This window comes from Streptopelia decaocto (genome assembly GCF_964273445.1).
Source record: "Streptopelia decaocto genome assembly, chromosome: 3".
Taxonomy (NCBI): domain Eukaryota; kingdom Metazoa; phylum Chordata; class Aves; order Columbiformes; family Columbidae; genus Streptopelia; species Streptopelia decaocto.
This window is the reverse complement of record NC_138656.1, coordinates 70,996,038-71,068,126: the sequence shown is the minus strand read 5'-3', so window position 1 is coordinate 71,068,126 and position 72,089 is coordinate 70,996,038. Positions and strand designations below refer to the sequence as shown.

General features: G+C 38.7%; 1 protein-coding gene across 1 annotated transcript; it reads right to left on the bottom strand.

Annotated features, from left to right (window-relative positions):
- Positions 1-18,580: 18,580 nt before the first annotated feature.
- HDAC2 (histone deacetylase 2) lies at positions 18,581-42,079 on the bottom strand. The gene is made up of 14 exons (XM_082048821.1): positions 41,895-42,079; positions 34,470-34,582; positions 33,893-34,010; positions 32,880-32,954; positions 32,446-32,584; positions 30,254-30,395; positions 27,066-27,158; positions 26,861-26,969; positions 25,364-25,504; positions 23,379-23,487; positions 21,008-21,138; positions 19,945-20,100; positions 19,124-19,181; positions 18,581-18,909 (listed from the first exon to the last, which is right to left on the bottom strand). The coding sequence occupies exons 1-14, from the start codon at positions 41,944-41,946 to the stop codon at positions 18,879-18,881; spliced, it is 1,467 nt and encodes a 488-aa protein (XP_081904947.1). The 5' UTR covers positions 41,947-42,079; the 3' UTR covers positions 18,581-18,878.
- Positions 42,080-72,089: the final 30,010 nt, after the last annotated feature.

Below are 72,089 nucleotides of genomic sequence, written 5' to 3'. Positions count from 1 at the left end.
CCAGTACCTTTCACCCAGTTACCCTTATACTGTGCTCATAACTGGTACTTGGCAAAAGCAGTTCCTCAGAAAGTTGTTCAGTCTCAGTTTGGAGACATCAAGAAAAGAAAATCCTTCAGTTTTTAGCCACAGATTCTTAGTACACTCCTCTCCACTAGATTAAATATCTTATTATAGTACTATCTCCTCATGAAGAAACTTACTCACGGTACTTCTCAGTCTTTGATAAATTAAACAGATTTCATTTCTGAAGTTTCTCACTGAAAAACACTTTATTCAGCCCTTAAATTTTGTGTTTTTCTTCAGTACCTTCTGCAATTTTAACATTGTCTATGAGTCTTGAATAAATAATGGTTCTCATGAATACTGAGCACAGAGGTAAACCCCCTTTCCCTAGTTTTCTTTTGATAAAACATAGGATAGCTTTGTTCAGAGCACTTTCTGACATAGTCACAGTGCAAATCAGGGGCTGTAAGGTAGGTAGGCTGGATAGGGGAAATTGGAAAAATGACACAATTCTTCTTCAGGTAGGGCCACTGACCACCGGGAGAGGTAGTCAAAGAGAAGATGGCTTTTTACTTTGTGATGTCTCCCAGCCAAGCCTGGAGGTCTTTCTGGAAGACTCACATTGGCTTTGGCATCACTCACGTGACTGTACAGTGAGTCAGTCTGGAAACCTAAAGGGACAGAAAACTGAACCACATGAGAGGGCAAACGGGTCACTCTGCTTCAGTCCCTGTGTGTGGGCTGCCTGTAGGGTCAGGTGTCTGCAGAGCCCATGCACGTGGAGGAACAGGAGGACATCTGCAAGCAGGGCAGCAGAGGAGTGATACACCCATGACTCCTGCTCAACCACAGCAACTGGATCAGCTCAACTAGGCTGTGAAAATATAGTTTCGGTGACCATGACCACTTATTCTGACTTCAGAGTGTCTATGGAATTCCAGCCCAAATTGCAAGTCATATTTGCAATTTGTTTTTGAAATTTCAACGTCCAGTGATTTGAATAGAACACATGATGAGGGACTATCTCAAAACTCCTAACAGAGCAAGACTTCTAGCACTTGCAGCACTATTCCAGTTCAACTTGCTGGGAAAACTGATTTGAGCCCAATTTTTCGTAAAGTTCAGACACGTCTAAAGCTGAAGTTTACCTTCTTGATCATCTCAGCCACAAAGAACATAAAAAAAACAAGGAATTTGTTTCATGCAATATTCTCTCAAGCAATAGAGCAAATATATTAAATTCCCAGATATAAGAACTCTCCAGCCTGAACTGCTTATTTCTATTCTCAATCTGCACTTTATTGCTGTTACTGTTCTGTTTATAGGGCTGTGCAATAAACCACATCAGTTAAATGATCCCATTTATACAGAAACAAATAAGCAATTGTTTTGTCGAATGATAGGAGAAAGTTGGAATCTCTTAATGAAACAATTTGATTAACAAAGCAGCAGAACAGAACAGAACAATCCCAGCAACAAAACCAATCTCTGCAGACACTTAAAAAGAAATAACTAACTCCGATTATTTCATAGGACATTCTGTCAGTGTAGGCCTGCAACATGCCACAAATGAAGGGACAATAAATGTTGTTTGTGGACAGAAATTAGTTTGGGAGGAAAGTGAGAACTGAAGGAAAATGGGAAACACTTTTCAGGTAAAGAAAATGTAGTGTGGAATGACACCTGATGTAAAGGAACAAAAATAGGCTAGAAACTTAGTAATCACTAAAGCCCTGATTAAATCACTCCTTTTGAACTCTGACACTGATTCATACCTGAGTTTAGGAGTGCTTGTTTCAGAAATCCTAATCCAAGTGATGATCAGGTAAACAAAGGTATCTCTGCAGTAGACTTGATCCAATGGGGAAAAACAAACAAACAACAAAACAAACAAACAACAAAAAAACCCCTAACAAAACAATAACAAAAAACACACAACACAAGGAATTGCATTCAGTATTTTGCCAAAATTCTGCACATGGTTAGTGTAAGTCTCCTCTCCCAGGGATAGATCAGGTTTAAAATAATGATATTTTGTAAGAAACTCGATTTTTACTCTTCAGATTTTATCCACATGATTTGTTTGTAGAGGCTGTCACACTGTTATTTGATTTTTATTAGTTTATTGTTTTCTGGAGTTTGTGGCATTTTTTAATAAATGAGAAACATGTCTCTGTGATTTTCCCATGTGTTCTCTCACATCAGTGTTTGAGAGAGAACTTATGTACATCTTTGTTATTATTTGAAGTGACAGAAACAGATCGAGTTCAGAAAGTTACTGCTTTTTCAAATAACAGTATGCCAGCAACTGGGACATAACACAGGTATAGCTTTTCCAAGAATAATGTTACTGATCTGTCTGCAAGTCCATGAGAAGAGAGTGATATAATCTTAGGATGGCTCTATACCAGGAAGGAGAGAACAAACCATGGATTGGGTAGGAAATCACAGACCCAGCCATTGCACTTATTGACGTCCGCAGGAGTCAGCATGAAACTGAAAGATCCCAAACCACTTTCATCACCTCTTATGTCAAGAAAGCAGCCACCAACAGACACCACGATGCTGGCTGCCACCACAGTGCAACAACATCAAGCCTCGTATCAGCCTCTCAGCCTGATGTAGCAACATGAAACATTTTGGGACTAAGTGAAGAGACATGGTTTGCCAATGAAGGTCATCTCCTGTACCGTGACCTTCACAGCAGATGCAATGAAGGCAACTGTGGCCACCGTGGCTCCCTGAAATGACAGGGTTTCACCACTACATGTTCAGGGGTTAAATCCTCAAAGCAGATTGCTAGAACATGTTTTTCATTTGGCCTTATTTATGCAAGAAGGCCACTGTAATCAGTCATTGTTTACAAAACTCCTATAGCATCTGGTCAAATCCATCTTTCTTGCTGCTTTCCTAGAAGCAGTTAAAGTATTTTCATTTCTTGCTAAAGATGGTGCTCTGCTGGTATTTTCAATAAGAATGAGTGGTTAGATTGCTGCCCATACTATTCTGGATACTGGTATTACTGAAGCATCCCTTACTCTCAGTATCTTTTACCCTTCCATCCCCAAAAGTCAGAATACTTCCAGAAATGCAGCTCTACTATTACACTTTAAAAAGCATAACAATGAACAAAACATTTCTTCTGTATTCACTGTTTTCCAGACATGCTTTTTAGTGTTCAAGAGTAGGATGAGATTTACATTCAGCCTCTTCTACCAGAAAAGGAATATGAGCTATTTCATCATTATAAAACCCAGTCCCATTACACTTGGAAATATTAAATCAATCCAATAAATTATCATTAGGGTAAATGAACACACTTTAAGCAGATCTCAGAAGACTATTCAGGATTCTCCCAGGGAGCTGATTTCAAATTAGTTTTGCCCTTCCCCTGAGATTCCTATCTTTTTCTTCAAGGTGGCTAATTATGAATGTAACTGTAAAAGTATGTACCTATCCATAAAAACTTTCCCTCTTCAAGGAAAGATCCTATTACAGATATTGGCACAGATTTTCAGCTGTCAAATCAACAGATTACATAGTATATAGAAACCATGTAATATTTATTAATGTCTCTGCTTTCCACATAAGAGGCAGGCCAGCTTAACCTCTGGAGAGCTTGTATCACAGTTAATAAAGACAACAACCTGGAACCCAGGTGCAGCTGCATAGATGTTCCTATGTATTCACGTCTTGCATATACTATTGCATTATATTTACCCTTATATTGATCCCCATACACCTAACTTGTTCAAATCTTGAATAAGAGAACAGAATCAGGAGTGACCCCAGGACTGTAGGGAAAGGGGAGATAAGTCTACAGCCTCCAGCACCAGAATTGGCGGCAGACCTGTGCTGAAGATTGCTGAGTTTGCTTTTTCGATTGCTAATCAAAGTGAACAGATGTTGATGTGGGTTATTCTTTGGGGTTTGGTTTTGGAGCTTTTTTTGTGAACCTTAAAAACATACAAAGAAAACTGCTTTTCTTTACAATAGGAAATTATAAATGCAGTACTCACCACTAATTCAGTTTTACTTCTAGATTCAAAATTTATTTAAACATAGTTAGCTTACTAGGAAAAAATATTTAAGAAATAAAATTATTTTTTTAATGAATTATTTGATTATTCTGCATAGCTTTTGGAAGGGCTCAAAATGGTTTCAGTCAATTCTAAGTGATGTATTTTGGGAGTAAGATCTGGAAAACTTAATCCTAACTCTGAATGACCTATTTTACAGCTAGAGCCAAAATTTAAAAAAAAAAAAAAAAAAAAATCTAGAGACATTTGACAAGTCTAAGAGCTTCAGTGAGGACTGGAAGACTGGATAAGTCTAATAGGTCATGGTATTTGCAATGAGAAAAAGGAAACAGCTTCACAGTGTACAGAGGTCCAGAAACCAATGTGTTACATGTCTAGCCAGTCTAATTCAAATAGCAAGCAGAAGGTTTGCTGAGATCACAGAAACCTTGACAATAATTGGATCCAAAGCATGAAGAGACTGCAAAACATTTTGATTTTACAAATAAAAATGAAAGAGAACAGAAAACTTTTTTGTAACACAGAATCCTGGGCCCTGCTGTTTAAGTGGAGATTATAAACACAGATATTGGAAAGCTGCAATTGCAGCATGTGATATGCTCTGCAAATAAACCAAGTATCAAGCAGAAAGTGTCACACACAACACACATCACATATTTTAAAACATCAAATGGTTTCACAGCACTAATGCTTTTGCTGTCAAGAACATACACTATTATAACCTTGTTTCTTCCTGTTGTTAAGATGCTCAGTTGGCCCAAAAAGCAAACCCATCATTTTAAGGACCCTACCTGAAAATCTTACATAATCAACCTTTCTCCTGCTAAGACAGAATAACTGATAGAGAACTCTGTAACTTGATCAAAGATGTTATGTTTCAGCAATGCCACAGGATGATAAGGCAATATAAATACACACATACATATATATATATATATGTGGTTATGAAGTTACAGAAAGCTTGGATCTTTCAAAAAAGTGCAAATCCTCATTTCCCATGCAAGACTGCAGAAGGTTATAGACAGCATGTGCTAAGTCACCAGGCTATAAAGAAGGATATTGTGTTTTGTTTGGCAGAGGACAACAGAGAGATTGGCAAAGCACTGAATGCCAAAGGTTTAAAGAATTACAACATCCAGCCAAAGGAGAAAAAAGAAAGTGTAGGAGGAAAGTGATGTTTTTCAGGATTGTGCCAGGACCTTAAGATTTAGTAACAGAAATTGGTTTTGAAGAAGAAGAAACACAATCAGCAAATGGAGGGGAAGGCTAGAAGTAGGACTTGGGCATTTTCAAAGCCTTGAGTTACTTGCAAAGACTCCTAGTGTGGGAAGGGAACCCACCAGCAGCACCAGTAATGGAAAGAATGATGCTGTCCACAGGTACAGTGATTTCCATGTTAACCATTAGCCTAAAAACATATATAGATCATTCTGCCTTAAAACAGAGAGTATACTTGTTCTATAGACTGATGAAGATTTCTTCAGAACCTACCTCGCTCAAGCTTGTGTGTAAAACAGACTGAAGATAATTGTGAGGTACTCTTTGTGACCAACACATATTTGTGCACCCTCGTGGCCTTATTTTGGTAACAACAGGAAAATATTAACTGTACATATAAGCCATTCCAGGTACTGAGTGTTTCTTGGAAAAAATGTCAGTCCTAGAAGAGATAGAACATCCTGAGAGCATCTCAAAAGGCATTTGCATCCAAATACAATCCTGTGTTGAGAAAGCATTTTTTTTCCCCTCAAAAAAATGGATGGTCTGCTATAGCCTTACAAAGGAAAAAAAGTTTCAGTCATGCCAGGAAAAATGCAGCTCATTGTGCATTCTGCTAAACCAAACCATTGACAGATGGACTGATAAGGTAATTAAAGCTTTTATCTAGACCTTTAAAACCCTGATCTACAGTGGTCTTTCAAAGAAACAATGAGCACAGACATTCACTCTGAGTTCAAAATCAAATGGACCCAGACAGCCACACAATTTTCACGTGGAAGAAAAAATCTTAATAAAATAATCCTGAGCTAATACACAGAGACCAGAACTGACACACAAAATCAAACACAGAGCACAATTAGTGGGTAGTGCATCAAGGAGAAGAAAAACAACAACAACAAACACAACCCCACACAACCAAAACAAAAAAACCCCAAACATTCAACCCAACTTTGAAACATGTAGGTGGCAGCTTACTGAAAATCTTAAGTCTGTTTATTGAAAAATCTTGAATAATACAGCTTTGCTATCTTCTATGGAAAACAACACATCTAAACTCGGCTATTGAAGTGGAAAAGGCTTGAATATTTGAATGTAGCTAGTAAATAACTATTTAGTGAGCAAACGTGTTAACACCTTTTCTTGTTTTGTGAATGCTACATAGTAACAGCAAGGATTCAACAGGGCTGATGTCATTATAGCTGCACCTGCATACATCAGCTGAGAATTTTCCCCAATGTCTTTTGTTAAATGCGCTTTTACTGCCACTTCCTGAATGAGGCACTTCCTCATCATCTGTGGTTGACCTTTTAAAAAATGTTTTCCTATAGCTTCTGTGTTACCCAGCTACTCAATTTTGAACGATTTGTCCCTTTTTCATGGATAGTTATCTGGAAAAAGTATGATCAACTAATGCAGAGCATCCTGTATGTTAAAGTAATATCTGTGTCCTTTGGGTGGATTATCCTGGCCATCAGATTGGCACAAATAATTTAATTAACCAGTTGTTCCATCTTGATCCTACACAAGGTTTAGAATCCTAAAAAAACCCCACAAACAAACAACAACAACAACCCCAAAACACAAAGAAAAAACAAAAACCAACCAAACAAAAACAAAACAACAACAAAAAACCCAAATCAAAACAAAAAAAGGTGTTTTCTTCAGCATGGTCATTCCTGAATGAGAAAAGGGGATCAGGATTTTATCAACAGAACTACTATAACGATTTTCAGAAACTGATTTTTAAAAGTGTCTTTTTAAGCATGTTAAGCAGTTAAGACCTACCTTTTTGGTCTAAAACATGAACTGAAAGTTTGAATCAGCTGTGCAATGGAGTGCTTGCCAACAGAGATGCACAGCTACAGCACTGCATGAAGACAGTGTTTTTCCAGCTAAATACAGATCAGCCATGTCCATATGATCCTACACTGCACAAGTCTGTGCTTCAGCAGAACTTCATTCAGGGGAACACCATCCAATGTGATTATGCCAAATTTAGTTCCAGAGACAGCTCAGGAATGTCCTTGTCTGCAACTCCAGGATGCAATGCTGACAACAGCTAAACTTTTTTCGTTATCTAGACACCCTTCAAGAATTTCCGTGTTTCCAGTCCTATCCTTCTATTTGCCTTCTAGGCAAATTTAATTTCTGGAATGCAGCATGACCAGCATGTTTGCTTTATACAATGCCTGAAGATAGTGGAGAACACAATGAGCAACTATCCATTCCCTGCATTGCCATACAACACAACCACAGGACCTTCATCTAGGAAGCCCTGTGATAAGAGAGAACGTAGTTGGCTGGAGGGGGAGATAGAGGGAGTAATCCAGACACAAATATATTGAATAAAGTTTTTAGTCATACAGTCTGTTGCTATCCTACACACTGGAGAATTAAAATCATATCCACGTAGAAAATTAAGCATCCCATGATATTCCAAATCAATGTTAACATACTATCTAATCTTGAAAATGCTGCAGTGGCACAAGCACACTGGGTTTCAGAATTCTGATCTGTGGAGCACATTCAGGGAAGATGAACATCTAGGAGCCCGCTCACTGTTCCTCTGCTTCTCTTATAGGAGAGCCTTAAGCTTTCTGCATCCCATGAGGTCTCCTACAGGGTATTTCTCCTTTTATGGATCAGCTGTTATGGAACTCACCCAAAATGTAAAAAACTTTAGCTCTTCATCTTCCTTCTGAGAGAATTCAACCTCACACACATTGTGACTTGTAGAAGCACTAGCCCCAAGAAAACATGATTTAATCACAGCTCCAAAGCTAAAATGACTTGTGCAAGAAGCAGCATTAGCCTTTCACCAACTGTGATTTGCAGAGAGGGAAGAAAAGTAAATTTCTTGCTTTTTTAAAAATTCAGTACTTAGGTACCTACTTTCAGGAAGTCTTGACTAAAGAAATTGGAAGGAAATGAAGCACCTCTCAGTGCATATCTGCCAAAGGGTGCTTGAGAGGTAGTTTAAAACCATATGTCAGCTTCTACTAAGGCCTACTTTAAGAAGCTACCTGTTCAGTAGGCTCCCAGTGTAATTGTCTCACATCACAGAAAATTTAGGAACAAAGTTAAAGAATCTGCATTCTTCCAGACAATCAAAACTTAGGTGCAGTGATGCTAAAACTTACAATGCTTAAATCCAGTTTATTCATTTAACTCCAAGATACATTATACAGAACAAAGTTTCTTGACTTCTGAGCAGAAAGGAAAGCTTTGGCTGAAAAATCTACACAGCTAAAAGAGCAAAATCTTTCTAATGCTTTTTTATAGCATCCATACAATTTTAAGGGAATTACTTCTTCCCTAGAGTATTCCAAATGATGGATCCAAATCACACCAATAGATTGTCATTCCACAGTAGTTTATTTGGCCTATTTAAATAAGACTTTTACAGAAGACCAGTGATCTTAGGGGCTTGCGAGGAAGGGTTCAGATTGGCTAAACCAGCCCTTTTGAAATCTTAAAAATGCATTTCTAGCCATGTGCATAACAAGGGCTTTTTCTTCCATTTCAGGGCAGTGACAGAGCACTACAACTGCCTTATTTGTTTTCAGAGGGTGGGTTTAATTAGAAGTGATTTATTTCTAAATATGCTGCTTCCAAGTGGCATTAAAGGACAAAGGTCAACATGAATATATGTGTTGCTAATATTTTATACCCTGTGCTACACATGCTTTTTCAATATCTGACATTTGTCTTGCCTGCAGCTATTTTCATTAGGATCTTTATCTATTGTCTGCTTCAGACCATAAAAAGGAAACTGAGTGGTGGTATGAAAACTTGAAGAGATGGGAGGGGATAGAAATAAAATTTTAAAAAAAATGATAAAAGACTGTCTTTCATTTACACTGGGTTAGAACTTCCTAATTGTTGCCTCCCTGTTCCTGTCAATTGAAGGAAGCAATAGAATTCACCTAACTAACAAGGGCTCACTGAGAAGTACACAAAGTGCCAGGTCATCCCATGATGCTGTATCAAACAACAACTTATTTCAGAAGGGACTTTACACTGGTAAGTAAAGAATTCTACACAGATTGCATGACTGTTAAATTGGGATTTCATGATGAATCAGAAAAAAACCCAGCAAATAGTGGAAGTAGGGACAGTAAAAAAAAAAAAAATAAAAAAAATCACAAAGCAGCTGAAAGAAGCCTATGACAATAGAACATTTGAAGGATGTGTTCAAGTATTTTTGGCAGAGAAGTAACACATTAAACCCTCACCCCCTACAGATCTCATCAAGAAGAGAAACTCCAAAGGAATTTACAAACAAACCCTCCATCCCTAACAGAACTTCAGGCAGAAGTTTAACAATAAATAAAAATAAGCATAGTAGCAGGAGCACAACAGTGGGTTGTAACAGCTCTTCAGTGTCAAGTTCATCAATGAACACGGGTAACATGCACCAGCATTTCACTGGCCTCATCAGCTGGCGTTGAAGAATATGGACAGAAATAAAAGAGAGCCAAAACTGTGAAGAGATCAAACATGACAGAGTATTTTGCAGATACCTCCTTTTTCTAAAAAAAAAACCAAAAAAAACCAAAAAAAAAACAAACCAAAAAAACCAAACCAAAACAAAACAACGAAACAAAAAACCCACAACAAAACAAACAAATAAAACAAACCAAACAAAAAACAAACCAACCCAAACAGAACCAACCAAACATAACACATAAGGTTTTGCCCTGAAAAGGTAGCCAAGTTTTTATCAGACCTAACAAGATGTCCTTGCCAGAGCAGCAGCCTAGGAACTCAATAGGAGTTAGGCATCAAATGCTCAAGGCTGTTTTTAATTGGGAACTGTTCTCCTTTTAAAAATCAGATATTTTCCAGTTGTCTTACTAAGCAAGGACTATTTTACTCACTACTTGAACATTAACACTGAAAAGACTAGGCACCTTCAATATGGAATACTTCTGCAGTGCTGCTTTTAAATTGATGTAATTTGTACCCTGAAAAATGAGCTCTATAAGTAACAAGGAGAAAGAACACCAGAAAAAAACTGAGAAGCCCTTCTGGTACCCCACCAAATGGCCCCTGACTCTTCCCACCTGCTGTCACCGCTGCATGAGCCTTGCAGTGGTGCGAGCTCATGTCAGAATGAGAGCAAAAGCTTTTTGCTGGGTTGTTCCAAGTCCCAGATCAATTCCCCAACACAGACAGTTATGTCACCTTCCACTGGGTTACTGGCAGATGTGAGGAGGTGTGAGGGCAAGAGAAAAACGAAAAGCAAAGCTCATCCAGTGCTCCTGGTCTCTGGCACCAGTCTTATTCCACTGAGGTGAGATGGGGATACTCTCAACACGTTATAGCCTTAAACAGGGCAACAGTGGTCTTAATGCCCATTCATGAGTTCAGGGAAGAGGCTATAGGAGTTCACTGGGTATTCTCTGAGCTTCTTTTGAGAATCAGAAGCATGTTAGTTAAGTGCTTGCTAATGAGGCTTTTGGCTCTGGTGTTTTGCTGAGTCGTTTCTAGAGGGCCTTGCACATCTTTTGTATTAGCTGTGTTTAGATTATTGAGACCTATCATGTGCAGGCAGCCCTTGTTTACATTGTTTCATTGCGAGGGAACAGAGCTGAGTGAGGTCATACCTCCTCTGTTTGTCCTGGGGGGACAGGTCCCTCTAAGGGTGACAGCAGAACAAACTCCCACATAACTTCCTGCACAGGGAAGAGGTGGAGACCCCGATTCCTCTTCTGCTGCTGCCACCCCCTCAGAGCCACAGATTCGTGCTTCCCAGAAATCACTACAGGTTCTGTTCGGGCACAGGCAACCGGTCATGCCCACCAGCTTGTACAGTGTGTGGAGCACAGGCAGAACTGAGCTGCGTGCTGCCCACAAACAGAAGCGATCCACCAAAAGAAAGGGAACAGAGGAGTGCGCCCTAGCTAACCTTGCAACATCTGAAACTACATAGATATCTTACCCAAAGGCTCTTCTTGCAGGGTTCAGTACTCCTGGTAACTCCCATATCCTCTTGGTGGAGAGCTCAAGTAGGAAATGCCACAGTTGGGACTGTGCAGGCAAGACCTGCTTGTTTTTAAACGAGTAGAGATGAGATTGCTGTGGGGGAAAAGGAGGCTCCGGTGAAACAAGGTCTCCGGGACTAACAGTAAGAGTCCTACAATAACAAATTTCCCTTCTATCTCCTCTCACATATCTCAGTTTCAGTCTTAACATTAAACTCCCCAGGGCTGGGATGCATTCAGCCAGCACCTCAAAAGCCTTTGTTTCAGTTATACACAAGCTCAGCCTACCCGAGACCTAATTTTAAATCAACCTGAGCTGAACTCTGTCCTGGCAAGACTGCTAGTGAAAGCTGGAGCAAGGCTGTTTCAAGCCAGTGTGTTATACGGGACGCGCCTTTAGTTGCGGTCTGTGTCAACGCTTGTACCTGCAGGAGCTACCCCAACCGTTTGTCAAGGTTTCCATCACTCCGAGCTTCAAAGAGCCAGACCAGTCATGGTATCATGCACTGTTGCTCCTTTGTAGCGTGCCTAGACATGCTTACCACATACTAACAATGAACACAATAGGGGCATGCCAAGACCTGCATTGCAATTCTCTAGCCTGCTTTCAGAAGACAATTTGGTAATCTGAGAAAAGAAAACAAACAATGAACCCATAGCAAAGTGGACTTGTAACAGTACTGGAAATATTTTTAATATTAAACCCAGAAATTTGTAAAGAAACTTTTTGTGTCATCATGGAGCACAGAGAAACCAGAAGAGGCATGTATGCAGTAAGTAATCATTGTTGCTGTCACAAAGGCTTAACTCATGTTCCAAAATTTCAGTTCATCAATTTAGAAACTACAAGAATGTTCAGGCTTCCCATAGCAACTTTCATTTGGAGGTGCTGATTTGTAGAACTGCTGTTAATCTGCCTTTCAACATTAAATCTCAAATGGCTCTTTCAGATTAGGCACCAAAAATAGCTCATATCTTAAATTTAACCCATTGTTTTAAGAACTAAGGCACCAGCCATCTGGGAATAGGAAACACCTAGTAGGGTAAACAGAACAGAAAATGCTTTTGTCAAATGGCACACATAGCAGGGGTTGGATGTTTTCTTCCTCCAAGCCTGTTTCCCTCTGACACAGCAAACATATCTTTAGACATAGGCGTGAAGAATGAAGGGGGTTTCCAAACAAAATCGATTTAGGAGCTTATGGGAGTCTTAGAGCTGTCTCCTGCATGCAGACCAGACTAAGAAACAACAGCCTGCAAGGTGTAAACAACATAAAGTTTAAATTAGACTGAACAGAGACCTGTATTGTCCCCCTTAGACTGCTGCTGAAAGCTGACCCTTAAAGTACAAGGGACCTGCACTATGGTTTGTGGAGCAGCACAGCCTTGCAGTGGTGCTTCTTCCTCATCCCGTACGTCACACACATACAGCACAAGTCCTTACTTCTGCAAAACACAAAGCTGTGATCTCAGCACCGCTGACCAAGGCACTGCTTTCCTCATGCTCTGTGCATACGTGGAGTCACGGGCTCCCGCTGGTTGTGGGTAGAGGGAACAGGCTTCTGTGTTTCATTCCTGTGCTGTCAATGGTTTAGACCAACCTCCAGTCTGATGAGAATGTGCCACCTTTACTTGTTTTAATGTTTCCCCTTGATGGAAGAAGGATCTAAGGTTTTGCAGGGTAATTCTAGCAATATCTGGCTTTTTTCTTTCCTTTTCTAAAAATTAAAAAAAAACAACCAGCAAAAACCAAAATGAAGAAACCCACACAGCAACCGCCCCCCCCCCCCCCCCAAAAAAAAAAATCACCAAACAAAAAAAACAGAACAAACAAAACAAACAACACCCCCAAACTAACAGACAAAAACAAAACCAAAACAACAACAACAAAAACACAAAGGAGAGCATTGATGTTTTTGATGTTCAGGTACATAGTGCAGTTTTTTAGACTGATGACATATGTATCTACAGTTACAGCAGCACGGTCTATTAATGGACTCCTTTAGTATGTTACCACTCACTGATCATGGAATAAAAAATCCACTGCCAAAAAACTAGGAAAAAAAAGGGAGGGGTGACAGCCAAAAAGCCCTGCACAGTGATGCAAGTAGAGAAGCATGCCCCATTCATTCACATAATGAAAAGGTTAATGTGAAGACTGTTAGAAAAGAAAAAGATTCCATTTAAAAATCCATGGTGTTTAAGTCTTTTTCTTCCAATATGGGCTGTCAGAAATCTCCCTCATAATTTTGGTCTCCACAGAAAGGTACTAAATAGAAACTTTAAAGGAATGTTGCTATTGTGTTGAAAAACCTTCCAGTCCAAATGGGGTCTCAGTCAGCCACAAACCAGCATGGTTTTCTGACTCATAACCCTTCTCACTCACACTGATCTTCCCTTCCTTTCAAGCCTGAATGCTGATTTGTCCGTCTTCAACTGCTTGCTAGCCTGAAAAAGAAAATAAAAGAGCAACTGCTTTTAAAATATTGAGTCAATTTTGTTCTAGGCTTAATACAGCAGCATGATACAATCTGCAATGATACAGAATTTTTTCCTCCACCAGCTAAGTCTCTGGGGCATTTTATGGAATCAAATATTGTTAAAAGAAGCATCTCATAAAGAAAGTCTTAAAAATAGATTTAAAAACAAAACAAAACAAACAAACACCAAACAAAAAAAGCCCCCACAACAAGAGAGAGAATTCAGCATATGCATTATCCATGTGGAGCTGGTTTGGCAAATGCAACATGGAATTACTTAAAGCTTGCCCACAGCTTTTCTTTCTTGCTTTTCTTTCTTCCTACTTCTGGCAGCATGATTGTGGAAAACATTAGGCCTAGACTATTACTAGTGTAGGTTTCTAACCTAGAAAGTTATTATTTTATCTTTGCCTGCTGCTATCCAGCTTCCATAGCTAGTTTTGCCAAGTAATCTATTTACAACTAATGCCATTTCAAAAAGATATGGTATTCTCTAAGGTAAGCTGAAAAACATTAAACACTTCACTAAATTTACTGCTAACTGTGGCATATAACTTCTTTTTAAATAAGCTCACAATTCCCTGTTCCATTTGCATGTACTCTTACAGAGGTGATACGACTGAACAGAATGACACAAGACAGACAGAAAAAAAGGCAAATATTTTTGATGGATTCTTTTGCTGGCAAAAAAGTAATAAACCTGTCACTTAGAAGACAACATTTTCAAATGATTGTATGCATTCATAGTTTTAGTGAGCTAAAGAAGCATTTTTTGGTGCAAAATTATCTCATAAAAAAAAAAAAAAGGACTAAAAAGAAGATACAGCCATAGAGGGGGAAGAGATTGCAGCTACTTTTGCAGTGGAATGGGGAATAAATAACATATTTGGTGGTGCTGATGAAACAGCAGTAGAGGGGGAAAAAGGACGACGGCTGTAGTTTACCTAATCCCCTCCCTCTGCAAATCTGCCATTCTTGCCTGTGCTTCAACCACACCCAAGGAACAGATGTTTATGTTTGAAGTTACAATTATATTTATTGAGGTCAACCTTCTATCATTTGGAGTGAATTATAATATGACCGAATATGGTTCACATGTCAGTCTCCATTTTTGAAATCTTCACCTCAAAAATAGGTAATTATTACAAATTATTACATTAAAAAAAAAACAGAAAACAAAAAAAAACAACCCACAAAACCAACAAGAAAACCTAAACCACCAACAAAAAACCCCCAAACCAAAAAAAACCCCAACCAACCAAAAAACTCACAAACAACAAAAGACCCCGTGGTTGGTAACTGTATTGATCATAGGTACTATTACTGCTGCAATGTTATGAACAGTATCTTACAGACTGTAGGTTTGCAACATATATTAACCATATGCAATAATCCTTTTAAATATGATTCAATTTGCAGATTTCTAGATCCCACTGAAAATTTAGCTAAAAAGAGCCACATCATCCATCTTAAACCACTAGCATGTGTGTCAACAGAAACAGGCAATTCTAGGCTCTGGGCAGAAGAAATTCTGGACTCTCAAATTCCTTTTTAGACAATTTTTTTCTCCCCACACACAAGCTCCAGGTCCCAAAACAGTACTTACTGAAAGAATGCGAAGCTGTAAGTACATGAAATATATTTTCAGTTGGGCTTATGAATACATAAATGCAAACCACGTTATAAACTCAAGTTTTTGGCTACAATTTCAAGTCCATTTTGAAGTAGCTTTTTTGCTAAAAGGACAGGGCTACTCCTCTCCAGTTACTTCTGTCCTCCCTGCAAGACCAGCCAAACATTGCACAGTCACTTGGGAAACAAAGGAATCAAATGCAAAGAAAATAAATCCTGATCCTTCTCCCTCCCCTCCCCAAGAAATAGCTGCTGATATTCTTGTTGCAGAATGAGTAATTAGCAATATAAACATCTGTTTTGGTCTGTACAGAGACCTATTGCAAATGCTTCATAGAATGTCTTGGTACAGGTACTGTAGCTCATTAAATCGGAACATCACATGTTTATACCTGAGCAGAAAGTAGTTGTTTACACCAAAAACAGCCTGCAAAATATCTGAACACTGTATTTTGGAAATACTCTTGAGTATCCTGAGCTCTTCCTAAGACAAGTCATTCACAAATGCCTACTAAGTGACAACAGTATCAAATGTTTTACGAGATCCTTCACAAAAGAATGGAGATAGTAGTAATAAATGAAATACAAGAAAAAGAAATTTAAAAAACCCTTCAGCATTGATAGCCAGCATGAACATTTTTAAACAAAAACCAACCTATTTTTATTCTTAGCTTTCATGTTTTTAAAAATTGGATGATGACTGTGTTTGGCATAAGCAAAAACATTTTCTTGGATAGGTAAAGCTAAAAGCAAGTTGTGCTTGAAATATGGATCAGTTTTTAAGGACAAGGGAGATAAACTTCCTTCCTTCATCTGGGCATAAACACAAAGCATAAAGTAACTGTACACAAGGCACTAGAGGTCATCAAATCTTGCAGAGAAAGTCTGCACAAGCTACACCAGTGTGAGCAACAGCTTTTCTGAAGGGGGTGGAGCAGTTTAAAATCAAATGCTTGGGTCCAGGGAACTTGTATGGTTAATTCAAGGAAAGTTGCCTGAGTAGTGAGGCTACATACAAAGTTATATATTCTAATATTACACCTTGCTTTAATAATAGAAGAGATAATCATCAATCCTCAGCAGGGTATGAGTAGCATTGTTATTTTCAATAAATGATTGAGGATGAGGTAAAAAGGTTAACTGCTTTGCTTATCTTGAGTGAGCTGAGGGTTAGTATCACTTATGCATATTCCTGGATTTCATTCCTTTAATAAGGTCTCCACACTTTGCTGCTTTGCACTGAAGCGAGCCAAAGTCACAAGCTTGGATCTTTTCAGTACCTGTATCTGGAATATCCAGCTACTGAAGAATAATTCTTGATCTACTTGTCATGGTGGCAGACATTATACGTTACTTGGACAAAAATCCTGTAATAAACATGAAAAAGGCACATAACAACTTAAAAAAATACTAAGATGTATATACACTGCAAATACAGACATGTATGTCACCTTCAGTTCTATAAAGTCAAAACTTCTGTAATAAAATTTGGAGTATCAAGCTCCTTACAAATATCAGTGTCACTGATTTCATCCCACCCTTTTGGTACAATCCTACAGCCTTTCTACCAGTTCCCTAAATACAACTTTTACCCTCTTTGCCCTAGAGAGCTGGTAGGTCATAAATTCACATGGGAGACTGCACACCTGCTCCCACATGTTGTCTCTAAGTGCAGGGCTCAATCAAGAACAGAAAAATGCAGCAAGTCCTCCCCAAGCCTCTTAAGGTTGCAAAGAGCATCTCAGAAGTTCCAGATGCTTTGTGTCTAGAGAGCACATATAATCTACAGAAGCTCAAATAATTCATTTTAACAGAAAACCCCCTGCCCAAATACTCTTCCCTCATCCTTGCAGAAGTCAGCTCAACTGAACTGCAGCAAAAAAATTTAATCGGATTTTTCAATACAGAGTTGGACAAGCCCTAATGGGAATCTTACGGGTAGTTTCCTGGCAGGAAGAACACAGCACTAGTACACAGGAATTGAGAAATCCCACTAGACCTTCCCCTGAACATTTCAGAATCTAACCCTTATTAAATTTACCCAAGAGTCCAAACGGAAGAGATTACAATATAAAATATAAGATGTTCATGCAGATTAAACTAAGATTTAAAAAAAAACCAAAACAAACATACTGAAAAGGCTTTAAGAAAACAAAACTTTTCTCCTCTTACATATTCAAGTACTCCTAGTTTTAGTGAAAGTTATTCTCATTGGAAAAAAAAAGTCAAATTAGTCGACACATGACATGCCTTCAGAGGAGCTTTCAGTGAATAGAACATTTGGACAGAACAAATGCACAAATAATTCAAAGTAGTGCATTGGAATTTTAACACTAATGAATTGTTTAGGCCACAGACCACAATCCCAGAATTTTATGGAAAGAAGAGAATAGCTTGTTTAAAAAAAACTAACAAACAAAAGTACTACAATTTATTTTCTATTAAAAGACAATAATAAAAAATAGATTGGGTAGCAATGCAGGTCTGCATACTTCTGTGCTCACTGCTCTGAAATCTTGCTGCCAAAGCTTGCACACTTCATTAAATGTCAACCTGTAAGACAACTGCTGTAGATTGAGAAAGAAAAAAAAGAATGAATGTGTGCACTTGGGTCTCTGTTTTAATTCAGGCAGCAGAACTCATTAATGAAGCAAAGGAGAAGGCAGGCAACAAAAATCTTTCTTTTTAAGGGGGACAATTTTATGTTGCTCATAGTAGTAAAAAAAAAAAAAAACAAACATAATGGGTTATAAGTTAAATCCAAACTTTCAGTGCCTATCTTGCAAGCTCTGAAAGATCACCATACACAAACTTAACGAACAGCAAATTAATCCGTCTTTTGGGTAGATTCTGAGGTGGGAAAGGTTGACAGCACAAGGTATTTGACCACAGGGCATTAAACCTTTAAGGTTAAAACACACATTCATACAACCACTGTATACCAACATCTCACCCATTTATTCAGCCTGTTCAAATCTCACGTTTGTGTGCACCCCATGCAGAAGCCACTGACATGTGAAGTCGATGAAAGCAACACAGCTCAACATGTGTTTGCCCACTGGCCATTTAACTCCACTAGCTACCCATAGCTCAATATAAGTCTGCTTAATTTCTACAGAGTTCTTCCTCTTTGTAGTTCAATGATGGACAAAAGACAACCAAGTACCATTTTTTTTTTTAATAAAGATAAAATTACAAAAAAGGTAAAATCAGCTCAGGAAAGGCAAATTACTTTAATAGATCAGTTTAGACATTTAACATAATAACTCACATCCATTTTTAAATACTATTACATAAAGCATGGTGAAGAAAGAAATTTCTGCCTCATAATTAGAAAACTCACAATACAACTTGCCAAAAACCAGAACAAAGCCGTTTGAAAATAAATACGGTCCATGCCAAATAGTACAAAATGAAATCAGCAGTCTCTCTCAATATGAAAACTTTTCTTCTTTTAGGTATCCTCCACCTCCAGTATTATGTTCTCCAATCGATGACAGGCTATCTTTTGTTCAAGGATTGCTGAGCTGTTCTGATTTTGCTCTGTACAAAGGCAAAAATAAAATGTTAAAATATTGCATTTTTTCAATTATCTGTTTTGGAAATACAATTTTGAACTACTACTCTCATGACTCTAAAACATTTAGTATTATGAAGAATTTTAAGTGATCTCTACAGAAATCAACACTTTGTAATATTTTAAATTAATAAACACTCTTCAAAAGGTGACATTCATTATTAATTAGTTAGTGTTTACCCTTTGGCATCTGTCTTTTCACCACTGCTGTCCTTGGATTTATCCTCCTCCTTAACATCTGAAAAAAAACCAAGATTTTCAATACAACAAGATGCAAGAAAACCTTAAGACTACAGAAAAAAAACGCATGACCAGCTTAAATTTTTTTGCATATATTCCTAGCCAAGGAGAAGTAGCTTTTAGAAGAAGTCACTGGTTACATATAACATAGAGTGTTAAATCCATCCATCCAAAGGAGTGATCTGAGCACAATACCAAGCAATTCAAAACACCTCAGGGCAAGTCTCTCCTGCCTGGCCATGATGATGGTATACAGTAATGAGACCTGATTTCTCCTCAGCTCCATGGGGTCTTACAGCCCTGAGATGTAGCTCCTGTTCTTGGAAAGGTCAAGAGTCCTTGGAATTACACTAAACCCAGAACCCTACCTGTCTTCTGTTTCACAAAAAAAAACCCAAACAAAACACAACACACCACAGTTGGCTCACCCCACAAAAGCAAACAGGATAAAACTCTTTGTCTAATGTATTTAAAGCAAGAACCCCTTTTATCCTTATTTTCATTAACCTATACACATTCCTGTTTTTAAATTTCAAGTTTGTGGGGAAACAACAATAACCCTTGGCTGAAAATAGTATTCTAGTGTGAATAGCTGTATCTTAAAACAGATTAATTTAAAATAGAGATGCTTTAAATATGATGGAAAAAATAAATCATCATCTCAACAGCTAATTAACTATTAACAGCAAATGCATCTTTCTCCTGGCAGAAGTGACATTGGCAGTTCTAAAATACAGCATGAAATCACAGCCAACTCCCACCTGTTTTTTTGTCCTCTGTCTCTTTTTTGTCTTCCTCTATCCTGGCTTTCTTTGCTCCTTTCTTATGATCTGCAACATTTCGTCGTCCACCTTCCCCTTCATCTTCAGAATCTGAAAATTCTTCATCACAGGCTATGCGCTTATCAGATGCTCGAACTAGGATTCAGAGTTGTGAAATGAATTGAGCATAAAGTCCAACTACAACAGGCCTAGTAACAAAAGAACTATCAAATTAAGAATGAGTAATAACATGCTATAGTCATTTAATGCTGATGAACCAATTATGGATAAAAATACTATCTTTCATGATACTCTGGGACTCTCACAACACCTTCTGAAAATAGCTTTACAGAGACACTTGGGAGGGTGGGAGTATTTGTAACATGTATCAAGAGAATTTCAAATCCTGAAAACTAAATCACAGGAAAAAACATCATGGTTTCAACGGTGCACCAGTAAGACGTTACAGAATTACTTCAGTCACCATCAAAAAGTTAATTGTAGCAGAAAACTCTTATTTGTAGCTAATGAATGACTGTCTATACAAAGGCTAACAGTGATAAAGTGAAGGGTAGTGAGTATGGAAAACCTCTCTCACAACAAAAACAAAAAGTTTTTGAAAACACAGTATCTCACTTGACATCAATGGGGAAGAGAACATAACTTTTTTTTGTGAAGAGCAAAAGGCAAAAGCCAAGTCCTGCATACCTTTAGCTACACAATTCATCTGAGACCTCAAAAGCCAAGTCCTGCATACCTTTAGCTACACAATTCATCTGAGACCTCTGGAGTATCTACTCTAGTTTTGAAATAGTCAAGACTGTTTCATAAAATGAAAAAAAGCCATGTTCTTTCAGCATGTTTTTAAACCCCTTTAACAGGTTTGGATTTGTGCACAGACGCCACACACCTTAAGAACAGCAAAACTGGCAGACTGGTGGCAAAATTACTCAGGAGACAAAACTGCCAGTCTTCCAATACTGCACTACTAGGACTAAGGTTCTGAACAATCAAATCTAAGACTCTACTTGGACATGCTCTTTCATGAAAACACATTTCTTACTAGAAATGCGTTTATCTGGATCTTCTCCATCCTCGTCTCCACTATCTTCATGAACAGCATCTTCAGGAATGGCCTGCATCTGTACACCAGGTGCATGAGGTAACATGCGCAGGTTTTCAAATAAGCGTTGCCTGCAAATAACAGACAAGGAAAGATATTATTACACAGAGTAACACTTCCTTGGATTTTCAATTTGATTCTGAAAACTCTGCATTCAAAGTTAACCTGTTTTGATTTGTAGTCATTGTTTCATTTCCAAAAAAAAAGGCATGCCAAGTTCAGAAAGTTTTCCATCCCTAACAAATCATTAGCATCCAAAGTATACTTGAGTATCATTTGCTCTGAACTTTTTAAACACTTATTTCAATCAACTTCAATTCCTCACAGGGTCAGCACAAGTACAGCACACATGGGCTGAAATGAGTGACAGTATTACACTGTTTTAATAAGCTAGAGTATCAAGCAGGATAATAAACTATCCTCTAGTTCCTTAGAAAGCAAGCCAGACACTTAAAGCATGAAGACTTCCACACTGTGTACATCAATGACTGCGGAGTCAAAAACGATCCATCTGAATAAGATTCCCTATTGGCTGTTTCAGGGAGAACAATTTCTCTCCTGTCTAAGCAATCAGATGCGATGGACCCCACACTCCAAAGTAGCATGTGCAGGAAAAGAAAGGACATTGGGCTCCACCTCCGGAAACATTTAAGGCCAGGCTGGACAGGGCTCTGAGCAACCCGATCTAGTTGAAGACGTTCCTGGAAACTTCAAGGAGATGACCTTTAAAGGTCCCTTCCAACTCAAACCATTCTATGATTCTTCTTGGACTTAAAACTGTCATTCCAAATAAGCCCGAGCAGAGAAAAAGGTGTGGCAATCATCAAATATTAGCTCTTTTAACAACTATCTCAGTATCCTTCTGCTCAATTTGAAGAGCTAAATAGCAACTGGTGATTTTTTGGAATCCTTACAGTGTCTGCCTCTGCTCAAATCACACGACCTGGCAAAACAATTTTGCCAATCCAAGGAGTCCCCTAAAGTTAGGTCTCTGTGAAAACATACAACTAACTGAAGGATGATTCCCTGAAACAATGGTTCATTGCTCTTTTTGTGGGTGCTGGTACAAGGATGTGAGATTCTATCTCTGGCAACAAAACACACATAATCCATGCTCAGGGAGGTGTTATAGAGCAAGCAAGTTTTGCAGCCTACTCACACCACAAACACTCAACAATACACAATATACAGCAAGCATCCTGGCGGACCACCAGCTAGCGTACTATCACTACAGAGAAATTTTGTAGAATTACATCAATGAAAAGTAGGGTTTCTTTCCCCCCTTGCACATTATTAAAAACTAAACCCCTTTCCTTTGATTGTGATTTATGTGTTTGCACTACGAACACCACTCACAGTCTATACAGCATCCACTTCAAATATTAGAATTTTAACTGCTTTGGTGAATTTTGCAGTTTGACAGTTTTACAGATTATAGCAGTACTGGCAAACTTATACAGTTACTTCACATCTCTTTTCAGCTATTTTTAGTAACCAAAAGAATTTCTGTGCGCCATTAACAGCCTGTTAAACTTTAAGTAAGGGTGGGGGTTTATTCTTTTAAACCTAGAGCAGGGATAAGCCTCAGTAGGCAAAGAGTACTCCAGGCTAACTGATTTTCTCTTATTAGTTGAGTACAAGATTGTATGTATGCATACACCATTTGTGGAGTAAAATATTTGTTTACAATCAAACCTTCAGGATGTGAGGAGGAATAAACTAAGTATCAGAAGCAGCACAGGCTAAAAACACAAACCCGCTATAGCTTGGCAATGAGCACTTCTCAAATCTTGTGGATTTGTCAAACCACAGTCACTCAATTGCCTGCACACGTATCACTATCCACAGTTCTGGATGTCCGAGCTCACACATGACTTTATTTTCACAGCTGACAGCTACAAAGAATGACAATCTTTGTTCATGTTTAGACGCAGAGATGAGAATTAGAAATCCTAATCATCACAGCATACCAGCTTCTTTCCTGACGTGATAAACTTTCTACAAAATTAGAACGGGAAGCCAAGTAAAACAGTAATCTCTTTAGTTGCTGGAAAAAGTGAAAATCCAACGTGGTCTTAACATTTTAATATTTATAGCCATAGGACTTCATATGCATACACTGCTATTTTAGGAACAGACTTTTTAAAAGTAACTCTTCTGACAGAAATTAAAAATATGTCAAATCTTTTAGGTACTTCTTTTAGTGTGTAACAGAGAAAGGGGTACAGTTTTCAAAACTGCCTAGCAGTTAAACCTCTGGAGAAATCTGATCCACATGACCTACTCGATAGGTAAGGTAATTGCTACTTACTTGATCTTCTCCATATATTCTGGAGTATTCTGATTTGTCATATTTGAAGGGCTAATATGAAGCTTGAAGTCCGGTCCAAAATACTCAAAGTAGTCATTGTATGGCAACTCTATAAACCCAAACACAAAAGATAACTTTGTGACCCAAAAAAGACTTTAAACATTCTAAATACATCAGTAGTTTTGACAGAATTTCAGTTAGAGAACTATGAAACCTAAAGCATTCAGGCAAGCAATAATATTTAAGTACTGTCTGAACACTGTTTTCCTCTAAATTATTCAATAAATGAAATTAAATCTGTTGGCAAAATACAAAGAGCAAGAGACAGTTCCACTGTAATAATGTTAAAACATACACTGGAACAACCCAAGTAACAAATTTGGTAAAATAATTAAAAGTGCTACATCTGCAGAAAAGATAAGATCAACTGATGATTTCTTATAGCTGCTTTCAGAGCTAGTCCAGTTTGAAAAGTTTAGGTGAGCCATTCAAAATACTCCTTCAGCAAAACATGCAGCAGATATTATTAGGCTGAAGATCACAACTAGTTCAATATTGAGTGCTGTACAGTGGTCCAGTGATGCCCTTGTCTGTCTGTTCCCTCCACTCCAATTTTTGTATTTTCACAGATAATGGTCCCCCAACTGGAACACCTAGCCTCCAAAATAAAGATGAAGAGTCCGTATCAAGGAAAGTCTCAGTAATTTATATTGAACACAACTGTATCTTCCCAGATAAGGTAACACAAATCTAAAAAACCTAGAACCCTTAAGAAATAAAACACTGAAATCCACTTGTAATTGAACCCTATGTCTTGTTTCTTCCTTTAGGAGTATTACAGAATAAGCAACTTGTGAGTTAGACAGAAAGGAGACAGGAAGATTAACTTGCTATTGCAACATTTCAAGATGCACTGTTTCTTCTCAGGATAGATTAAACATGACAGGAACCCATAAAGTTGAGAGGAATGTTAAAAAAAAAAATCCAAAAGACCTCATATATATATCCACTGAATTGGACATACTAATGGAAAAAAGTTCCCAGATAAGGAAAAACTGTCTCTTCAAAAGCTTTGGCTGGCAACAAATATATATATATATATATATATATATATTGACATGCAATATGGAAAGTATACATCTTGAAAGGTACTGTCCAAATATTCTTTTCTCACTGACAGCAGCATTCCACTTAAGTCAGATAGAAACACTATGACTCCAGCAACAAATACACAAACAGCAAAAGGTTATCAGCAAAAGTTGCAGTCCAGCAGGAAAACTGCCATGACTAACATAAAATTGGTGTTTGGACTGGTTTGTTGCATAAAAAGGCATTCTAAAAAACACATCCAGAAATATATTTGGCCAGAAATAAAGGGAGTGCAGGAGCTTTGGGGATCTTCCTCAGAAAAACTGCTTCACTATGCAACTATTTGAAAGAATAGAAAGTTCACTATTTCTTCTTTGTTTTTTCAGTTTTTTAAGACAGCTTGCATAGTCAAAAATTGAGTCAAATGGAAGAGTGGAAGTCAATATACTTTCACTTACTTTTAAGTCACCTATACAATGAAGAAACAGTTACGCTTTACTATGTAAAATGGACGCTTGCCTATTGATTGATTACTTGTGAATACCATGTCTGTGGGACTCAGCTTCACAGATCTGCACTGTTACAATCAAAACACAGTGTCTATCATACTGATGACATACATACTATAAAAAGTTGAAAGTAAGGTTCTGTCTTACATGTTTTAAGTTTTCCAGAAACGATCCATTAATTCAAAGCTTTCGCTAAAGCATTAAAAAAGCCCCAAATGCTTAAGTTTATTTAATGCATAAGCTACTGAAAATTTATTGACTAAATTGTAACAATAGCTTTCTACATAGATTATTCTAAACTGATGCATTACAGTTAGCAATAGGAATATTTGCTATCTGTCCCTGATTATTGCTTAATAAAATAATAATTTGGGTATTAATATTTACCATTAGGAATTTCACAATCTAAGGCAACAGCAGTTTCATACGTCCAGCATCGAGCAACATTACGAATAGTATATCCTCCTCCTCCCAACATCAGCAATGGCAAGTTAAATGTCTTTACAACTTCCACGCATTTAGCATGACCTGTCAAACACAAAAAGAGTTGATAATATATGCAAAATATCCATTAAACAGAAAAACATATAATGAAATATTTAATCAGACATGCAGTCACACTTAATAAGTAAGAATTGAATTGATTCAAGTAAAACAGAACTGTCTCCCCCTAGGGCTAAGCACCACCTCACAAGAAGTCAAGATCTACAGGTAAGAAACATACAAAATAAATTGAACATTGTCCACCCCAGTCTTCAGAAGTTTTGCATGACGGTCTATTGCTGCTGTTCTGAAATTCTCCTAGAACATGGAGCATTTTGTTTTTTCATAACTGATGTCAATACCCAGTGACAAATCTAGGGACAATTTCTCACTCAAATGCAAAGGAGGAAGAAGGGAAAACAGAAAATCAGTACTTGGTCCTTTCTACTTCTAATTTTGAACCTGTATTAGGGGTTGCTAAGTCTTGCTTACAGAGTGAACTGGTGCCAAGACAGTACACATTCCAGGGAGATACAGCATACTGAAAGGCATCTGTAGCAGGCAGCAGCTCTCTTGGTTTCCAAGATATGTAAGATGGAAAAAAATCTGAGCTGTATAGGCAACTGAAGTAGCTTTGCCACCTGGTGCAAATCAAAAAAAGAACCCTGAAACACTGCAAACCCGACAGATACTATACTGCAATTTGTTGCCTACAAAACTCTAATTGCCTCATTAAGAAGACACAGAAGATGAGTGATTCAAAGAGGCTGGATTCAAGGCTTCACAAAAGTTCAATACACATTTAACACTTGAGCACTTAAATAGAAATAATAAAATTTAATAATATTTGCTAAATTAACATCTCATCTCAATTTTAAGAATCACTCTTTTGGGTAGAAATGTAAGTAATACTGAAATAAATTAATGCTAAGGAAGTTAATAAAAAATGGCAGTTAAAATAAGGCTCAGTATAACAAACATCACTATAAATTTAACAATGCAGTGAGTGGTCTGTATTTTATGCCCAAGATGGTGTTTGATGTTTAGTATCTGCAGTTCTACTAAGTGAACCACTAATTATTTGCCCATCATATTAAGTGTTGCAAGTTGTTGTCATCCTATCACTCCAGAACATTCCTTTAAAGCTACAGAAAACCTGTGCATAGAAGAAAAGGAATCACTTGATTGGAGAGGAAGAACATGGAAAACCAAGCTTAACTTTTTTAGATGGAAAGAAAGAAAAAGGCAACTTCTGGGTTTCTTTTGGCCATCCTTGTACAGCAAAGAAACAAGTGATTAATAACAGTAATGAACGAAATCTTTGTGATCCCCGTCCTAATCATGAAAGTGACAGAGGTTTCTATTAAATAAAAAGTTACAGACAAACACTTTTACGCTTACCTTTAACAGTAAGATTAAAGCATCCCAGCCTGTCACCAGACAATGAATCTGCTCCACACTGTAATACCACAGCACTGGGCTGATACATCTCCATTACTTTGGATATAATCTAAAACAGTAAGTTGTTAATTCACATTAAAAAAATAAATTGACAAAATAAAACCAGTATTTTTTTTTTTTTTTAAGCTCTGGAAAAAGTACTCACTGGTTTGAATATCTGTCCATACGATTCATCATCTATACCATCCCTCATTGGAAAGTTGACAGCATAGTATTTGCCTTTTCCAGCACCAATGTCCTATAATCAAAGATTCCAAATGCTTTATTACACAGAAACACATGATTATATAATTGAAAAAAGTTACACAATTCTGATATACTATTTTGTACCATTATTCATGTCTGCATGGGAAAAAGAGGCGAAGAACCTTACTTGATTCCCCATTCTCTCATAAAATCATTCTGAAGCGCAGGAATTGTAAACCAAGACTAAATTTGCAGAAGACAACATTTTTTTTTAATTGATAGATTTAAGACAAAAAGACAAAATGTAACCGATCAGTTTAGCCCACTAAAACTAGAGAAACAAAAACAAGCAAGAAAACTGAAAAGATCAAGGTGATATGCATGTTTTCAGTGCTGTACAGAAGGTCTGGATTTAAGAAGGTTTTAAAACCATATTCTTTGCTCCAAACGCAGGATGAAGAACTAGCTGCAGCAAAAGGGAGAGAAGAAAATCAGAGGCAACTTATAGGTGCTTTTGAAGAAACTGAGACTTTTTTAAACAAAAAGATTAACTTGCAGATTATGCTCAGATCCATCAGGTGACAAGGCAGGAACTGTAGTAGTCTATCTAACCAGACCTTCCTGGACAACACATGTACTAAAAGGAAAATCTTTGGAGAAAAAAAAAAAAAAAGGTGAATAAACCCTGAGTCCATCCACTTCTGTTTTTATTTGTTAACTGATACTTGCATTGATTATAAATTCTAAAGAAACAACATAACATTCTGGTAGTTGCCCACTCATCAACTGATCAAATTCCCTTGGAGAACACAGGCCTCCAAGTAGCACTACAGTATGAACTGACATATCTACTTATATCCAGGACAACATCAGTGCTATGATCTAAGATGTACAGAAAGTCAAATAACTTACTAAGGACACTGGAAGTTCAGACTGCACAATACCTTCAGTAGAAAATGGATGAATGCAGCTGAAATAGACAATTTCTGTGAGATTCAGCTACACTGATAGAGCTGAAATCACAAAATCATCAGCTGATGCATGTAAATCACCAGTAACGGCAGATCAAGTTGAGTAGAATCAACCAGCACAACACTGGTCTCCAGAAGAAATGCTGACTTTTCAGAGAATTAGTTCTCCCTTTAGTTCAATTAGCTTTGCAAGCTCTGGAGACAGGAAAAAGTTAATGTTTGTTTGTTTTTTTCCCTATGGGGATGTAATAATCACATTAAAGCCTACTGAAGTCTGTATGCAGACAATACTCACTTCAAAATACTAGCTAGCAGCACAGAATAAAAGTTATCAGGCCTGAGGTACTGCTTGTCACTGACACTGTGCTAAAAAAAAATCCCAATAACATACAATACTCTTCTATTTATTTCAACTATGTATCTTTAAATTCTTTGTCCTGGGTGTGGTGAGGTGAAGAATCCATAAACTTCTCTGTCAACGGGAAGTGCCATTTCTAAAAAGCCAAGATAGCTAACCCTTCAAAAAAATTCTAGTGAAATTCAGCAACAACAGCTTGTCTTTATAAACATCCTGGTCTGAGCTGCTTTTTGCTTGAAGCACCACTACCACCTTGTGGCCAGTCAGGTTAAACCACAAGCATAAAAACAATGCCTAATGTGATTTCTACCTAAATCAATTTAGAACAAGAGTTTATAAAAATCTAACAATTGTAATAACATTCAGCTCCAAACACACGAAAATGAGCACTTAGCACCCCACTGATTTAAAGCGCAACTTTAATCTACTCCTGTGTCCTCTGGGTATCATCAGCATGCTGGGGAGCACACACTCCTGGAATATTAGCAGAAAAACATACGCATGCATCTCTAGAATCAATATAAAAGTAGTAGGAAAACAGTGAACTCTTTCCCAGCACAGAAGTTTTGTCGGTAAACTTTTTAGAAATGTTTACAATTTTTTTTTTTTTTTTAATATGTACAAGCTAAAGGAGAAAGTTGCTAATACCACAGGAGTGACTTATCCTGGGAGTGTCTCTGATAAAAAGGTATAATGTAAGAGTTTGAAGCTAGGAATTTGTTAATCCTGATACTTGAAATATTCTTTCAAATTGCAAAGTGGAATGATTTCCTGTTTTAATGGACAACAGTCCAACATGAGGAATGATTAACTAACTTAAAATTAATATGAAGGGCCAGGAAAATTGGTTTCCATTCTCAGCTTTGCCAAAGATTCTGTAACAGGTTAATTTATAATTATTCACAGGCCAATGCTCCCTCCTTCAAGCTAGCTATAAGGCTTAGCATAGTCCATGAGGCATGCTAAAGTTCTTCAGTAGTGAGCATCATAAGAAGTCAAAACACACTTTATGACATAAGTATTTCCAAAATGAGCCAGCTGTATTACTAGGCAAATAGCATACAGTAAATTAAGGAGGTTGTAGCAAGAAGGGTGTTGGACTCTTTTCCCAAGTGACAAGCAATAGGACGAGAGGAGGTGGCCCTGGGTTCCACCAGGGGAGGTTTAGATTAGATATAGGGCAAAATTTCTTCATGGAGAGGGCTGTCAGGTGTTGGAACAGGCTGCCCAGAAATGTGGTGGAGTCACCATCCCTGGAGGTATTTGGAAGACACGCAGATGTCTTCTTGGGGACATAGTTTGGTGCCACTGTTGGGTTGCTGGTTGGACTTGATGATCTTGAGGGTCTTTTCCAATCAAAATGATTTTATGATTCTATGAAATTCAAGTTGCAATTGAAGCTCTGGCATAAAGTTATTTTAAGATTTGAAGTAAGTTTTGAAGCCATGTGATCTCCAAACAGCTACTTTTCGCTGTATGTATAAAACTGAAATGTATAGATAATGATTATAAATATACCATGTTTACAAAATCTCAGTGAACTAAATTAATTATATATTTGAACTAAATTTTCAGTCAATTTATCTAGAAGTGAAGGTGTTCATTTCATGTAGAAGCAAATAATTTACTTCCCCACTAGGCTGTATTTTTTTATGTTTCTCAACAAACCTATCACTCAAGACTAACTTATTTTCTGAAAACATACTGAAGTATGTTATTACTGGACACAGTTATTGCAACCTAGTACTACAACAGTATCTACAAGGAAGAGAATAAGAGGAAATTTATCACCTAATAAAATTTCATGTTCAACCTTACCCTAAGGTCCCCCGTGCCTGGAAAATATTCACCATACTTATGGAATGATACTGTCATCACACGATCTGTGGTATAAAATGCTTCTTCGACACCATCACCATGATGGATATCAATATCAATATACAACACTCTTTGGTGATACCTAGGAAGAAAATAATGTATGAGGAATCATCATCATCTATTATGTTCATAATATACCGGTATCTAAAAGGAAAAATGAAAAAAACAACCAAACACTAAAATCCAAGATTATGATAATTTTGATTATTTTGATTGAAGTGATTATATGCTCTTAAGAATTCTCAGTACAGTTTGGATAATAATGAAAATAAGTTTATCTTTATCAAAATAAGTATTTTAAGTACATACTGTGTTTAGTATGTACCCCAAGCTGTCTCACTCTGTAGAATCAATACCTTGTATTTCTATTCACATCACTTTCTGTTGTTCACATCTGCTGAATTTGCCCCTTTCACAGGGCATTTCTTTCTGTGTTCTCAATAATTACCAACACAGTCTGCACTAAAATTTCTCTTAGTGCACACTTCAAACAGCATAGTGCCAGGAGCAGGAATAACCCATGTTCCATAAGCCCACAACAAATAAATTTAAATATTTGTTTTACATCAACTTTTCTTCTTCACCTCTGTAAATTATCAAGGTAGCAACATCCTTACTTCCAAGCGTATCACACTATTAGCATGAAATAACGACAGTACTGCTTAGCATCTCCTTAAATACTGCAAGTTTCAGATCAGTTTATTTGAAATGAATAAAGAAAACAACTGTTTGAAGCCTCAGACCACTGAAAACAACGGTAAGTACCCCTTATATTCTATGTTGTTCAGTAAAGAAAGTCTATCAACATTAGAAGACAAATCTTCATCATGTTTTGCATAGTGCTATAGAATGTGAGTCTAAGCAGCCATAATTTCAGGTAGGCTAAGATTTTTCACTTAACAAGACACTGAGCAGGACAGTTTCCTATAGTTACATAACCCATGACTACTTGAAAGCTTCCTTCCTTCACATGCACATTAAGCTAAAAAATTCCAAGACCGGACCACAGAAAATTATATACCTTTCTTAGATTGCAAAGACAGATCCTCCAAACATGCTGTATATTAACATGAATGTCTTAAATAACATGTTAATATTATCTATTTGTTTAGAAAAGTTTTTCATCTTTAAAAAGCCCTTTCAGATTATAGCTGCCTCCCCCATCCCTCACCAGCACACTCAGCTGCTCCATTCCTAAGAGTCAAATACCTAGAATATTTTTTTGTAAAAAACGAGATTTATGTGTTACTAGAAAGGATACAGTCCTCTGAAGCAGTACAAGTAACATTTGGGATATGAAGTTTTAGTGAAGCATTACTGTTTGAAGTTAATTATTATGACTTTTTCATTACTCCTCTCATTTTTTTATTTTGCAGTCATAGCAGCACAGCTGTTATTTCATTATTTATTCATAACAGCCACATTAATTCATGTAACAATGCAAGGAAGCTCAGTGCATGACCGTCCCTGGATATTCCTGTTTGATTTAGTAAGGACTCCAATGACTGGAAACAAGCAGGCATATTGAGAAACCAAATCGGTGCATGATTGTGAGCATAATGACTGCCTTAAGGGATCAGGGCAGTGATCCATCTAGCCCACTGCTCTGTCCCTATAAGTAGCAATGGCAGATTAACATTTACAGAAAGCATGTAAACCTGTCCATTTTTTGAAGTCTGCTGCCCTAGTACTTCCCCACTATCTAGAGTTAGAGTATATGGAGTTTTACAGGCTCCACTGCTGCTTGGATCTTTAACATCCATTTACAGACTTCTTGTCCATTATTATGTCTAACCTCTTCTTTGAATCTGTTGTTGCAGTCTGCTTCCTTCAGCCTCCTGTAGCAGCAAGTTCCTGAAGTTCACTATTCTCTGTGTAACAAAGTACTTCCTATATGTCTGTTTTAAGCATATCTCTTATTAGTTATATTTCAGCTTGCCTGTAATTTAGTTTAAACTTCTTGCTGAAGCCAAATCAGGCACAGCTTATAGTTTTCTTAAGTGAAACTGCATAAGTTTAACATAGGCTATGAAAACTCATTGAAATAATAATTAGAATTCGTATCTTCAAACATTTAAGTACTTGAATTTGACACTTTCTATGATTTTATCTTGTTCTCATCATAAACTTACTTCAATAACTCAAGGATGGCGAGCACTATATCATTGACATAACAGAAACCAGATGCCTCTGATTTCTTGGCATGATGAAGTCCTCCAGCCCAATTAACAGCCATGTCTGTTTGTTGTCTGTTCAATTTTACCGCCCCAGCTGTAAGAAGACATACACAAGAATGAAAGGAAATGCAGTCAGAAACTTCTGAAGGCCTTGAAATTTATTACATGAAATAGTATCTTATTTTTAAATAAGCTGATATTAGATCTGATCTCTCATCAATGCTGAGATAGAGACTGTCAAATATGAGATATATCAAGTAACTGATAAACAATTAATTAGTAAAAAACCCCCTTATGTTTGATAGTATATTTAAAACTGAAGCAAAGTTTTAAGTTGCTGATACAAATACAATAAAGTTACAAAATAGCTGGCAAACAATCTGCCTTACCCACAGAGCCTCCAGTCGACAGCTGACAAAACTCAAACAGGCCATCAAATACAGGACAATCTTCTCCAACATTAACTGTGTAAGAAATGCATTACTTTTCAAAAACACCATTCCAACAGCATTGCTATATGCATGGATAACATAGATGCAATGCATAGATCATTCAGCATTTTAACTAGCCCCCCATGTCATTTTTGTCAAGCTAAATGTTAAAACACTGAAAACAAGGTAAAGTCTTTATTATCTAAGATGACTCCGATCTAGCTCTTTTTTTTTTCCAGAAAGCTTTGTCTCCTCATCAGCAAGAAAATAGATAATTTTTAGATTTTTTTAAAGTAGTGCTGATTAATACAGGCCATGTTAGGAAATACACAATTCTTTGAAAAATAATTCGCTGAGAATAATGCATCATAAAGGGGTTACAATACTGCCTTTTAAATTGATATAATAGCTGTCAAACTGCATTCCTAACAGTACTTTGAGCCTATTCCTATAATTAAAGAAATAAATTTAACAGAAAGGGTGAGCAGCAGTGAATAATGTACAATTTTTACTATTTCCCTCCAACAGGATTGAGTAACTCCTTTTCTTGACTTTAACACATTTTCACACATTGGTTTTTAATCCTCTTCTAAAAGCCATTCTTTTTCAGAATGATTTTGCATTAGAACAGATTTTTAAGACACTTTTGCAAACAGCTCATAACTGAAGTTTAATCTGTGCATTAGTTTACAGAGTATTATTTCACGTCTAGAATAGACCCTGTGAATGGGGAAGCAAAATTCCTTACATAAGCTTAAAGAACATTTTTGCCAAGATGGCTGCTTTTAATAGAGAAGTCCCAAAACTAGTGTAACTAAATGCAGGCACATGCTACTCTTGTTACAATATTTCTGTAACCCACCCACATCATTAAGCCATGTTCATACCTCTGTACTGTTGAATATTCAGCTTTAAACAAGGCTAACCAACAAAGTACATACACATAGATTTAGCCTCATGTTGACACTTACATCTCTGCATTTGCTTGCTGTACTCAGACATATTGTCAGGCCTTATTGATCGGAGAAATTTGATGTATTCATCACTATGGTACTTGGTCATTTCCTCAGCAGTAGCTTTGTGGGGTCGCTGATAACAGGTTATAGAAATAATCAATGTTCTGCAAAATCAGCTAATAATTAGCTAAAACAGACAACTTGAAACATATCAAATCTACTTTGAATGGAGAATGGTGAAATTGATAATAGTACTGTTTTAAATAAAGCAAGGACTACTCTCTTGTTAGTATACAACTTAATTAGTTCTTTGTGCAGTTAACCCAATGTCTCCCCAACACTCCACCCCCCAGTCATCAAAATACTGGTGAAAAGTCCCTACTGGGCCTCTATATCACTTCTTCCAGACATGGAAAACAATCTGCAGTCCTCACCAGTTACAAAATACTGCTTCATTTCTAAGAGAGCTCTGAATACACTATTCAAGTATTTTCTATTTCCACTTCCACTTCTCTCCACTTAATTTGTGTGAGAATACTTGAAGCCGTTTAAAAATAACAAAAACAGTGGACATTCCATTGCTGATACTCACATAAATTTCCATTTTTCTGTACAAGCCATAATTTAGCAGCAAGTTGTGGGTCATTCGGATCCTATGAGGTTTCATTGGATGCCCCTGTCCATAGTAATAGTTTCCAATATCACCTGTCAATATTACACAAATGAACAGCTAGTCATACCATAAAACAGCTTTTCATTGCTAGTTAGAATCATTCCCAGCAGAAAGCAGGTATGGTGATTGAAATAAAAAAAAAAAAAACAAAACCCAAAAACAACAAATGCCACCCACTAAACTGATAAAGGAAATAGTCTATTTCAAAAAGGCCATGATGAAAATAAACTGCCTATAAAAAGTTGTATGTCAGAAGCAGAGGGCAAAAAGGAGGCCAAACACCTTTACTACAAGTAGACAGTAGTAGGGGAGCAAAATGCCTACAAGAAGTGATTTCAAATCAAGTGTGAAGAAAATAGTGGACAGGAACTAAAGAATAAAGAAATGGGAAGCAAAACTGGAATTCACAGGAGAGTAGAAACTATTGATGACACAGCCATATTATACCACAATATAGGCTGTGGTAAAACTTACCATTTTGCAGGAGCTGATTTTAAGATATCACCTTCAGCCTGCCCTTAACTACTAACTCTACCAGTTACATTCCAGAAGTTAGCTTCACATCTATTGCTGCAACCACATGCACAAACATTCCCCAGACACCTGCCACTAGGGATCAACAACAGTTTAAAAGAACCTTGTAATCCAGATTAGCCTGGCTCTGCCAAATTGCAGAGAAACTAGACACATTATTAAAATAACTACTTTGACACAAACTTCCAGGAAAAGAATGGCTGCTATCATGGGCTTGTCAAGTTTTCTCCTCTTGGGTACTGTTAGAACATACGTGCCTCCCCTTTGAACACTGACATTCCCAAGAGACAACTCATTTTAAACAGAACTAGTGGTCCATGTTTCTGGAAACATAGACAAGCCTAAAAGGTATGTCTAGTTGTGAACAGCTTTGAGCTGGAGAATTCCTAATAAATCTTATTAATAGCATCTCTTTTTTGACAAAATTTCCTGGCAAGACTAATGAACTTTACCTTCTTGAAATTTTTACTTTTCTTTCACATCCTCCAATATGCTCTGCCTTGTCCACTTCGGACAAAATAAATACTATTTTCACAGTGTCATACTATTTTACAAATTCTGGTAGGCAGAAGTAAGAAGAAGCACCACTACAAAATGGCTTCAATTTCTTCAACATGAGCTCCACCTCAGGAGGAAGGGAAAACGTAAGCTCACAATAGCATCACCAACTATACAGAAAAGCAAGCATTACAGTAACATTTTAAGTCTCAAAGCATTCTAAAATCTAGCTTTTAAAGTGACAAGGAGAATAACAACACTTAGGAAAACAGATATAACCTCATGTAATGTAAAATGAAGTTATCTAGAAAAACAATCACTTAGCACCTAACTTAGTCATCCCACAACAATGGATATACCAAGTTTTAGCACCAAGTTAAGAACTTTGAAGAACTTGGACCTACCTTAATTAAAGTATTTAAGTGGAAGATTAGCACTTGTTATCAGTTATTAAGACCTGGAGTCTTGCAAATACTTCCCACAGCCCTGCACTTTTTGTTACTTGCACATCAAGAGCAAAAGGTATTAAAAGAGTATATCCACACCCCTGCCCGTCAGCAAAAATATCTTCAAGCATTTTACAAATTTGTTGTTCAGGAAAGATCTACCACATCTCTGAAAACTAATGACTGGTAAAAGGAAACCAACCATTTACTAGCCCTACTTTGTTTTGTGAAGTTACTGTTAAATCACAGATTTACAAAGCTCCAAGCTAGTAAGAGCTTAAATTTTTGAAAATTAAGTCAACAGTGACTTTTAACAACATGATGCCTTTGAGGAATCTTCATTCCAAATGCATTTGCGTCTTAAAGAATGTGTAAGTATCTCATTTTTTTTTAAACAGGTAATTTAATTTTAACTATTTCACCTTGTATAGTCATTATCACTTACATTTTACTCAGAATGCTGATGAATACAGAAGTAGACAACTAATCATGATTTTTTTGTGTGTTATGTAAAATGCAAGATTTTGTTTTCCCATATGTAAAACTGTAAAAACACCCCAAACATTAACAAGCTTTTCAAATATACTTGCAACAAATACTTCAATATATTGCAATAAATCAATTCAACATTCAAAAGATAATAATATTCTAGATACCACACACTGCAATATACACTTAAAAAAAAAATCAATATATTAATCATAGCTTTTACCTTTCACTTTATTTTTTACCAGAAAGGAGAACTTTTAAAAGAATTGTCAAGTTACTAAATTTAATGGGAGTTTATTTAATCAAATAGAAGACCTATGCAGGAGCATCTAGTAGAAGCATATTGATCCTTCCGTGTTAGAGGTCAGAGGTAATGACTAACAATAAATATTGATATAACACACCTTAGCAACAGGCAATACCATTTATATCTTCCAGGTCTTAGCATCACCAACAAAAAAGGGTTTTGGCATTAGCCTCGACAAAAAACAAACAAACAAACAAATCTCACAAAAACCAAACAAACAAAAAATCAAACATATGGGCAAAGAGCCCATTACGTTTCATGGGACTGTTGCAATGTGTATGCTGACAGGAGTGGGGAAGGAAAAGATACAAAGAGGTTCCCTCTTTCTTCATTAGCACCTTGATTTCCAGTCAACATCACATCACAAAGTGACTTATATTGGAGACATCCTGTGATGAAAGCTAAAGTGTCAAAAGTCTCTCCTCCTTTACCCAGTGAAGGTGCCCTTCCTGAACAAACACTTCATCCCCTGGCCCTGAAACCTATGTATCTCCTCTTCACATATCACAGTACTGGAATACTTTGGAGAGAAAGACAGAGTGTACCAAGAATTAGTGTGTGCAGAGATGGGACACCTCCCCCACTGATGTGAGCTAAAAATTCCTGCACTTAGTGACAGACTAACTCTGACTAGTGTATACATAAATATGAGAAATGGGTACAGTGAGGCCAAGAGAACAAGACTAGTATTGCAGGTAGTATGAGTACTCGATCCTCAACTTGTTAATACAAAGATAATAGTCACACATAAGTCTTACGGGCAGATTTTATACCACTCATCAGTGTGGGTGCATGTGGAAAGTGCAAAAGAAAAAGAACATAACTGAAAGAGGAAGGGGAGGGAAAAATGCAAAGTAGTATATGCAGAAAGTTGGCAAATCTATTGATGTTTCACAGCAAGGCTTCAAAGATTGAAATTTACTGTTTTATACCAGTAAAAACATCAGCTAAATGGCTCCCATCGAGAAGTAATAACTTAATCTCTGAAAAATTGAGTCCTTAACTAAAATCAGATGAAATAAGTGTCAATTTAATGCTAGCACAAGCTTATGGTCCTGTGCTTTTCACCACGTCATGCAAAATGTGATACCAAGAAATGATTAGAAGACCTGCCTGAAAATTAATTTGCTACATACACTGTCAGGTTCTGGATTCAAATATATTAAAAAAAATATTTCTCAATCAACTTGCATAAATTCTAGAGAGATATATCAAATAAAATCAAACTCACACAATTCCTTTTGAGAGCTTAAGTTTTAGACATTCACTTCTCCAGCTAAGCCTTCAGCAAGGTCTACAGATGTTAAATAATCTAATACACAGAAAAATACAAGAGGTTACATGCCCTCAGGGAACTTCAGTTATGCCTGACAAACAGACAATGAACCAACAAAAGCTGCAACATCTCCAAAAAAGCATGTTAATGTCTCTAGTTACTAAGATATATAGAAAAATAACACATTTGAATTAACATATTACAAAAGTCTCAGTGGCCTGAACAAAGGGGCAAGATATGACTTATCTTTTTGATACTTTGTAACTTGTAAGGTACATTACTTTGTAACTTTGATAAATTATTATGCACACTGTCCATATCTCTGTTTATTTTAACTATGGTTACCATGAAATCATGAGGCATTTCAGAACTGTACTAAGTGCAGAAACATAACTGCTACAATGAAAAACACACCTAAAAATCTTTACAGCAGTTACATTTGGATTGACTTCTGCAATAGTAACGGGTGAACTCATGTAAAGATTAATCTTGACAAGATCATCAGTTTCTGATCAGTTTGACAAACAGCTATTCAAACAGGCCTAAAATTACTGCACTAGCATTTGAAGGGTTGGGGGTTTTGTTCTGGTTTTTAAAATTAAGCATATGACTGGCAAAGTTCTAACTACTGAGCAGCGGGTGAACACCAACCACCATGTTTGGAAGCCACCGCACAAAGCATTTATCAGTCTTCATGAAACACTTTTCAGTTCAAGCTTACATCTACAGAGAAGATAAACTGCAAATGCTAATGTACTTAAACAGTTCTGAACATAGCAGCACATTGCCCTATTAAAACAGGTTTAGTCTCATCTTTATGGGTCGAACGAACCACATTCTGATGCAGATCTCTCAAATTTTTCATGAAGGTAGAGACTTTTGAACATCCACATTAAATTATGCATAACGAGCAATCTAAACAATATTGCTGGTGAACTGGCATGGAATAAATACACTTATTAACTGTAGCCATGATAGTTGCTGCATGATTCTCTAGAACTGTGCTTTGCTCTCCAGGAGCAGAGAGTTGGAAAGACCACTTGGGTCCTGTCCTCACTGCTGTGGGCAACTGTACAACATGTACCTGTTTGGAAGAGGCCGCTGAACTACCCGAGCCTCATGTTGCAGATCATGACAACAGCCTGAAGACACATGGTAAGAGGCTAAAATAAAAGCTACAATATCCTTCCATATTTAGCATGGTTCTAAGCAGTGTGAGCAACAGACTTCACTAAGCTATAGTCATATATACATTATGTATAAAGACTAGAAGCAGTTATTAAAATATTTCAGCTGAGATGACTGAAGTATCTTAATTTGTACATTTATAGTTCTTCTCATAGTATATTGGCTCAAATTTAAATAAAATTCCTGTCTGGAGCACGATGAGCAATGCAAATTCTGCAAAATGGATGTGGCTGACTTATAAACAAACTGCAGAAAATGAAATCAGGCTGCTTCTATACAAAGTTTATTGGTTCCAGGTACACTCTGAAGACTTAAAACTGGTAATTATCAGAAAACGTTAAAAGCAACACGGTCTAAGAAGACCTGGAAAGTGACAGACTAATTTGAAAAAGTAACTTCAAATGACAATCACACTGAGTTTCACAAAAAGCATGTAGGAATTTACTGCACCTCAAAATATATGCATATATATTACTCTAATACATTTTAACACTTTTTAGTGTATACTTTTACAGACACAAAGTGAAAGTACGTGTGGAGGGAAAATGATGAAAAAAAGGTCATTTACTTTGGTTATGACATGCTTTGAGCATGCTTGAGGTATCTTTGTATTTTTTGTTTTTCAGTTATTTAAGGCTGCAAACACTCCCCTTACTTTGATTCAAGACTTTGGTGGTACAACACAGTTACAAGATACTCAAGAGTTGCCAGTTGAACCACAAATTAGTATTAGCAATATTTACTGCAGGTATTAACTCTAAAAGTTCTAGTAACTTTCTTTCCAGAGGAAGTGTAAAATAACTGTTGGCTTTGCCAACAACAACAAAAAAGACATCAAAATCATTCCAAAGCTGTTCATTTTTGTCACAGAGAAAGCATTTTTTTAAATCACTTTTACAACAGACATTCCTTTTACATTATTGTTATCTACATTTATCCTAGCAAGATATGAGCTACAACTGCTTTTAAGTCGCCATTACCCTGCCACCTGAAAACTTCTTCCCTCTCCAGTTTCTCCCCTCTCTTCACTAGTACAGCTTTTTGTCTGTTAAGGGAGCCTGACACTAGCACTCAGTACCAAAATCCAGGGATTGCAGAAAAACTGAAGGTATCAATATGTGCTTAAGTACAGCTGCCAGGCTTCATTTAATATTTTTCTTAAAAAGCATATTTATTTTAAAAATGCAAACATTCGCAGAGAGAAAGCTTCTAAACTATCATCACAGTCTTCCTTTCAACCAGGCAAAAAGTGATTCCTCTTCTCAAAGAAAAGAAAGATTCCAGCCTCACCAAAATTATCCCTAACTGGGGCCTCCTTTCCCCTTTAGGCTGAACAAAGAACCAGAGCTAGCAACAAAGAGAAGGGGGCGGCAACCACCACTCTGCCTCCTTTAGTGTGGTTAAAAAAAAAAAAAAAAAAAAAAAGGCCCCACAAGGTCTGCCATTTCTAAAGAATGGCAGATTTGTTACAGCAGCAGATACCTTTAATACATCTTAGTGGGTTTAGCCATTCATCTTCATTTCCAAAATGGTGAAAACACCAAAGCAAGACGGCAAAACAGCCTCAAACCTCTGTCTCCTGGCTACTACCAACACCAGTCTCAGATGCCAACTTAAAGGACTGTTACAATAGAAGGCAATTAAAAAAAAAAAAAATCAGATCTCTTAAATAATCTGACCAACGAGTTTACCCTCCCAGTACAAAAAAGGAAAAGCAAATGCAAACTCAAGAGGAAAACGAAAAGTTCTCGCTGCTGTGGTCAGAGAGAACCACAAACAAGTTGCTGCAAATATCTGAAACTAAGCACGAGCTTTATGTACTTTTTCGTCGTAACTTACAATGCAGATCACAAGTCACTCTGTCCTCATCAGACAAGGGTGCAAACTTGGTAGGCCTGCAAGCAACTCAAATTTCAGTATTATTAAACACCTACACATGCAACTTTTGTGTTTTGCTGGAGGAGAGTCTCCTGGCAGCCAAACCTCCACTCTAATGCATGCTCGTTTGAGGTTGGGGGGGCAGAGCCCCCCTCCGCACAGCAGATCTCCGCATGAAAGCCAGAGGAAAGGGAAGGCCTCAGCTCAACAATCACCAGGTGCCGAAGGCACACATGGCCTACACTTTTTTTCTTGCAGGGGAGGAGCCAGACTCGGCAGCGACTCCAACGCCTCTATGCTTGGCGAATGAAGGGGAGTGTCTCAACTTTTCTTCTTTTTGGTGGGGAGCGGGGGAGTGTGTGTGTGTGTGTGCCGGGGAGAAACAATAGACATAGCATACACCGCCGGGCCAGGCAGCTCCCCGACCCGCACCTCGCCCGGCTCCGACCGCCGCCGCCTCCCCCACCCTCCCCGATCCCCGCCGCCCCTTCCCCGTCGTCCGGCGGCCCTCGGGGCTCAGTCTCACAGCGAGGGGCGAGGGCGCCGGGCCGATGGCGGGAGCGAGGCATTACGGCGCAGGTGGAGGCACCGGAGACCCCCGGGCTCCGTGAGACCGAGAGGGGGAACTCGTTCCGCGGGGGAGGGGGCGCCCGTAATGGCCGACCCAGGCAGCCGTTACAGGGGCTCCCCCACTCACACACGCGCGCTCCCGCGCCAGCCCCGCTCACCGTCATAGTAGTAGCAGACTTTCTTCTTGCCGCCGCCCTGACTGTACGCCATAGGGCTGCCGCGCCGGGGCCGAGCCGGGGCTGGGGGGAGGGAGCGGGAGGTCGAGGCGAGCGCCGAGCCGGCACGGAGGGAGGGAAAGAGGGAGGGGGCGGACACGGGAGAGCGGGAACTCGCGACGCCGGGCCACAGGCAGCGCGAGCGGGCCCGACCATCGGTAGCGGGAGGGGGAGAGCAAGCGGGACGCGCCCAATCCGCTGCCGCCGGGGGAAACGAGGGAGATAAGGAGACAAAAAGGACGCGTCCGAGCAAGCAAGGGCTCTTGCCTCCTTATCACTGCCCTTGTCCCTTAGTCACACACAAACTCAAGCAAGGAGCCATCGGAAAATCCTCACAATCGAATTACTGGAGAAAGCTTTTTCCTCGCCCACCCCCACGCCGCGCAGTGGTACGGTCCGCCGGCGGGCATCGGGCTCTGTCCCCGCCCCTCAGCGGAACTCTCTGGCGCATGCGCGGAGGGGCTGCCCGCTCCAGCCCCGTGCGGGCGCGGTATCGAATGGCGGTGGAGGGGCAGGGGTAGCGCCTGGGCAGCGGCTGCGACGGGGCAGCCCGTGGCCAACAGGGAGCCCCGGCTTCACCGGGCGGCCCCATGCCCGAAGAACAGCGGGCCCATCCCCTGCTTAGCGCGGGAGTAAGATGTGGTGACTCCCTTCAGCTTCCCGCCCAGGAGCAGCCGGGACTGCAGGGCTGCCTCGCCCGTGACCGGGAGGCGCTTCCCATCGCGCTGAGTGCGGTGCCTCGCTCTCGGCCCGTCTTCCCGGGACGGGGAGGGGGCGTCTTGCCGTGTACCACCACCCCCACCCCCCGCAGTGAGAAGTCACACATTCTGCCGCTTTCCACAAGAAAAGGGGGATTTGGTTGGTTGGTTAGTGGAGTTCTCTACAACTCTTTCTTGGTTATTTGTTTTTTTTTTTTTTTTTTTTTCTTGTGTTAATTAATGAAGTCCTGAAGGTTTACGGAAGAGCTGCTTGACTCCTGTTTGAGAAGACCCCAGCTCTCCGTCCCGCATCCCCCGCCACTTGCCTCTCCGCCGGGCATCTGAGGCAGCAGGCGGCTCCGGCCCAGGCTCTGGGCTGATGCAGAGCTGGGAATGCTGCTGGCAATACCTGGGCCGTGTTGACACTGTTGCTGCTTAGGATCCCTGCTCTACAAGTTTGGAGTATATCCCACAGGATACATAGCAATTGCTTTTTCCAAAATTAAGGCATGCTATGCAAGATGAAGGTAGTTGGGATTTGATATAAAGGGCTTGACATCTGAGTCAACTTACAGTTTGACATCTGCCAGCTATATTCTCTGCTTGCCTCAGCTCAGCTACAAACACAGGAGGAGGAAATACAGAATGTTAGCATGATCACATTTGTACTTAACTCAGTAACTACAGCTTTCTTGTATTTGCATTTATATAGAGACTCAGACTTGTTAGAACTTGAAGTCTGATGCATCTGAGTCCAGGGATGTGTATCAGTTACACAAAAAGATTACTGTTTCTTCAGCTGATGTGGAAATACGATATTTCAGCACTTGCACTCCTTATAGAAGTCCTGACCAAGGTTTCTTGATTTATTGGAGATTGTAAAACTACCTAGAAAGCCTGACTGTTGCCACATGCACCTTTATATTAGATTATATAAATGCCTACTTGTTATCAGTGTCACTCATCATGCCCAAACATAGGATAGTTCATTGTTCCCCAAATTAGGTTATTTTCACTCCTAACAGGAAGCTGCTGATAAAAACTGCCTTTATATTGTTAAGAGAGAAGTAACTGTAAAATACATTTATGTTAACCACATGTATTCTCCCTTATGAGGAAAGGCTGAGGGAGCTGGGTCTCTAGCTTGGAGGAGACTGAGGGTTGACCTCATTAATGTTTATAAATATGTAAAGGGTAAGTTTCACCAGGATGGAGCCAGGCTCTTCTCGGTGACAACCAATGACAGGACAAGGGACAATGAGTACAAACTGGAACACAAGAGGTTCCACTTAAATATAAGAAGAAGCTTCTTCACAGTGAGAGTGACAGAACACTGGAACAGGCTGCCCAGGGAGGTTGTGGAGTCTCCTTCTCTGGAGACATTCAAAACCCGCCTGGACACCTTCCTCTGTAACCTCATCTAGATGTTCCTGCTCCGGCAGGGGGATTGGACTAGATGATCTTTCGAGGTCCCTTCCAATCCCTAACGTTCTGTGATTGTGTATTCACACAACATCCTGAGGATAAACCTAGGACACACTGAAATAAAAATGGGATCTGGATTGTTTTGCCCTCTTTGTGTTGTAACAAAAGGATACTATTTTTCATGTAGCCAGGTGGTATAGCATATTTAAGAAGCATTTGCCATATTCTTTTTGGAAATACCTCTCTTAGAAATAATGTACAAAATTGATTTCTACAGCTTATCATACAGCTGGTAATATGCTTCTTGCTGCAAACAGCAGCAAAATACCTGCATGACATTATAAGCCATAATAGGCATGATATTATTCACTTACCACTGAGTTCCTTTTAGTCTCAGACTGCTTAATGCTGTCACTGCTTGAACAGAGTTAAAGTGGACTCCAGAAGCTCTATAAATTGGTTACCTAATATAAAATAAAGTATTATATACTTTTCTGACCTTTGAAATTCAATGCATTTGTGAAGTTACCTAGTGTTTTGTAGTTGCCTGATAAACATTTGTATCCAAATAATATAATAGCACAAGTCAGCTGGCTCAGTATGAGGAACACTTTTACTTGCACCATGAAGGGAATTCAATACAAGCAGTGATGTATTGTCAAAGTTCTTCTTAGGGACTTTATCAAAATAAAAAAAAAATCATTATTATATTAATAAGTTATTACTTTCAGATGGGTACTCAACTTCATATAGAAAAAGGTGATTAGATTTAAATGAAACTGAAATTACATTAGTTAAATCAAGAGAAGTTGCTTTACTTTCAGGGTAAAAATGTCTATAGGTGTTCTTCTAACACCTGCATCTACATAGGTATAGTTCTCATTTAGAGAAGCTCCCAGAATGGTAACTCACCTGAATCAAGCACATGCAGACAAGCATACAAAGTTACCCTTTAGTCCAAGACATAAGAATTCATTCACTGAATTTGCAATAATCCAGTATCACAGTAAAGACACTATTAGTTTTAACAGGTCAGTAAAGCTTAACTATCCGGTTTCAAAGGTATGTATACAAGGCTGATTGCCCAGCCCAGACTCACTTCTAGAAATGCAAGTTTTGCAGATACATTCAAAGGTACTTGTTAAGGCAGTGGCACAGCAGCCATGCTACACTAAAGCTAATGACATGGAAGAAACTCTAGAGCAGTTGTTTCCCCTGGTAAGTGCACATGAACATCAGCTGTTTGAGTCCTAGGCCAGTTTTGAGACAGAAAAATGTATATAACAAAGCATTAGTGGAAAAGGTGACTATTCAATTTTAATATGTAGCTACATGATTTTACAACATAATGGAGATATTTTTATACCTTGCTATAATTGCTTGTTGCTGTTACTGGCTGACTTTATTTCACATTTTTGCTTTATTTCACATTTTCTCTGCATCATTATACGAGCATTAGCTTGTTCTTTCACACAGTATTTATATTGTACCTTAGATAGTGTTTGTTTATTAAGTGACATGAAAAAGGAGCAATAAGGAGCTTTTAAACAGAATACCTTTCAGCTTCAGCATTTGCAGCCAGCATTACAATATAAATTATTGTATTTCTATTTCTATTTCTTTCTTTCTTTCTCTCCTACAGCACATCTACTTTGAAAGCTCAGTGAATGCTTATGCAAATAGCAAATGAGAAATCTCTAAAAGTTTAAACCTTTATTTTTCTTATCAAAAAGTGATCAAGGTGGCATTCTCAAATCCAGAGTAACCCCGGTGAAAAACAAGCAGACTTTTAAAACAGATGTCTTAGATGAAGGATCTATAGCACTTCTTTTTTTCCTTCTAGCAGCTGCTGTAGAAAAGTGGCATTGCTCATATACTATAGGAATTATGAACAGATCACCATCCTTCTCTCTCCTTGCATAATCTAGAAACAGAACAATACAGCTAGAAAACTTGCCATCACCTAGCTCATTTCTTATCCAAAATGTGTAACCCTGTACATGCTCTTGTACATACAGCTGTCTCAGTTCATTTTAGCAGAACTCAGTAATAAGCCTCATTATCAAAGGCCAAAGAGAGCATTTTAAACTACCTCACTCCAGATCATACACTCCAAAAAATCCAAAATAATTTAATCTAGAGATAAACACGAAATCTTTTCATTAGTTTACTTTTTCATAGAATAGTTATCCCTTATAGCATTAAATACAGTACAACCCAGCCCTCCACATCTTTCTTTAACTCTTGCCATGGTCATACTCATTCTTTTCCCCCCTGCACCTTTTTACCTGTGACAAGTATTTTCAGGTGCTACCTATTAGCAACATTCACAACCACAAACTTTTAATCACACATACATAAATGCAAGGAGAAAGTCACAGACAATACTATTGACTTCTCCCATTGTCTGGTAGTGCTAGCATTCTCTTGAGAGCACAGAAGAAAGTTAACATGGAAAAAGTAATTTTCTGAAGACATTCATAGACTTTACAAAAGTTCTAAAAAAAAAAAAAGTAAATAGGATTTTGGGGCTGCTTTCCTTAGAAGGAAACACAGGTTTCATCATGCAGATACCTTGCTAATGAAATCACTTCATGCAGTATGTTGAAGTCGTTAAAGAACAAACAGATAAAGAGAACTAAATAGAAAACTAACTCTGAGATCCAGATTTTCTCCCTTGGTTATTTGTGCAATAAGCACAGGCAACATTGCTCTCTACTAATTGCTTTTGAATTTCAAGAGGGTATACTGCTGAATATTCTTCCTTAATCATTGCTGGAAAATGCTAACACTCATAGTGGTTTTATATTAATACTATAGAATAGTCATTACTGTTGGTCTGGGTGCTAAGGGAACTTGCTCTGCTCCCGTGTGCTCATGTCAACAGTAAAACACGGCAGTGATTTCATTTTAAGTGGCAGGCCAGTATATTCTCTTACATGCCTATCATTTCTCTGTGTAGTGTCTTCATCTCTATGTGATGCGTGTTAACATACTACATCAGTAGTATATTCTACCTGGGGCAGCCATACCCACCCATTGAGTCTCTTCTGTAATTTCCTGAAACTGGTTCCTTGTTCCTTTGTGCGTCTGGCAGTCTAGCAGCCAGGAAAAGTCTGTCTTTGGTGTGCACCATGTAAATACAAATGCAGTGTTTATGCAAAGCAGCATGATATGATACAATGGCCCTAATGCTTGTTTTTCTCTTAACAAAAAAAATGGCTGCATAATGTTTTTAAAACACATAATAATCAATATTCAAATATTTTATTTTAGAAAACTTTTTATAAAGTGGTTAGTAGGAGGAAGGTAGATCAGAAGAAAAATGCAGCGCTAGTTATAGTATGATGAGAGTAGTGTAATTCACCTTTCTTATTTGTATTGAAAATTTTAACAGACCTAGAGAAAATAGTATACATTCACCTCTGTACAAACTTAAATGGCTATCACTTGTTCCTGCAGTTAAAATATTGTTTCTTGGTGACTGCTGGAGTGCCTGGTATGTGCAATATTCCAATGCTTGTTGTCTGCAAAGAGAAATCAGCTTAAATTATGCTAGTTTTTGGTGTGATGACTGAATTATATTCTCTATATGATAATGCCTGAGGAAAGATAGACATCTTTTTAAAGAAAATATGACAGATAGTTATGAGATTCAAAAAGTATAGATAAAAAATAACCATCCATTAGAATAAATTTCACAGAGCCACACACCTCAAGCACAGTACTTGTGACTTACTGGTGTCTGCTTTGCTTTGCCTTATCCTGTCTACTTCTGAGCTAAATACCGAAGTTGAATGGAATGTGAACTTGTGTAAAGTAGCAGACAGGTCTTCTCAACCTATATCACAGCTCTGCATGCTTACAGACTGCTAGGGTTAAATGTTTCTGTTCTTAGCAACAACCTAGTTTACAGAAATTAGTACAGACAAACACAGTTAAGTTTTTGCTTTCAGTTAGTAGTGGGAAACTTGTACCCTGTTAGTAGGAAACAATCTGCTGGTGTGAAGTCCCCAGATGAGGAGCATATCAGGACATGGGTGAGCAGTGTGCAGAGCATCACTGTTCTCCAGCAACTCCTGAAGAGTGAGTCCTGAACTGCTATAACCTATAAATCACTTCCTTATTTCTTCTCTGTCTCAGGGGCTGAACAGGTCACAGCTGATAAGACATTCTGGTCCCTGAATGATGTACTTTCCCTCCTGATTCCTTGATTAACCCTTGATATCTCAACCAAACAAAAACCAGTGAGCAGTATAGTCATTTGTATCAATTAGAAAACAATTTAAGGGAAACAGGGTCAAACTTCTCATAAAACTGGTGCCTATCAGTTTGAATTTCCTATCTGATTGAGTCCTGGCCATGAATAAATTGCCGATTAATAAAAACAGATAAAATAAATGGAATACTGGAGTATGTAGACAGTTCACTGCTCAGAGATCAAGACTGCTAACCACTCTGTTTGCTGTACCAGTGCAAGGATAAAAACCAGAAAGGGTGACCTGAGGATGGATGTGTCTGAGGAGGTGTGCAGTGGTCAGCATGCAGGAGAGATTCTTGGCAATTATTTCTTGGCTTTATTTCCACTATGCAGGAATTACCAGCAGGCTGTGGATCAGCAATCTCATTATTGCAAAGTCATGAATGTTCCTTCTCTCCTCATTCTTAGCATGGATGTACCACAGGTGCAATGTGCCACAGCATTTCTTTGCAGCACAGCAAACCTGAGTGACAAAGAACAGAAGCAATGGCGAGCAAAAGCATTTTTACAAAATAAGTCCTGAAGAAAGATTTTTTTGTTACTTCTCAAACATCTAGTCAAAAAAGGTCCTCATTTAGAAGTTTCTAAGCAACTATGATCTTATTTCCAGGGAGCCCACTGAATAGAAATAATTCTCTCTCCCAAATACCAAAATACCAATTCCACCTCACTGACCCAGCTGAATATTACATTCTTGAATCCATACTCATTTCACATTTTAGGACCTGTGACTTATTGGTAGCTGTCTGTAATAATGTATCATATTATACCCAGATGGAAATACTGCAATGTATATACTATGTATATTTTGTGTTTTTACTAGCAACACTCCCTTTAGTAAAAAAAGCAAGTTCTTCTCTGTACATTTCCGCCATCATTTATCCTGGAGCCACTGGTGGTGGCTGTACACTTGCTTGGTTGCCAAGATTCCTGTTTCCTCGCTTCACCCTACTTGATAAGCAGATTTCTTCAGGAATATCACATTCATGCAGGTGGTGGCTGGGAGATCAAAGCATTTGAAATGCAGGCTGAAGCATGTTTCTTGGCATTGAAGTGATAGAGGAGTAACCTAAAACAGAGTTTCTAGATTCTTACAGAAGAAAAAAAAAGAGAGAAAGTCCCTATTACATTTTTATTAAATTGCCTATGCCATTGTTTTTACTTTTTAATCAGTTTTAGCCCATAATATATTATGAGGGTTAAGCAATATGAGGGCTAATAACAGACATCTTAGAAGGCTGTTTGAAGTTTGGCATGGTCACATCTGTCTTACTGGCCCCTACAGCACTTTCCTCTTTCCAGATTTGGCTGTGCACCCCAGCAGGCCAACTGGACCAGGGAAAGTGTCTCCATGTACCATCCTTATCTTCTCAGTCCCTTCCTTGGTTTCTGTGCAGGTCAGTGGATCCCTTGACACATCCATCAGAATGCCATTCTGAGCAAAGATCAGACAGGCAGGGGCGTGGGAAGTGCCACGGGGTCCTTCAACCAGTGAGAAGAGTGTGGGGACCAGTATTTCCCAAAGAGAAGAGCAATATGATGAGTCAGGTCTGTTGAGTACTCATATGATATTGCAATAATATGTAGTGTCCATTATGCTGAAAGGTAAGAAAAAGAGAAATATAAAATGCAATGGCGTAAGACAGCATAATAGAAGGGTTGCCCTCTAAAATGAACAGATGAAATGACAAGGAAGCAGTCTTCTTTAGCAAGATCATAGCTGAGAGGCTATGACTAGTTGCATTTTACATATACCCTGACTCTAAATCTAGTCTGATTCTTTCATATCTTCAACCCCAAGTGGGGTCTCCCACTCTTCCCAGCATCACAAATTTCAAAGTCTCTTGGTCATCAGTCACTTCTATATTTTAGACTTTCCATTGGTGGTGAAGCCTGAAGAGATGAAGCAATTAAAAAAGATGCATTGATCTGATGAGAAATACAGAGGGAGAAAGCTGGTTCAGAGCCTGAGAATGAATTCCTAAATTCTGAGTTTTAGCTAGTTTCTATCATCAAGCATTTTTCTTCTTCAAATGTTATTTACTTAACCCTAAATGTCAACACAAACAGCTGGTTTAGCACCTAAACTAATCATAGCTGAGGATCTGGATCTGGACAAGTTACATTCTAAGTGATTCGCAAACTACGTACTTTCATTGCAGTTTGCTTAAGTAGCCAAACCTATACTGAGAGCACTCAGTACTTATTTCCACTATTATATTTATGTCAAAGGTATTAAGAGTTCTAAATATATCTTCAGTCTCCCAAGAGACCTAGGTTTTAAAAGGCGCTCTCTAGTTCTGACTTGAAAAGCAAATAACAGAACTAAATCTCATATATTTTTTCAACACAGGTATTTAATACTCTGTCATGGACAATATGAAAACTTGAGGTTACTCTATCATACATAACCTGATGGCCTAATTCTCCACTGCTTTCCTCTTTATGGAGTCCTGAATTAAAGCAGGATTTAATACTATCTATTAATTGTCCCTTGATTCAGATTTTCAGGTGGTAATGATTAAACATCCTGAGGTATTGATATGCAGCCTTCACAACATTGCTGTGAACCATATCTTTGAACCATAGGATAAACATATGAAACTGCATCTGCTTACCTCCTATTCAAGGGCTGGGAAAGAAGTAGCCACAGATTTGTTTACCAAAAAGCTAATGAAACTATTGTTTTCAGATTTGCCACATAAAAAGTGGAGATAATGTATTTACCAGTTAGGAGAATCCACGATATGGAGTTGCTGCATTTCGGACAACTGGCAGATTATCTGCATTGTCTAATGTTCAAGGAGTTTCCAAAGACTGATCAAGACCTATGCTAAAACCTGTCATTTTTCAAGAGAAGAAAAGCAAATCAAGTCACATTTATTGGTGCTTTTTTAGAAGAAAAGTATTGACTTTCATTGCATCTGAAGACAAGTCTATTCTCATTTTAAGCTGTAACTCTAAGCTTTGAAGTGACTTTCTCAGGGGACTATATTTCACAGCAAGTAGATAGACATAACTGGAATTTTATTGGTGGGAAGTGTTGGGGTTTTTACTTATTGTGCTGTTTTTAGCCATGGAAAAGTCTGTTTCAATGTTCAGTGTGCGTTCTGGAGTACAGGAAGAACTTGCTGTACTTCTGTCCCTGACAACTCTTGAAGCAGTACAGACAACTAGCTGAGTCATTTTCCAAAAAAGAGAAAATGCAGTCACCAGTTGGATGCTACTAACCATATTCAATAGATGTTTCCTCCAAGTCTGCAGCTGGAAAAGCAGAGAGAAGGAAACCGCTGTTGGAGACTATTATAGTTTCTCAGAGTCAGAATATAGGATGAAATGCCAGTTGGTTTCATGAAAATTATCCTCTCCAATAACCTTCTTCCTTCTATTTAAGGAAATTTTGAAAATTATATTTTGTGTTAGAATTCACCCAAGGAGCCATGTGGACTCATTCATTCATTTTTTTCAAATCTCTACCTTACTGCTCTGATGAGTAAAGAGTGGTGGTTGTGATATGATTATGTTTCCTTATACTTAATACCGTAACATCGTGAGCAGTTAAAATGCTGACACATTTGGGCTGCTTTGCTAGATTGCTCATGGGGTGTGTCCAAAGGAAAGGGCTACAGGTCATAAAACCTTGCTTGTGTCCTTGCTCTAGCCCCAAGAGATGATACAAACCACCTCATTTATGTGTAGGTAACTTATTGTACAGGGTATCCTGAAAGAGGAACTGCATCCATGTGTCTGGAAAGACTTTACTCAGCCCTTTTTTTATTTTACCATGCATGCTTTGTGACCTCTCTATACAGTGCTGCCTCCTCATGCAGCTCCTCAGCACCTACTCCAATCTCAATCCATCAGTATCTTCTAGCAAGCACATCAATATGATAGATGTGGTAGCACATGATGGTGGGAAAGATGAGAAAGGAACAAAAGATTTTAAAAGCCTCAAAGGAGGGAGCAGCATGCTTACACCCAAACTACTTAATCTTATTTTGAGATCACTGTCACCCTGTCAGGTGCCACCCATAATCTCAGGTCAACTGCTCTGACACAACAAGAGTATCACAGAATCACAGAATGGTTGAAGTTAGAAGGGACCTGTGAAGATCACCTAGTCCAACCCAGATGCTAAAACAGGTACACCTAGAATAGATTGCACAGGAATGTGTCCAGGCAGGTCCTGAATGTCTCCAGAGAAGGAGACTCCACAATCTCTCTGCGCAGCCTGTTCCAGTGCTCTGGCACCCTCAAAGTAAATAAGGTTTTCCTCATATTCAGATGGAACCTCCTGTGCTTCAGTCTGTGCCCATTGTTCCTCATCGTGTCGTTGGGCACCACTGAAAAGAGTCTGGTCCCATCCCCTTGACATCCACCCTTGAGATATTTATAAACATTGATGAAATCCCTTCTCAGTATAATCAAGTCCTTGCTGTCAAGACTTGGTTCACCGTCTTAGCATTTCTGGAAGTATATATTGTGTGATGACCAACCAAAGTTAATTTCCAGATGGTTGTGTCTCACTGCTAAGTGAAGGAGCTTGGCTGCTGAGTGGGAGGAGATGGTGGAGGACAGCTGATGGCAGCAGGCAGTGTTGCCTGCTGACTCTCATGGAGAAAAGCTTGGAGGACTGGACTCTCTGGGGAAAGGGATCTCACTGCTTGCTCCTTGTTGTCATCTTTAGCGTTTCTGGGGTCAAGGCCATGGCTCAAGAAGGTCCCTGCTGCACAAGTTTAGTGCCCCATCCACTGCTTTGTGGATACTCTAAATTATTTTCTCTGCCACACAGCCCAGAATTTATCACAGATATTATTTTTCTTTTTCTCTGGTCCCCTGCTCACTTAGAGGCTGCAAAATTTGTCGTCTGCTGTGGATCTCCTGAAAGCCCCAATACACTGAGCAGTTATTTTTGTCCTTAGTCTCATTACAGCCTTTTTCTCTTTCCATAAGCACTACCTCCATGTTTGTGTATACCTGACTGGGACATCTACACATCAATAAACTCAGAAATGAACCAAATCAGGTTTACCTTGGCAAAGCTAGAGCCTTACAAAAATCTCTAGAAAAAGGCTCTTATTAGAAGCTTTTAGTTTGAGAAGCAGGCTGAAGATGTGGCTCAATACCAAGTGAACTGTGGGGTTTTTTAAGAACCATGTCTCATGCTCACAGTGAAGCTCGGTGTGAGACTCAGTGATCATATTACAGTGCCTCGTGAGATGTATAGTGGTGAATTTGAGCCCTTTTTGGGGAAGGAGAATTTCAGAACATATCTAGGGGTTTCTGGAAGCACTGTGAGGACTAGGTGACGATCAAGTTTGCCCTGCAGATAATAAGGAGATAACAAAGATCATAAAGGATAGTAAAGAACCACTCTGTGGTGTTCCCAAATAGTTTTCCAAAAGTTAGGTATTTAGTCTTGAAGCCATCGTAAGGGAACTTTCACAGAGTTTTGTTCATCGTTAGGTTAACCACTACAACTCTCCTATCTAACATAGTTTCTTGATTTAGATAATGTCCTTGGAGAAGGAAGGAAAAGCTCTGAAAGAAGCTATTGCAAGAGAGTCTTTGAAGTATACTTCTGGCAGCACTTTTGCTGTTAACAGCCAGGTAGAATAGAAACAAAGGATGTTTGTTTGTGTTTCATACAAATGCTGATGTTGTAAATTAATTGGATTCCTAGTTCTGAGAAAGAGAGAGAGAAAGAAGGAAGAAAAAAAGGAAGGAAAATAGAAAATATGCCCAAATTAAAAAATAATGTTTAAAATGGGTATTTTTTTCTTCCACCCGTAACAACAGTTGCTAAATATTTGCCTCCACAGCTCTACTTGAGATAATTTGTCCTTATGTGAGAAGTAGCTATGTTAATATTTGATAGCATTTGTTATTTGTAACAAAAAAATATTTCATAAAAATATTTCCCTAGACACAGTAATGTCATATGATCAGATGACCAGGTATGTGAATGGCACATGCTTGGTCTCATGAACACGCACCTCACCCTGCAATTTTATGTTTGGGTTTCTGAGCCCAATTCTGCTGCCTGAGCTTCATGTGTCCTTGGCTCAACCTCAGCTTGCAAAGGCAGAATATCTTTGGTAAGTATTTTTAGGTTCTTTTCAGACTGGGTGTTGGGGAAATTTGAGGGTATATTGCCTTTGTTCCTCTTTTGTCTCTGATAAGCAGTGATAAAACAATGTTGACATTTAAAGTGTTATCAATGGGTAGCTAAGTTGGTGCTCACTGAGAAGGATGCAGGAAATGGTTCCTCAGAACATTTTTAGTTAAGGTTCTGAAAGTGCAAGCAGATGCCACTACATCTGTTAAATCCTCTTCTTGTGTTTGAGTGCGTCTCCCTGACCACATTAGCTAGAGATTTTGTTCTGAGGGAAATAGCAACAAACAGATATTTTGCCTTACCTCCCAAACCTTTAGGATCTGGAGAACAAAGAAATAACATTTAAAAGATGCCAATGTATCTTGCAGCTTATTTGGCAAGTCCAAACTGTGCATGTGTTAACTACTAATATTTACATATGTAATGCAGGAGAAACTTACTTTAATACATTTTGGGTAAATGGCTAAAAATGCGTGTGCTAACAGCAGTGTGGCTGAGAGACCTAAGAGGCTAAGGAAATAGCTTTTCTCCTACGTGAGAAACGTAAGGGACAAAATGCATTACATGGTTTATATGGCCAGTTTCACAAAGAGAATAGCAAAGGAAACAATCAGTAAATGACTAAGTGGGAAGCAGCATTTTTCAAATACTGCTTGCAATTATGGAATAGTTATAGATCATTAACAAACAGAAATGTTGTGTGTGCTTTGCTATTTATTTTGTGGAAGTAATTTAACCATTTTTATATGTATTAGTTTGACATGTTGAATTCGTTTTTCTGGCTTTGAAGTATTTCTATATATTATATCTAGTAGTAGCATTGTTCTCATCATAACATGCTTAGAACATAGAGAATTAGAGTCTAAAAGCTGTGAACTGTGATTTAAAAAACTATTTAAGTTCGGTTGCTGATGTTGATTTATCAAGGCAATAATTTTCTATGGCTACACAAGTTCTCTATTCTTTTCCTTTTGTAGCATTGATACTACAGTAAATCTCAATGGAATAAATTCTGTGTTGCAGCCAATGGAATAAAACCAGCACAGTGTTTACAGACAGTTATTTAAGTGCCAAATATCAGGGAATCTGTTATAAAAGTCCCTAAGAAGCTCTTTTAGGAGTCAGGAGGATAGACACACAATAAAGGAGACCCTGGGGGAGGGAATGCTTATTTCATAGTTACACACTGAGCAATACCTCCCTGTTTAGTTCCTTTAAATCAAGATACACACACCAAGAAAACAAGCAATTAAATCTGAAAAAGAGAGATGGGATTACAGAGACAAGAACAGACACAGCATAGGGCTCCTCCTTATGCTCAGTCTTTCAGGTTCAGGAAATCCTGAGTCCCTTTCTGCAGAGCTGAAACAAAAGACTTGAATAATGTTGCTTTTCTCTCCTCCAGACCCTTCCTGTGTCTATGGTTTAGGTGGCTTCTGGCAGCTGGGAAGATGTGGGAGAGTGTCTGAGGAAGAGGAAGGAAGCCTCTGCTTCTGACAAGTGCAGTTCCAGAGACAGATCACCCCTACCAAAAGCTGCAGCTGTGGCCTCCTCCTCATGGCCTCAGGACATGCTGATTGTCTTGAGCTGCCACTGGACTCCTCCACAAGCTGATTCAAATCACTTAGCAGAAAAGTAAGCTTGCAAAGGCAGCAGGTGTTAAATTTGCAAATAGAACTCACTCATAGAATCTTGTGTGCAGGAGAATTGACACAAAAAACAGGGTCTTGCCATGTGCTTGGAAATGGTAGCATGAGTCAGGTAGCATGAGGAGAACAGAGTAATGGAGGAATCCAGGCGATAGAGGAGGAGGGAAAATGAAGTAAGAGAAGGAGAAGTCATGAGACATAGTGAGAAACAGCTGTTATTTTGCTAACTACTAAGCAGGTCACCACAGGTGAGAAGACCATCAGGGTCATCAGAAATGTGTTTTCCTTCACTTATCAGTGTTGCCAGTATCCCAAGTGCTCGCGCAACTTTACTAATTTCAGGACTGGTCACACACCTGTATAACTCTCTTGCATAGGAAAAGTTTTATGTCTCAGGGCTTGAGCCAGGCACCCTCTTCAGTGTTTTTTAATGGAATCAGAACCTTCTCTGTCTGTCCACATGCAGTGAATTATAGCTTCCCAGCAAGGAGATTAATACCCTGTGACACAGCTCACCACCACACATGACTGGCTGCTGCCAGTCAGAAAATAGAATCTGTTTTTAATTTCACCACTTCTAGGATGAAGGAAGAAATCACAAAGCTTAGCTCTGGCATGGAGCATTGTAGGGCAAACAATCAAGGACAAGAGCTGCTTACATTTCCATTGCCATCAAAAATTTGCTCCCTTGTAAGCGTGCAAAGCTATCATTACAGATGGAAGAAAGCAGCTCCAGACATGCCTTAGCGACAGTGCCAGTTCACCATACAACCTGATATTAATTCTGGTCCCAGCTACCTTATTTCCTTGACTCATGGGGATGGAAGATTTACTCAAGGTTGTGTTTGCTGTAGGATCAATATCTGCAAACTCTACATCTATAGCAGCAAACCAAACAGTTCCAGGGTGTGTTCCCAGACACTGTAGCTCAAGTGTCTCTGCTGTACAACAGCCAGTGGCTGCTGGTTTTGATCCAGACTGGTCATCAGTCTTCCAAACATAGGCCTTGGGCATGGTTCAGAAGTTAGTATGGTTATGGACCATTTCCAACAGGCAGTTTGGATGAAGACATCCGGTTTTGAAGGGTAGGGTAATTTCATGTTATGAACGTGGGCTGTACTGTTTCAGTTGACTTCAGTGCCACAGAGCTATCCTGGGCTGCTTTAACTTGCTAGTTTAATTTATTTTATTTGGAGCTTCCTGTGTTAATGCACATTGTTTAGTATTAGTGCTTAATTTGGACAGAATCAAGCCTAAATAAATGTCCCTCATACAGAAAGTCTATCTCTTTGTAGGTTTTATTTTATAAGAGTCACACTGAGAGTTTATTACATTGCTGCCTCATACATTACAGCAGACATTTAAAAATTGACTTGACAACACAATTAAGCAAAAAGTTTCATGCCAGTGTGGCACAAAATGGTGTATTTTGGGGTCTTTTATTAAAGCCATTCAAAACAGAAGATGCTGAAGCTCTCTTTTTTTTTTTTTTCATTAGGAGGAAGAAACTTTATTTCATTATTTTTTATTCACTTTGTTGTCCTTAGTGTCAATTCTGACTTTAAAGTCAATGTCTTCCATAAGACTGCTAATGATCTTTTTTTCCCTAGATCATGCAAGCACTTCTTTAGACTGTATTTCTTTTTAATTGACTTGCTTTCTTCCAAAAGCTTATTTTCTTTTCTTCTCCCTTTATTTTGGAACTCAGAGAAGGCAATTTGGACTGATTTCAGTCTCTTACAGATTTTGGAGAGACTTCAGAGGCAAAGATAGGACTAAAACTGGCAAAATCGATTATTTTAAAGTTTTATCTTTTAGTTTAGACAATTTTGACAATAATGCTGAAAGGATGTTGGAAAATGTCACAATCTGGTCAGGAAACTGCGGTATAATGTGTGGTGAATAAATAACACAGCAAGTGACACTGATAAAGGCATTCTGGGGAAAATGATACCCTCAAAAATGTTGTCAAATTATTATACCTCAATTTCAGCTCACACTTACATCTGCAGTAATTTCACTGACTTAACATCAAGATTGGATTCTTTATCGCCATACACAGTTTTTTTCACAAGAAGTGAGCCTCATTGGCGGTATTTCAGTAAGAAACAGAGAGCTCAAGCTTTTAGTGAAGGAAGGGACACCAGAAGCTGAGGGATCACTGTGACAGCATTTAGCCTAAGCAGCCAGCAGTGTGATACCAGGTACTGGAGTTCTGGTTGTCTGGGCTTCTTCCCGATGAGAACTGTAGGAAGGGGAGAAAGTGAGCTGAGGCATTTCAGCATCCTCCAATACTGATATATTTGCTAGCAAAAATATTTACCAGTGCTTTAAAAGATGCAAGTAATTAATAAGCTCAGACTGGGCACTTTACGTACATCTTGCATGAAAAGAAAAGGCTTCCAATACGATCCTTAATCCTGAGGATTTGGTTGTAGTACTGAGATCGCCACTCTTTCCGCAACATACTCATTACAGTTCTCTGGCAGTGTAATATCTTTCAGCTTTATGGGCTAATGTAGTGCAGCTGTGAATCAGGTGCAAGGTTCTCCCATCACTCAGCTATTCCGTGGGACAACTGGTGTGTACGAATAATCCCACGTCAGTCCTCATGGGAGGGAGGCCAAATTAATACCCTTCAAGGCTGATGATGTTCAAAGGCTGTCCTATCCAGTAGTATTTGGGATAATTACAAAACATAAAATTACATTTTAGCAGGCTTTCTGTGAAGGAAGTTAGGTTAGTATTTCAGTTTACCTGCATACTTCCCAAGAGATGTGTCATTTCTTCTTACCTGTGACTTTACCGCGAATTTCTTCAACTGCCACCTCAAAATCAAGTGAACAAAGAAAACCCCAGGCCTCTTAGGAATTTTCTGTTCCTTAATGCATGAATATACTAGAATACCTACCTGGACATTTGTAAAGACAGGAAAACAGAAATAAAATGACTTGCATTAATCCCAGGTGAAATATTTTTGGCTGTCATGAGAACTGAGTTTTGTCAAAGGCAAGCCTAGAATGAATAATAGAAATTACTGAATATCAGTAACTGGCCAATTCCATGGCAGAAATGTGTTATTACTTTGTAATAAACCTAATTTGATAATATTTGAATCCTTTTTTTTCCACACAAAGTGTACATAAAATGCTCAGTCTGAACTGATTAATTACTTTTATATTTTTTTGCAGCACAAGTAAATGCAGCCACTCTTTTTCTTTGTGTGTTTGGCCTCTAAAAGGTTCCCTATCACTACACACTTTCCTTTATTCTCAGAGATGAAACAAGTATTTGATTTACACTGGCTGAGGCAGTAATCCTAGTGTACCATTTTTCTCCTTATAAGCTAACCCTGCGTTTATGTTACTAAGTAACAAAAAACTCAGAAAAGTGCAGACCGCAAAAAATGGTAAAGGCAACACTTCCTCCCTGGCTTTTGAGGAGGGCAGTGGGTGCTGTTTTCTTGACTTTGTCTCTTCATTGTTCACAAGCTCCGAGTTTGTCACCTGTTGTCTTTCATGGGGCACAAGCTTGGCAGAGTCCAAATGCCACACACTGCTATTTTCGCCAGCAGAACTCCTTGGTCTCTGAATGGATGTCTAGAAAAATTGCTTTTTATCACATTTTGGTTCAGCTGTCTCTGTGGTGGAGGCCTGCTGCAATTGTTTGAACAGTTTGCAATGAAGAGGGCATAAGGAATAAATGTTCAGTGGCTCCCTTGGGAATGTAAGGAATGCATCTGGCTGTTAAATGTCTCAGAGTTTAATTCAAAGAGTGAAGTTATCCACCCAACAGTATGCACCTTGTCCTCAGAATTTAAAATATATAGTCCCTTTGGTTGTTCAGGTTATGCATTTACTTTTGCTTGTTTTTCGCTCTTGAGTCCCCCAGGGTTGTTCACCATCCAAATGAGCTCCTGAAGTAGGTGTAATATAATGTCTCCTCTCTTCTTGGTAAGTGGTTTGGACAGCTTATGCATAGATTAGCCTTCCAGCACCACTGGAATTCAGCTTGAGATGGCTGAGTTCAGCCACACAGGGCTAAGGGAGCTTGTTGGATTATTTTGGGTGATTTCAGCCTTCACATGGCTGTTTGGTTAGCTCAAGCAGCACCAATACTTCTCTACTTGGTTTATGGCTTGGCATTCTAATAGAGCAATGCGGCAAATCCTTGACTCATCCTTAACTGGCACAGCCCTTTTGATTTTAGTAAAATAAGGGTAAAGTGACAAACTGTCCAATACTTACCCTACCTTAAAGCTGCCTGCATAGCTCCAAATTGCATTTTCTCAGTCTATCAATATACCAGTCTAATGGATTTGAAAGAATGAAGCACAATTCTAGTACTAAGCATAGAACTAATTTTGTGAGTGTTTTTTGTTTGGTTTGGTTTGGTTTTGGGGGTTTTTGTTTCTTTGGTTTGGTTTTGTTTTGTTTTTAATGAATAACTGTTTGGATGTAAAGTGTTACATCTCTGCAGCTTCTTGCCAGAACGGGAACAATTAATAGGCTTGCCAGACATATAGACCTAGAAAAAAAATACTGTTCCGTATGCAAAATAAAACACTGTTACCAGTGTCAACCTCATTGTCTGTTTTAGCAGACAGATCAGGTGCTGGAGGAGCAGGAAGAGCAAGCCACTCTCTCAACATGGGAGAGGACTCCTCTTTGCGAGGACGTGTGAAGGATGCTCAAGCTATACTTGCTTTGTGTAAAATTGCAGAACTGCAGCTTCTAACGTGGGTTATTCTATAGTAAATTACTTTTAGAGCAAGCCAGAAATAATCAGAACAAAGCAGGCTATAGCTGCTGTCACCTGCTTTCACGCCTCCAATGAGAACTAAATTCAATAAAACGGACTGTAAGAAATAGCGAGGGTGGCTCTGTTTCTTTTCACCTGTGTCTGAATAACTGGCTTCACCCTTCAGCTGGGTTCAGCAAATTAGGCAATTGAGGGCAGCAGCCATCTTCCCTTCAGGCTATTGGGAAAAACTTTAAATCCCTTTTGTTTAGAAGTAGTGAATACTGCAGAGATCATTCACAGCCAAAGCTGTTATGTGTGGGCTGAAGCACTGGGAAAGAGCCTAACAAATGATAAGAGCGGGACATTGCCCAGTGGAGCTCTTTTTGTCCCCGAAATGTCTTTGGCCTGAATTCAGAAGAAGGAAATGCAGGATATCTGGGCTGCAGCCCTCTGGGTTCACCTGGACGCTAGCACAAGAGACAAAGCCCACTGGATAGACATGCCTGTATTCATGCCATGTACGCTGCTATGGCTAATCCACACACACAGCAGCCAGACTGTGAGTTCAGCCATGCAAAGGAAAGGGGCAGCAGAATGAAGCTGGAGGTCTGCATGTCTAGCAGGACCCTCTGAAGTGGCCAGTAGCCAACAGGAGAGCGGGACGCTTTAAGAATCAGGTGCTGAGCGTCACCTGAAGCCAAGGAGAAGTCAGGCACTGCAGCTACAGCACGGATTGTGGGGGAGAAAGCAGGAACACCATGGCAATGAGCCCTGAGAAGTTGGTGTGTCACCGCAGTCATTTCACACCTGCCCAGCCCAGTCCGGGAGGGACTTAGATTTGCTGTCTGCACTCAGGCAGAATTTCTTGGCCATTACTGCCATTACTATCTTTCCATCCTTGTCCACCTCTGGTCTGACACATAAGCCAAAAACTCAGCATGCTCATGCTTCCCACAGCACATCATCCCATTAATTTTTTTTCTTTCTTTGGTCTTTGCCACTGCAAAGAATGGCAAGTTTCTCTTCAAGAGCACTTTGCATTATTGTTGCACTCTAAGCTACCCACAATTGTCTATATTTATGGTCTGTATTTTGTATTTTTTCTGTCGTGTCTCAGAACCATGTGCCTGGGAGTTCATAATTTACTCAAGATGATATTTTCTATTTCAAAATTATAATGAAGAAATGGTGTCTCAGTCCAGAGGTGCTCATAAGGAGGAAGCTCATAAGCCATAGATTTTTTAGTGCAGTAGTTGATGTGGGGAATTATTTACCTTTGAAGATTTCAGAATGGATGATGGATCATTTTCTGCGTTTATAGTAGGATGGCATCAGTCAATGGGAAAAAGTAATTTCATCGACAAGCAATTACTTAGCAGGTCTTTGACTAAAAGACAAAAAGTTACAGGGTGAGTGAGAAAAGATAACAGGAAATGTCTTCCCCCAAGAAAGCTTATTCATATGAAAACATTTCAAGCAAAATAAAGCAGATGGGACTGGCATAAGTAGGATGCTGAGCTCAACTCACCTGTCATGGGCATAGCCACCCTTTTCTGAGACAAATGATGATCAAGTTACTGAACCAAATACTGGCCAGACCCAAAATCTTTTTAAAGTATTCTGTACTTGCTAAAACCACAAGTTGTTCAGGAATGGCACAAAAGAAGGATATTCATACAAAGTGTTTGCTAATGTTACATATTCCTGTACCTACAGACATTGCTCAATCTGCAGACTTGATTTTGAATAAATTATTTAGCAGTAATCAGTCACATTCAATCAAGAATAAATCACTAGTTACATATTTAATTTTATTGTCATAGTTCATCTGCGATTATAGATAATCCAAAACCTGAGACGCAGGCAGGTTTGCACCTCAACGGAAGCAGAACCCACTTCATTTAATATTCATAAGGGAGCAAAATCCTTTCACTTTTGTGTTACTCATAAAGTAAAAAAAGACTAATGGCAGATCTCACCACATAGGGGTAATCTCTGAAATTAGGAGGAAATTGTTTTTTAAAAAAAATAAAATTAGTAGTTTTTACACAGTGGATAGAAAAAATGTAAGAGGAAGGTTGAGAAACTGGAGTGAGAAAAGGGAAACAAGGGAAATTCTGATTAGGAAAACATTTTTCACAATAAACATGGTTAAATCAAGGAACATATTGCCCAGAGAGACTGCAGTATCTCCACCCTTGGTGATTTCCAAAGTTCAGTTGGACCAGGGCCTGAGCAACCTGATCTAACACTGAAGTTAACCCTACAATGAGCAGGATATTGGAGTGGGTAACCTCCAGGGATCCTGACCAACCTGCAATAATCCATGATTCTGCATACTTCTGGAATGGTGCAGACCATATAAGCAAATTCAACAGGGGATTAGACAAACCCATTGACAACATGTCCATAAACAGATAGTAAGGAAACAGGCAGGGCTGTGCCCTCTAACATCACTGATGCTTATGAATGCTGAGAGTGGACAAAGGGAATAGTGGATAACACCATGCTCATGATGTCTCCCTAAGTAACACCTCCTATTGACATAGCCAAGGGGAAAATACTTGGCAAATGAGCAGTTGGTCTGATCCACAGGACATACCTTTTTATCATTAATTCTTCTTATTTAACTTTTCTTCTTGGCTGCAACACTACTGCTGTTGTGTCTCCGGTACATTTCCTGCATCCTTCACTCTAGCCTTTCCTCTTGTAGCACCTGTCTCAACTCCTTTGATCCCTCTGTTTGCTAAGTCTCTTCTGGTTTTCCCAAAAACGTCTGATGAAAAATAGGTCCAAGTGTCTTAAAAAGCCTGTCATGTCTGACTATATTGAAAATCCATCACAGAAAAAGGAGAGCTGATGGATTCCTCTCTGCTGTCTTTGGTCTCATGATAATCAAGGTGCTTTTTTTTTTTTAAAACCAGCCTCTCCTTGTACTGAGTAACTACCACTTACTGACCTCTACTAGTGTATTGGAAATAGTATTGTTTGCAACCCTGAGGATGATTTTGACTCATCTGACATCACACCAAAGTATCCAAGATACTTCACTATGGGTCTCTACTGATTATCAGTGTACTCAGATATGGAGCTGCCAGAAAGCTGAGTATATGCTGTTTGAATGCAGAAATGGAGGGGGATCTATGCAATAAAGAGTAACAATATGAACTCATCACATATAGAATTAGAAATGGTGTTCAGTGATGTGAGCATGGACATATAGGCTCTGGCTGACTGGAATTTATTGGGGGACATCAGACCTTTGTATTTTGGGATGAAGCCTGTTTCCATCTTACTAAGAGAATAGTTTGCATTCTCAGTTAAGAGGAAATCTAGGACCTACTTCAGAAAACAGGATCAAATTCAATGTACATTTAGTCTTCACAAAAGATTTTTCATACTTTGATGGGATGAGCTAAAAATAGAATGAAAATATTAGGTAACAAAGAAATAGCTATAAGCATATCTCATCATACATTTATTAAGAAAAGCCTATAAGAAAATGGCTATATTTAAACTTGTGTGTTAGTCAAGCTGACTTAACTATTCAGCAGACCTGAAGTGCTCTTCCTAAGAGGTATTCTTTCTTGAGGCCTATAAGAAGGACGGGGACAGACTTTTCAGCAGGGCCTGTTGTGGTAGGACAAGAGGTAATGGTTTTAAACTAAAGGAGGAGAGATTCAAGTTAGGTATGAGGAAGAAATTTTTTACGATAAGGGTGATAAAATACTGGCACAGGTTTCCCAGAGAGGTGGTAGATGCCCCGTCCCTGGAGACATTCCAGGCCAGGCTGGACAGGGCTCTGAGCAACCTGATCTAGTTGAAGATGTCCCTGCTCATTGCAGGGGGTTGGACTACGTGATCTTTGAAGGTCCCTTCCAACCCAAACTATTCTATGATTCTGAAGCCTGCACTCCTTAAAAGAGCTTGACCTCACTTAGGTTCCTCCTGCCCCACTGGAGACATTGTGATTATCCAAGCTCTGAATGCATCCTGGAACTTCTGCTAGGCTAACATGCACTCACAGCCCCTCTAGAGCAGTCCCATCTGTCTATAGCATAATGATTCACACATTATTCCTCAGTAAAGGGTAGGGAAAGTAATCGCTCTGGGAATTTACAATTCCCTTTGGTCGTCTGCTATGCCAGAACTGTAACAACAGCTTTACGTATTGTGCTCTAGTTTTAATGGATTATCCCTTTTATTGCTGGCTGCAGTTGCAGTTCTCAGAAATAAACCAAAAATTATTCATTATATTAAAAAATTCTCCAATCTTCATTAATGTTGCTCTCTTTAGTGTTATTTATTGAAAGATTAAATTACTATTAGCAGATGGTAACTGAAATATATAAAATGCAAATGCCTACAATATCAAGCAACCATATTTTACTGACAAAATTTAATATAAGTGCACATCATGTTTGCTCTTTTTTTGTGCACAGAATGGGGATGCATACCATGTCTCTCTTAGATTAATCTATTTATTCAACAAATCAAGCTGATTCCAGTAGTTTAGTTAACAATATGGAAAGATAGGTGATATTGGAGCATATGTTCTGCAGTTAAAATGAACTTTGTTGCTGTATAATGCAACTTTTTTCTTGTCTTTCTTAATTTTAGTGGTATACCACCAGAAGCTTAAGGCATGTTTGAGAACAAGGTTGTAAATTGTTTCTCAGTTTTATTCTGAAGCCTAGATAATCCCTTTTTATAGACGAGACTCAAAGCACTAAGATAATGAAATCTAAATACTTGAATAGTACAGGCAATGTTCCTTCTCTGGTCACCAGGGTCCTCCACATTCCCCATGCAGTTTGTTTGAACTTGTACCCCAAACTCCCATTGACTTTAGTGGGAATTAGACAAGTTACATATATTCAGACCTGTAGCCTTTGCAGACTATAATATAAAGGTAATGAGAATCATACAGAATATCCCCATTGTCTCATTTCCTGATTCAGCAGGATTAATTCTTCCTTTATGCATCTAATTCAGTGCGAGTCATCTGAAGAGTCCCGAAAACATTAGGGTAACTGCACAGTGTGGACCCCTCATGCACACATTCGTTCTTAATATATCTGAGGCTTGGGAAGGCTTTCACTCATTACAGAGACAAATGAAAAGTGCTCGCTACAGTGGGGGCAGCAGTAGCAAAAACAACTGCACTTTCTGCATTCTTCTTTTCTTCTCTAATCAGACAGTCCTTTGCAAACCACAAAGCCAACTGACACAGGCCACAGAATTATTCCTTCTCACGTGAATAGAAATTTGTGACGCAGCCTGGATGTTACAAGCTTGCATTTGCTTAGTCGTGCATTGTTTGTGACAAATGGAAGAGACTAGAAATAATGAGGAGATGGGGTATAAATATAATGATAGAGTTACTGAACTATTTGAAATGTCTGTATGTTGCATATCCATAGGAATAAAACTGTAGATGATGAAGGAAAGGTTTAATTAGCTAACAGGAAGCTAGTAAGAAGAATCAGAGCAAACACTGTGTAGAAAAAAAAAGTGTGTGTATATATATATATGTAGTGTTGCTGTGTATAGACTGTTTCTACTGTTTTAAGGCCAGACATGGATCCCTTTACTTGAGGGAGTTCATTAACTATACAAAAAAATAATAATCCTACTGCAATTGCACTGCTTGCTAAGTATGAGGTATGGTTTCATGGCTGTGAGTAGAGACATGCCTGGCTGCTCAGCATCCCCTCCAGCTCTCCTTGTGTAGGTTGAAGCATTTGGACTTCTTGTGTCATATTCCATGGGACGTAGCATTGAGAAAAGCTATGCAACACTGAATTTTGCTCAGAAAAGTGTGGGTGGACAGAAAAGGACTATCCGCTCTGGAGAGGTATAGCTTCTGCTGTTCCCGACAAAGTGGTATATTTGCCACTTGAAATTTAGCCAGGAGTCTGAGGGTCCATGCTGCCACAAGGAAAAAGAGCTGCTGGGCAAGAGGTTTTTGTGCTGGCTGCTTATAGAAAAGGGACACCATCAGAGCTGGAAAGTAGACTGAGGCCTTGACTTTGGTGGAGAGTCATACTAAGCATTAAGTTAATTCTTGAGACAGTTGGGAAATGTAAGTATTTATTTTTACTTTAAGTTCTAAAAACTTTGTTGAAGTAATACAGAACAGTAACTTTCAACAGCTGAACAATAATTTGACATAATTAAGTCAATTAAATCCCTTCTGTCCACTTATCTGCAGCCTATTTCACTTTCAAACAGTTGCTACTCATGTTTGTTTTCTTTTTTTAAAATTAGGTAAAAGCAACTTCTCTGTCTCAGCAGACTCTACAACTGTATCACATTTACAGGTATGCAGGTACAGCAGGTCCCAGGAAACTCTCCGGTTATGCTGGCCATGTCCTTGCTGTTTCAGTTGAATAAAGAAGCATAATTTACAACAATTAACTGTTGGATCTCTGGCAACTGGGCTCTTGAGTGGCTGAACGTTCACCAAGGAGGTGTGAGGGGCAATACCTGATGGCAAAGATTCAGTGTTGGGTAGCCAGGGCAGGGGCAGGTGGTTACCTCTCCCCACCTGGCTCCGTGAGCAGCACCTGCTGTAGGCAACAGCAGAACTCTGAGGGCCTGCAAGATGCAACAGCTAATTCTTGTGCAATAAAAATAATGTGGAACTGTAGCATTTAAGGGGTTTGCTGGATGAATGGCAGAGTGATGTTACTGGGGCCTATAGTGTGTGGCATTTTGCTCTCTGTCTACTCTACAACGTTAAAAAGAAAAACAAGTGATAGATACTGTGTCAGGTTAAGCTTTGTGACTTCATCCACTTTCTGGAAGAACTGAAATTAGAAACAGATTCTGGAGCAGCTAATCATGCTGTGCTGAGCTGTATCACAGAGTGCTAAGAATGGGACGAGATCTCTGGAGAACCACAAAAATTATATTTCCTAAGGCATTGTCATAGATCTCAGGACTCCAAGTGCATAATGATGCACAGATCAGACAGAAATTGTACTCCGCTTATAGTGAGTGAACATTTGGCCAGCATCTCTCCCTCTGTTCCCCTGTTTTCTGAGACCCAACTTACATGGTGTTTGAGAAAAAAAAAAAAAAAAAAGACAAGAGGAAAATAATTTAATGTTAACAATGTCAGGTACCCATCCCTGAGAGGGTTGGACTCCTAAATACCTTGCTAATTGCCATGATTTGAAGAAGGAATCAAACAGTAAATAATGTGACAAGATGGAGAGATGGATCCTGGTGGAGCCTATAGGAGTGGCACATCCAGTATTAGCCCAGAGTGAGGAGGTGGAAACAATCACAGGTTGTTAGCTTTTAGTCAAAAGGAATATTCTTTTAGTTGGGATAAGCTTCTTAGCCAGACCTCTCAAATCTTAAATATTAATAATTTTATTATCATGGTATTAATAAATGTGGGCAGGCAGCTATAATGCCACCAAAACCAATGCAGATGGTATTTTGTTCAAATCTTAAGAAGTGTGGACACTTTTTCCTGTCTAAGGTAGTTATATAGGAGTGTGACTGGTCCTATAATGAGTCACGGTGAGGGGACAGTGGGGATACCAGAGGCATGAAGAAAGGAATCATAGATTCACAGAACTAAGAAAAGACCCATTCCTGATGATGCTGATCATCTTTTCATGCATGCTCACCTGCTTAGTACTAAAGACACTAGTAGCTGTTTGGTACTGGATATTCATTCTTCTCTCCCTCCACCCTCCCTGTTTGGGTCTTATCACACTATATAATGATGCTGCAGTAATTAATTCAGCCAGGTGACTAACATTTGTCATATTTGACTAATTCCTCACCTCCATCCCCAAATAATTATGTGGTGTGTTTTGTTTGATATATACAGTTGTTTTGATAGGATTTGAGATTATTTCTCTACATTGCAAAATGTCTATATCAGAAAAGTCAAGGCTGAAGAAATGCAAAATTTAAGTCTGGAAGATTCATGTATTGGGAAGGATTCCTTCCACAGTTTTGACTCAATCTGGACAATATTTCTGGACACCATGGCCTAGACCTCCCTGACAGAGCGTAGGTAACTTGTCCCGCTGTGTCGTCCCTTTTTGTGACTGGATATTTCTTGGCTCATCATCTCTTCTGCGTATACTGCCTTGGCAGACAGTCAGCAGTGGAGTTGTTGGAGAGGTCCTCTGTTGAGAAGTCCATGCTGTGACCCATCTAGCAGGTCTCATTTAAGTTTTGCTGAAGTGTGATGGAAAGGGCTGAGCCAAAACATCAGCCTTTTGTACTACAGCTGAGTGTGGGTATCAGCCATTTCATGGTACAGGAATTGTAGTTTGAGTAAAGTCATAAGTCCCCAAAGTCACTCAGATCAACGTTCTAATCTTTTCTGGCCTAGGTTTCTTTTTTTTTTACAATAGCCTTACTACTACATGAAATTGCTTAGCAAACTATATATCAGTCCTAAGTGAGGGAATACTCTGAAGAGAATCTCTAAGATTTGGTAGGTTAGGATATCAGGATTGTTTTAGTCAAAATGAGAAATCGGTTTCTTTTATTGCAAAACTAGTTTCCCATTGTATTCCTTGAGGGGGAGCTCCAGTTAATGAAAATGACTCATGGTGAAATTCACTGAAGGAAAAAAAACTTCTAAAGAGACTAATAAGCCAATTGATGGAAGGAATCTCTCTCTTGTATATAACAAGCATAATTTTCTAGTTGATACGCTGCTTTTCCAGCTGTCCCCCTTCAATTAGTACACAGTAGTTTTGTAACCACGATTCTGTGCCATTTTCAGGGGAGCACAATGCTACAACTGGCTGCTGTGCTCTCAACTCATGCTCCTTATGTGCATAGAATTTATCAGCCTCTCCCAGCCCAGAGTGAATATATTGCTTTTTCTGTCAGCTCCCAGCTACTCTCCAGGGAATAAAAGTTTCCATTAAGTTAAATTAAAAAAAAAAATTAAAATATTATTTTATGACACATAAAGAGAAATAATTTAGATCTTTTTTACTTTAAGGGATGTTATTATTCTCAACCTTTGAGAAAAAGGTACAAAATTGCTGCAAACTAACACCCTTCTTTTTTGAATGTAGTACTGCATTTTAAGCTGCAGATTCAGATGTTCTCATAGTAAGGTAGAATCTTCCAGCTATAATTTTTCTCCCTGGAACATCTTTCTCCTTTACTGAGGGAGATTTTGTCCTCCCCCATTTTTAACTTGCTTTTCTACTTTAAGGTTCATTTTAACATGGAATTATAATTGCATTCTAAGAGTTAACTCTTACAAAATTATTGACATACAAGACTATAAAAAAAACTTTCTGCATTTGCCAAAGGAAAATAGATTACCCTCATATGTTTCAGCCCAGCAGCCTTCCTCTGCCCTTCATGATAAAGCCTTCCTCATCACGGTGAACAACAGCTGTGTTTGACTATATGCTCTGCAATGACTACCCAGCATCATGAATCTTATCTCTCAGGCAAGCATTCTCAAAATGAGGAGGAAACAAAAAGCAAAATGCTCATTTGCCTCCATGCAAATTGAAAGCTCCCCATCTGCTCAATGGCAGACTTTCACAGGCACCATGCGCAGTTAGGGCAGCAGTTTCCAGCTCCTTCTGGATTCACGAAGTTCATCATGGAGCAAGCTGGCCCATACTACAGCAAGAATTTCCCCTCTGGACAAGCCTCCCTCCTGCCAGCCAGAGCTCAGCGGTAGCGGAAGCCACTGCGTGAAAGAGAACAGCTCATCAGCTCCTGGCTGCCGTGGTGGCAATGGTTGCTGTCAAGGTCCTGCAAGTGTTCTGAATGCAGCTGTTTCCTTTCAGAAGGTGGGTCTTGTTGGTAGTCAATGCTGTCAGTTGCACCCATGCAGCTAATGGACAGCATACACTCCAAGTGTGATGGATATTGCCAGTGTTGACAAGTAGAAGGACAGCACAGCATTAATTGAAATTAAAACCTTGAAGACAGCTTTGTGTAGACTTTATAGCCCCAGACTGATTGGTAGCTGTTTGGACTTGATGTTTTGCATTGAGTAATAAATATCAGCATGTTTCTAGGCTTTGTTTGTGTCTTTGTAAAGTGCTGAGGCTCAGGAGCTGAGACAGAGTGGTTCACGCAGACCTGTGAACGTGCTTGGTATTGAATGAAGGTAGCTTTATTGTTGCTTCTCACAGTTTTTTGGCACAGGCTGACTCCACCAAGAGATTCTTCATTTCCCATCTCCAAAGCAGCTCCTTCCATTAGCTTTGCCATCTGTTTTATGTTGAACTACTCTTAATTATAGAGAGGCTTCTGGTGTTCCCTTTGGGTATGCCCAATAGACTCCCATGTCTGAAGTGTGGAAGACAACTGAGACTTCTCTACTTCATCTGTTAGGGAATGTAAAGTGGCAAAATTACAATTAGCAGAAGTGAAGGGATAATCCATTTGACTTAAACCTGAGAAAAAAGGCTGAGAGTGACCTTACTTTTATATGTGATATACATCTTATACGTATTCTAGCTTTTCTATATGCTTCAGAAGTTGGTATTATAAGCTACATATATACTAAAAAATAAGATGTGTGGAGAGTGCCCATGACAACAAATCACTGCCTTGCCATGAAGAGTGCTAGCAATATGGACGATGGTGAGATGGATGCTCTAGACTAAGACTTGAGCCTAAATAAATTATTGATAGAGATGTAGCCATAGTGCTCAACAGGATGTGTTCCTTCTAATGAATTCCCGCATACACATATTATTGTATCAAGACTCTTGTTTAAATGAGGCATTCAAGTTCCCCAGTCTTATTCTTTAGATTTATAGAATAGAAATAAAATAAAGCATAACGGTATTTAAACTGTATTTAAATACTACTTAGTCTGTGTTGTTTTTTTCTTCTTTTCCTATATGCCTTTTTCTGATAATCTACCTGTAAAGGATGCATCTTGCTGAGCCTGATGCTCTCCTACATTTGTCAGTATTTCCTGACATGAGTTATTTCCTTGACAAATAACTCGGAAATGATAAATTGCTTGTCTAGCTTGCTCTATAACTATCATCTTATGTAGGTATATGATCCAGCTCTTGAAGACTTTATTACCAGTAATCCAAACCTTTTTGTGTTCCTCACTCATGAACCTTTCTGAGACTTTTCATTTGACTACTAGGCTGTAAAAAATTGTAAGTTAGTCTTTTCCAGCTTCAAAATCCTGCATGTCTTTTGAGCAGGTTATTGGAAGAGTTTAATGAGCTCTGTTGAAGGTATCAGGTTTTGATGAAAGAT

Coding starts and splice junctions, on each gene's coding strand:
- HDAC2 (XM_082048821.1), bottom strand. CDS start 41,946: ATGGCGTACAGTCAGGGCGGCGGCAAGAAGAAAGTCTGCTACTACTAT. Junction 34,583..41,894: donor AGTCTGCTACTACTATGACG/GTGAGCGGGGCT, acceptor TAATATTGACAG/GTGATATTGGAAACTATTAC. Junction 25,505..26,860: donor CTTTAATCTTACTGTTAAAG/GTAAGCGTAAAA, acceptor TGTGTTTGACAG/GTCATGCTAAATGCGTGGAA.